Raw genomic sequence first — 72089 nt, forward strand, 5'->3', positions numbered from 1 at the left:
GAATAAAATAAGAGTCATTTTATTTTGCATTTACTCATATCCAATAAACAAAGCCTCATGGTTATTGTATGAAAACTTAAGCATGTATATGAGATATACAAGTGAATCATGCCTTAAATGATAACTTGAAAAGGTCTGTAGTATAAGAATTAAGGAGGGATACCTGATCCTGGTGACACTACGGATACGGCCCACTTTGTAGAGGTTTACAAGTTTCATGAACTACTACAGATGGTAGATCCTGACCCTTCATGTGGAGACATACTAGCAGAGGTGTCTTATACAAAGAGTTTGTATAAGACCGGACTACGAGATGAATAGTTTCTTTATATAACATCGTTGATACTTGAGACTTACATCTTACCTAAACGACCATAAGTGACATGACCTTAATCCTGAGTGTTTTGGGAACTCCTACCTTTGAGGGCGGTCTTTTGATTAGTATGGGTGAGAGTGGACAGATTGCCAACTCAATAGGTCTACCTTTTTGGTATTTTGTCTGATTAGGGAGCTGGGAACTCAGTTACACAAGATGGAATTCACTCCTTTCCCAAAGTAGGGGTATGTAGATAGATTACTCCCTTAAGGGCTGATTCCAGGTCTTGAACATAGTGGCCAAGGCCTCTCTTTGAAAGAGAGGACTCAGTCATAGTAGGACTATGACTTATGTTCATTAGAGAAATCAGTGGTACTTAAGGAGTTAGATGTAACTACAGGGGCATAATGGTAAATTGGCCCAACTATACTTACGAGCGATCTGTGAAGGGTTATCACACTGTTGATTGGTTGATATGGACATAAAATGTATCTGTAGTAAGGAGAATACAGTTGTCGATCTTTAGTGGAGTGCCCGGCAGTTAATGGATGGCAGATCCCATGACTAAAGAGTTTAGCTAGTTATTCACGTACCGTTGGAGCTTCAAGCTACAAGTCCATAAGGTCCCCTTGGTAGCTCAATGGATTCAAGTTGAGAATCAATTCTTGGTGTTAGTTTGAAATGTTCAAATTGACAAGAGAAAATTTAATTATATATGATGTATCAAATACATCAAGTGGAGGATTAATGTAAATATGATTTACATTAAGTACCATACAATAGAAAAAGAACTATGGTTTATATGTTTCATAAGATAAAAACTAAAATTATAGGTTATAAATATAATATAGTAAGTTGGTTATTATATATATTTATAATAATATTAATTATTTGATAATCATCTCTTTTTCTCTAATAACCAATTGAGTGGGAAGTTATTGGTGGTTTTATGGTAACCAGGAGATAAAAGAAAAAATATTTTCCTAAAATTAATAGTTACTTGATTCGGAAAGAAACTCATGGTAAAACTATCAAGTGAAAGCATTTCACTAAGCGATAGCTAGTAGAAAGGCCAAATGATCATGCACGTTGACTATACGATAGTTCATTCAGCTGATCGTAGCTAAACGATCGCAAGGCATTGTCTATACGATAGACTGCCATCTTCTACATGATCAAGCATATTGTTTATACGATAGACAACATACTATCTCCCACTTGCTTAATTGTCTACACGATTTTTGTCCTCTTGTCTCTTCCTTAAGCCAAGTTCATATAGAGTCCACAACTCCTGGATTCTCACACCGAGAATACCAAGGTAACCATTGTGGTGGTATCCTCACTTAACTCGATTGATTTCGAGGATCTGGAGGCCATTCGTTGGGTTCGTGATCTTTGCGTTCGTTGTGTTCATACCGGAGTTCGTGTTGCACCGATCATTGCGTTTGAGGGCTGTGTTGTTGTGGATGCTGGTAGACTGATCGAGGGAGTTTGAAGAATGGTTCCTCAAAGGTATGCATACTCTATCCCTTGATTATCTTGTTAGCATGTTGTAATTTCTAGTTGTGCATGACCTGTTAGTTTCCTTTCCTATACTGTAATTGTTTCTGTTCAATTTTGAATGGAATTTGGAATGATCCTTCCGTTGCTCATAAAAATCCTCATGTTTGATTTCCTTCATACAATAAGGTCCTCACTGAAAAATTGATCACTTTCCACTCATTTAAATAAAATTTAAAAAAAAAAAAAAAAACAAGCAGTGTTGGGCGCTACTTACTTCAAGTTCGAGGCACCACTCATTTACAATCTGACTCTTCATCTTCAACTATAGATGTTCTTCAATCAAGCTCAGAGGTTTTGTCGATGCTTCTTTAATCCAGATTCGAAGACTTCGTCATTGCTTCTTTAAATTCAAGTTTGAAGGACTTGCCAATGATTCATCAAATTTAAGCTCAAAGGCTTCATTGTTGCTTCTCCGACTTCAAGTTTAAGGCATCACTTTGTCTTTAATATTGGGGCTTCACTCATATGAAGTGACATTTCATCTTCAAAGTCTAGTGTGGCTCACTTCCTTCACTTGCTAAAGATCAGAGGCTCTGGAGATGCATCTTCAAAATCAAGTGTGAAGGATTCGCTGATGCATCCTCAAATTCAAGTGCAGAGGATTCGCCAATGCTTCATCAAGCTTAAGCTTAGAGGATTCATCGATGCTACATCTTCATGCTCAACTTTGAATACTTTGTGATGCCATCTTCATGCTTAAGTCACAAAGTCAAGCTTAATGCGAAAGAGGAAAAGTCAAGTTCGACGCGAAGGGTTGGAAATAAAGTCTGATTCAACTAGCGCAAAGACAAGTTTGATGTGACTTTACTTCATCTGTAAGATCGCATCTAGTCTGCTTGGCTCTCCTCATATACGAGGTCAAGTCCGATCTTTTTGGCTCCACCTCATATGCGAGATCAAGTCCGATTCTCATGGCTCCGCCTCATATGCGAGATCAAGTTCGGATTGTTCGACTTAGCCTCATATGCGAGGTCAATTTCGATCCTTCTAGCTTTGCCTCCTATGTGAGATCAAGTCCAGTCCTCCTAGCTCCACCTCATATGCAAGACCAAGTCTTGTCTTCATGGTTTTGCCTAATCTGTGAGATCGAGTTTAATCTGCCCGGCTTTGTCTCTTATGCGAGATCAAGTTTGATCTGCAAGGTATTACCTCATCCATGAGATCAAGTTTTGTCTACCTAACTTTGCCTCAACTGTAAACCTTAGATTCTACTTTATTATGTAGGCATGCTCCTGTTAATGTGATGTTTGCATAACTAATTTTATTGCATGTGAGATATTAGTAGATTTAAAAGTTTAAATGGTTTGGAAAGGAAAATTATTCTAAGTTTGGAAAAGGGTGCTCTGTGGTAGTAAACGTAGACATTCATACTAAGAGATATTTTGAGAAAGGAAGGCTAAAAGAAGTTAGGCATGAGTAGACCTAATAGAATGAGAGAAATTTCTTAAGTATGGAAATTGAAGCTCACGAGTGAAGTGAGTAAAAGTGATACTTAGAAGAAATAAAAGAGCTTGAAGATGGTCTTGCCATGCCATGCATTCAAGGTTTCAAGGAGGAAAAAAATAACTAAGTGTGAGGCTTGCATTGAGAGCCATGAAGAGGTCAGTAAAGCTTATCGAGGGAATGGCTAGCAAGGATGTGTTGGCTCCACCAGGGGTTAGTGAAGGCCAAGGCATGCGGTATACATGCCAAACTTGCCCAGATGAGTGCATGATGGAGTTGAGGTAAGGGCTAGGCAGGTCGCAAGGCACAAGATATGCGCTAGCCGAGGGACAAAAAGGTTAGGTTGATGAATATGACCAAAGGCATAGGCGCTAGCTTGAGGGGTGTTGAAGTGTGCCATGAAGGTTATTGGAGGCAATGGTGAGCAGCAAGTCTCAACGCAAGTGCTTAGGCCAAAGGGGCAGTAGACGATGGCTGGTGAGATGATGTCCGAGAGAGAGGGGTCTATGCGATGAGTACCAGCCAGTGTGTTCGTATTCAACCTATGCATTGGTGTGAGGTAGAAGTGCTCAGCTTAATCACCGAGTTTAGTGGGGCAGGTGGCGTGTTTAGAGCCTTAAGCACAACTTAGTGGCCTAGATGTCACCCTAATGAGCCATCTAATCATGCATACACTAGTATAAAAGGAAGTTAAGAAGAAGAGCTCAGTTTGGTATTCTCACTTGTGCTAATGGAAGGAAGTTACTGCCAAATTGAAGGTTGATCAATGCTGAGGACAAGCTTAGGCTGCCAAGAAGAACTTCCTATGAGTTCGAGTTGAAAACTGAAGATTTTCCTAAGTGTCACAAACTCTCAAGTTGCTCGGGCAGGTTAAGAAGACTGGGGAATTCTGAGCTTGTTGAGAGGAATTAGAGGCTCAAATTTTAAGGTAAGTGAGTTAAAATGTTTAGAAGCAAGTTTTTAGAAGGAAATTTTATTAGGTAATGCATGGAATTTAAGTTATTAAAGTTGAAAATTGAATCTAAAAATTTGATGGATGAAAAAGCATGCAGCTATGATAAGCAAGTAGCTAATGGCTGAGTTGTGTGTGGGTAAGCACGCAAGAAGATACGTGGATGAGCGCAAGCGCTGGCCATGGTATGCGTGTGAGGTGAGTGCAAGGTTACGAGGGAAAAGAGGCCATTGGCCGAGGTGCGAAGCGTAGCCAAGCGCTTGATGCATAGACACAATGGGCATGTCATAGTGCCTAAGTGAGCATTGTGAGCACGTTAGCACTTACTAGCTGAGCACAAAGTAAAATTTTAACTAAGTGTTGTGATGCATTGAGATGGACCATGAAATGATGAGTTATGAGGGATGTCTAAGTTTGATGTTAAACTTAAGTGTTAAAGTTAAGCTCAAATGAAAGCTAGTGGCATTAACCAAAGGGATTTGTTGATGTCATAGGAAAAACATAAATAGGAGAAGTCTATCATCCTTTAAGGAAGTAGCCTAAGACAATGAGTGAAAAAGTTTATAAATGTTTTCTCTTAAGTGATTTCAACGCATAAGTTGATGAATGCTATATTTAGAAATTTTTGAAGTATGATTTCTTTAAGTATTAGTCCAGCGCGTGCTTTAATTTGAAGATTGTTGTGTGCATGCATAGTCTAATCTTTTCCAAAACATTGAGATTTATGAAGCATACTTAGATTTGATGATTGCAAGCATGTGTTAGCTAGCATTTCTTAAGTTACGTTATTTTCTCATAATGAATATGCTTATGACTCATTTTAATGCAATGCTTAATGTTTCAAAAGTTGAGTTTCTTATCCAAATGAAGTTTTATGATGATATAATGAGGGAACCTGATACTGAAGATATAAAGGTATCTGGTCCTCTGATACCTAAGGTATGACGGTATTTAAGGCATTACCATGTGCACGTAGGTACTATACCAATGACGTTGATTGTATTGAGATTACTCTACATCAGCTAAGGATTCGACGTTAAGGAATTGAGCAAAATGGGCTCTCTCTCAACTAAGGTTGGATGATGATGATTTTTAAGGAAGATGTTAATGATTGAGTTTCAGGGTTTGAAATGTTTTAAATGTTTTACATACTTATGATTTCAATTACTTCCAAACCCTGAATTTTAGATATGCATGTTATTTCTGAAGTTGATGTTTCATTCAATGCTTAATAAGAATGTTTTAAAAGTAAATCACTCATTGGGTTAGTAGCTCACTCTTTTCATTGTTTTCTTTTCTCCCTCAAATAGCGATCAACTCCCTAGAGAATAGTTGTTCTGCTAGTTTGCCACTCAACATACTTGTTTTGAAGTGAAGGGAAGAGGAAGAGAAGCTTAGGTTGTTAAGTTTGTCTTGTTTAAATGTTGTTCATCATGTACATATTAAGGACTAAGGGTAGTTTGTGATGGAGTTGACAATCAACAAGCGGAAGCAATTAGGATCTTAAACACTCTAACTACATTAATTTTAGTTAATAAGCATACATGTTCATAAGAAAAACAATAGGGTTTTAGAATTACAATATCTTTGAAGAATCCTCATATTAGCTCCAAATCCAATAGCAATCTCCTCTCAAAAGCCTGTAAACCACCACAAGATCTTTCCTACTATCCTCTTAGCCTTTAGATTGGATGGTGGAATCAAACATGAGAGTCAATTTAGGGAGAATTTTTGGAAATTGGAGAGTTTTGGTGTTCTTCTTTAATTTTCAGTTTGTATGTCTCAATTTCTCAGCCAAGTGAATTTGATTTTAATCCGATTAAATACAATCTAATTGCACTAAGGCTTGATACCAAACCTCACTTATTTGAGTGGGAATTAAGGTGGATTAAGTGGAAATTTCCCACTAATTTTGAATAATTCGTTTTTAATGGATTTTTTCTTTAAAAATCAATTTAATTTTAAATTTTAAATTTCAAATTTTAAAATGAATTTTAATTTTATAAAATTTTTATTAAATAATTCATATTTAAATAAAATACATTATTTAAATAAAATTAATTTCTAATAATTAATTTAAAATTTTAATTAATTAAATTAAATTAATATCAAATATTATATTAATATAACACCTTTATAAACATGAATCCATATTCATGTAATTAATATTTAAATCATATTTAAATATTTTTCAACTCTTCAATTTCATTTAATTCGATAACTAAACATTTAATTATATCATATGTAATTAACAATTCCCTAAACCAAATTTGAACGTTTCAAATTATCTCATCACACTATTTTAGGTTTAGTTTGTTTATGGGCTAGTTGGGGGACCTAGTGGACTACAGATCATGAGCTCAAACCATTCCAGATTAATTGGTTAAACATTTTTAATTGAATTAACCAACTTCCGTTAACTACCGGATCACTCTACTAAAGGCCACTTTCCTTACTATAGATATATTTCTATCTACTTGATTTACCATGATCAGTAAGTCAATCATTCACAGGTTGTTTGAATATATAGTTAGGTCAAAATTATCGTTTTACCCCTATAATACATCTTGTTTCTTAAGTCTTCACTGATCCACTAATGAACAATTAGTTTATAGTCATACCAATAAACTGAGTCCTTTTCAGTCATAGAGAGGGTAAGGTCCCTTATTCAAGGCTAGGAGTCCGTAGTTAAAGGAAACAACTTATATGCTAACCTTGAAATTGAGTGGGAGTGAATTCCATCTTGCAGGACTATGTCCTCAACTATCTACCCCATGGATTAAGATCAAGTTTACCTTAGGCCATCATATTGAAATAGTATAAGAAAAGTAAATGATTTTGTTGTTGGTCCGGTCTTATGCAAACATCTTTTGCATAGAATGCCTCCACTTGCATGTCTCCACATGAATGATTTTGGGATCACATCGTTTGTATCAAATACAAAACAGGTCGCATTCATAGTGTCCCCAAGATAAGGTACCCAATCCTATTTCTTATACTTATAGACCATTTTGGCTATATATTCAAACCTGATCCTCTTTAATGTCTCCACATAAAGTTCAAGTATTTATGCTATAGCCAGGGTTCATTAATTTATGGATTTAGGCTTTATAAGTGTAATTCACACATTCAATAACAACTATATTGAATAAACCTCAATCACATCTTTATTCAAATAGAATATGTTTATTGTTTATAAACTATGAATTTTAGGACATACGACACAACAGTTTGGAGATGGGACCCACTGTTTTGTATCTGTGTAAAATTCTATTATGTATGTATAAGCTTGTGCACCTGTTTTAGTTGCTCTCGTTGTGTAATGTTTGAGAAAATGAATGTTTATAATTGCTTATCAGGTATGAAAGTTAGGATGGGCAATAGATGTCATAATAGGGTTGAGCCTTCACATCTACTCCTAAGATAGAAAAGGATTCTGGGAGGGGGAGTGACAAGTTACTCAACTGCACAATCAAGTCCGGTCTGCCTTGATTCGCTTCATTTGCGCAATCAAGTCCAATCTACTTGGCTCCGCGTCCGGTTTGCCAAGTTTTGCCATATATCAAGATCAAGTCCAGTTTGCTTTGCTTCATCACATTTGCAAGATCGAAGCCGATGGAACACTGGGATCAAAGTCGGTAGAACAGTGAGCTTGAAGCCAATAGAATGCTCAAGTTAAAGACTCAAGCCAAAACCGGTGGAATCCTCCGGTCATGCATTAAGAACGAAGTCAAAGGAACGCTGAGATCAAATTTGGTAGAGCACTAAGCTTGAAATCAATGGAACACTCAAGTCAAGAACTCAAGCCAAAATCCGACAGAATCCTCCGGTTGCACACTAAGATCGAAGCCAACGGAACGATGAGATCAAAGTAGTAAAGCACTGAGCTTAAAACTGACGTAACGCTCAAGTTAAGGACTCAAGCCAAATCCAACAAAATCCTTAGGTTTGCACTAAGATAGAAGCCAATGGAACACTGAGGTCAAAGCCGGTAGAGCACTGAGCTTGAAACCGACGGAATGCTCAAGTCAAGGACTAAAGCCAAATCAAATAGAATCCTCAGGTCATGCACTAAAAACGAAGCCAATGGAACACTGAGATTATAATCGGTAGAACACTGAGCTTGAAATCAACAAAACGCTCAAGTTAAAGATTGAAGCCAAAATCAATAGAATCCTCAGGTCACGTACTAAGATCGAAACCAACGAAACACTGAGATCAAATCCGGTAGAGCACTGAGCTTGAAGCCGACGGAATGCTCGACTCAAAGACTCAAGCAAATCCAACGAAATCTTCAAGTCGCACACTAAGATCGAAGCGAACGGAACATTGAGATCATAATTGGTAAAACCCTGAGCTTGGAGCCAACGAAATGCTTAAGTCAAGGTCTTAAGCCAAAACCGATGAAATCTTTAGATCGCAGATTGAGATCATGCTTGCAAGAGGAACACTAAAATTGAAGCCCCAAGCTACCCCCATTCTATTCAAAGCTGCAAAAAAAAAAAAAAAAAAAAAAAAAAAAAAAAGGGGAAAAAAAAAAAAGGGAAAACGATGGAAAAAAAAGAAGGAAGAAGAAACATGACAAGAAAAAAAAAATAAGAAAAACAAATAAATAAAAATAAGAAAAGGAGGGGAAAACGTGAAGGAAAATAAAAAGAAGAAAAGAAAATTTTAAAGAGAGAGAGAGAGAGAACAACGTCTTAGGTTATAGGTTATTTTTAACTTTTGCTTCTGGATTTGACACAGAAGCTTGCAAAACTTTCGAAGTTAAACAAAAAAAAAAAAAAAAAACCTAGATCCATTCCCAAGAAAAAGGAACAAAAGTGTGAAGAAGACTGCTACAAATTTCGTATTGTCTTCTCCGAAGGATGTTTTATATTTATTTCCATTGATGTCTAAAAAGAAAGGAAAAGGAAATTAAAAACAACAGAAAAGGGATTCACAATGGCCCTACAGGAAATCACCGAACAGAGAGGAAAAATCGTGGAGGTCACTGAGTCGCCGTCGCCGATTCTGATTGCTTCAAGGACTCGTTTGAACCGTCGGAGACCAACAGGTGACGAGGGATTTGAATGACTCCTTTCTATTCGACGTCGGCGGGGAGCACTGAGGGGTGAGTCGACAAAAAAAATAATAATAAATTGCGGTGAAGCTTCTTTAATCGATATTCAAATGGAAGATTAACCTTGGCGTGATTGAAGTTTAAAAAAATATATATTGGGTTGAGCCAATTTACAGAAAGATTTTAAATTCTAATCGATTTAGATCTTCGAGCAAAATCTTTCCAAATTAGAAAATTGTTTTAGATTTAAATTCGATTATCTTTGCTTAACTTCACATAATAATAATAAAGATAACGTGAATTTGGATAGATCGGCTCGAATTGGATATCAGGGCAATCCAACTTTATATAAATTTCTTTTAAAATTTAGTCATATTCTAAAATTTATCCTAAATTCAAATTATTAAATTTTGACTCCTTATCTTCATGTCAAAATAAATTGTGAGTATAATCTCGAAATTCGTCCCAAACTAAAATTTGATCCTATTCCAAATTTTATCATAAATTCGAATCATCCTAATTCGTTCTCAATTTAAACCAAGCAAATCAAATTAAGGATGAAATCTCAAATTTATCTCCAACCAAAATTTGGTCATATTCCAAATTTTTAACCCACATTCAAATCATTCAAATTCAAGTTTTTTTTCTTAAACCAAGATAAATTAAACATATGACGTCAAATTTCTCTCGAATTAAAGTTTTGTCATATTTTTAATTTTATCTCAAATTCAAATCATCCAACTTAGACTTTTATCTCCAAGTCAAGTTCAATTATAAACAAAACCTCCAATTTATCTCAAACTTAGATTTGTGGCATAATCCAAATTTTATTCCAAAGAAAAATTGAGCAAAATTCAAATTTCATCTTCATATTCATTTTAGTAGAAATTTAATTTTGCTCCAAATGCAAATTTTGAGCATGAACTCTACTAAAATTCAAATCCAATTTTATCAATCAAAACATTGACCCTAAATTCATGTTGGGATTGATGTCCTAAATTTTGTAGGGTCTCATAGTTTTTAATTGTAATGTACAATCATTTTTATTTATGTAATAAAATATGTGATATTTTATTTCAAAATTAGTTGCATTAACCACAAATCAATAAACTAACATCCAAGGTTATTTTATAGTTTAAACATGTATGTAGAGACATACGAATGGATCATATTGAAGTGATAATCTAAATTGTCTGTAGTAGATGGATAAAGCTAGATACCTTATCCTGATGACACTGCGAGTATGTCACGCTTTGTAGATGTTACAATTTGTTGTAAAGTGCTACAAGTAATCCGATTTTGATCATCCATGTGGTTACATGTGAGCGGGGATATTCTATACAAAGGAGTTTGTATTATACCAGACCACAAAATTCTTAGTCTCATTATATAACGTCGTTGATAATAGAGACTTACATTTCACCACGATGACCATAGGTAACATGACCTGAATCCTGAGTGAGTTGTGAACTCCTGTCTATGAGGGCGGTCCTTTGATTTGTATGGGTGAGAGTGACCAGATCGTCGACTCAATAAGCCTACCATTTTGGGGACTCGTCTGAGGGGAGCTAGGAACATAGCTATACAAGAAGGAATTCATTTATTCCCCTATGTTGGGGTAAGTAGATTAATTGCTCCCTTAAGGGTTGATTCTGGGACTCGAACAATGTGGCGTCACACCCTCTCCTGGCTCGAGAGGGGTTTGGTCATAGTTGGACTATGATTTATTGTTCATTAGAGGGATAAGTGGTACTTAAGGAGTTAGATGTAACTACAAGGGTAGAACGGTAATTTTGGCCCAACTGTAATTACGAGCAATTTGTGAAGTGTCATCGTACTATTGATTGGTTATATCCAATGGACATAGAAATATTTTGTAGTGCGAAGAGTGCAGTTGTCGGTCTTTAGTGGAATGCCCATCAATTAACAGATGGTGAATAATTTAATTAAAAAGTTTAATTAATTATTCACGTACTATTAGAGCTTCGAGCTACAGGTCACGAAGTCTCCTCGGTAGTTCTCGGTAGCTCAATGGGCATAAATGAAAATCAGTTTTTAGATTAATTTGAATTGTTCAAATTAATTGAGGGAATAATTATATGTGATATAATTAAGTTAATTTAATTATATATGATATAATTACTATAATGTATTTGATACATTATATAAAGTTTATAAGAGAAGAAATAAATGTTTGAATATAATTCAAATATTAATTATATGAATTGGATTCATATAATTAAATTTAATGTAAATATGATGCGAGAGAATTGATACTATAGGTTATATTGTATTTGATGCAATATAAAAACTATAAGTTATATATGATATAACATATAATTATGTATATGTATAATAAATTAGTTATTTTATATATATACAATATATAAGTTTTTATTTATTAAAATAAATTAAATTATATAATTTATTTTTTAATTAAATTAAAGGGAGGGAAATAACTTCCCTTCCCTCCCGTAATTCTCTCCACATCACGTAAGTGGGAGGTTGGGGGTTACTGATTCTTTTTCTTCTTCCTGCAAAAGAGATAGTTAAAATCAAGTGACACAGAACAGTTCTATGAAAAAAAATATTTCCTTCCTCTCACTCTTCCTCTCAATCCAAAATCACCAGAGCACTGAATTCTCACTCAAAAAATATCGAGGTCGCCAATTGGTAGTGTCCTTTTTGGAGTGTTCGTGACTTTTACAAAGAAGGGAATTCATGAAGATTTGATTTTCAAAGGTAAAAGGTTTTTGAAACTCTTATTTCTCTGTTCTTGTTTTAGAAGCATACTATATTCTGAATTAAATGCATGATCTTAATGTTTTTTCTCTGTAAAATTATTTTTCTGTAAATTTAGGAATTGGAACGATCCCACTTCCGCTCAAGGTCCCTTCATTGGGATCCTTCGATTCATGTTTTGATAAGTTGGCATAAAAAAAATGTGTGTCAAATACACTAAACTCAAATCAAGCTTATGTACCCAATTCATAGTTTGATTAAATTGACACGTTGAATGGAGTCAAAATCAAGAACATATAGCTTGCATTTTGATCTCAACTTTATATTTTTTTAGATTCACCGACCCATGTGCGTAAATGTTGAAAAATGGCATTTGTTGAATGAAAAATTTTAGACCAAACACAAATTGCTACGTCATTTACCAAATTAATGACAAAATTACAAATAATTGAATTTGAGACTAATTAAAAGTTGACATGTGTCCCAAATTAAAATTAAAGACATAAACTGGAAATTTTAGATGATTTTCCATCATGACTATTAGATTGAATAAAATTAATTTGGTTCAGTTTGACATTATTATTTGGGCAAGTTCAATTGAGCCCAAAAATAGGCTTAATTTAACTCAAATATCAAATAAGGCTCAAATCCAATTAGTTGAGCCTAGGGGGCTAAGTCCATGGACCAAGCGAGTCCAAGCCCACCTGAGAATTCTGTGAATAGATAAGTTTTCTTCATTTGTGAAGGTTAGAAATTTTACACTCCAGAGAGCTTTGAGAGAATTCTCACAATAATCAGAAGACTCCCCAACTCCTAAAGCTGACCACACTTGAAGACTAAATTCCTTTGGAAATACAAGTATTCCTCCAAGACTCCAACTTCAAGAACATTCACACGCTCTGCATCCATACGTCAAGCATATGCATTCAACCAAGAGAGAATCAGAGGATCAAATACTAGAGATCGAACCACATTCACATCAAATCTACCTCAACACAAGTTCAACTCCATGAAATACGTTTCTCTTGAAGGAACACTGAATCTCCAACAAGATCATCAAGCCCAAAGATCGATCATCCATGAAGGTCGTCAAGCCCAAAGGCCTATCGTTAAAGAAGATCAATAAGCCCAAAAGTAGATCACCCAAAAAGATCAACCAACCTAATATTAACGTTTATTTTGAAAGCATTAAAGGATTATATATTAGAGATTATGCTCAGTATAATGAAATTAATACAAATACAAAGTTCAAATTCCACGAAACAATTTTCTCCAGAAACCTCATGCGAATATAGAGTTTCATTTGTCATAAAATTTAAATATATATTTAATAGTTTAATTAGTTTTTAAAAATTTCGATCATACCATTGACTTGTAGACAAAAATGGAAAGCTTAATAATTTATTAAACCATTCAAAGTTCGTAACCCATTAGACACAAAATTATTCAAGTCTTTTAGATATTTTGAAATTTCAAGACCAAATAGACACAACTTTGATTTAAACTTATAATTTGATCCAAAAAATGTTTAAAATATCACATTGATCTTTGAACTATGAATTGTGTTCAATTTTAGCCCCTCTATTTTTAATTGTCCATTTTTAGTTAATATATTTCCAATAAATTTGAAAGTCGGTCATACTTTAATAAATCTTAAATTTAGCTAGTTAAAATTAATATTTATTGAAATTGATTAAATAATAATAATTTTCAAATAAGAAAAGACATTAAGTAAATATTTTACACAACTTATTATGGAAATGCTCATAAAAACTAAGATGTTTGGGGAAAAAATCAATAAAAAAAACTAACTACATTGATTAATTTTGAGAGTTATAGTAAATACAAAGATTGCAATTATACAAATGAAAGTACATCAACAAAATGAAAACAAAATCCAAAATACATGTTCAATACAAAAAATTTAAACGATAAATTGTAAAACCAATACTAAAGTATGGTGGTAGTTACAATTACACCATTAAACTTTGCATGGTAAAAGTTGAACGTTCAAACTTATAAAATTGTTAAAATTGGACTTTAGAACTTATAATTTTGGTAATAATTGGACCTTTAGTTGATAAAAATCGAACTCTCAAATAAATTTTTATCATTTGGAGTCTAATTTCTACAACTATTATAAGTTTTAGGATCTAATTTTAACAGATGGTTCAATTTTTATCGTTGAAAATTTAAGAATGTAATTACAATTGGCCCAAAATTAAATAATAATTTATGAAAATAAAATAAAATAAAAACCTTATAAAGAGTTTGAAAGGCTATGATTTTTCTTGGTCCATTCTCGAAATTGCTCAATGGCATGTAATTTTCTGAAACTTGGCGACATTGTATCCACACCAAACATATCCCTAAATCCATTTCTCTCGAGCAATCTTTGACTTCAATTCTCTATCCCCCGAATTCCATTTCACTTCCATACACAAATTTCTGAAATGTCGGGGGCTTGTTCGATCCCCTTTGCCAAGATCAAAATCCCTCCGCCTTCCTCCTCGCCGGCCGCCGCCGTTTCTCCCTCCGCCTCCGCCTCCTCTTCCGCTTCTTCATCCTCCCCTCACACTTCCCTCCGATTCTCCTCCTCCAAGCCTTTCGTCTTCACCATTAGGAGCTCTCAGACCGAAGGCCCTCTTCGGAGACCCGCGGCTCCTTCTCTCAGAGAGCCGTCACCGCCTTCGCCGTCTTCGCCGACGCCTCCTCTCAAGCCTACTCCTCCCCCGCAATCGCCTCCGTCGCCGGTGTCTCCTGTTGTGAAACAGGATAATGTGATTACATTGGAGTTTCAGAGGCAGAAAGCTAAGGAGCTTCAGGAGTATTTTAAGCAGAAGAAGCTTGATGAAGCTGATCAGGGACCGTTCTTTGGCTTCATCGGGAAGAATGAAATTTCCAATGGGAGGTCGATTTCATTTCCCCCTTTTCTAATTTGATTCCACTCGGGATTTATACTCATTTGTTCTTGCTGGCTGTTATGATGTTTCTTCTGCAATTAAATTAATAATATAGGTCTTGCCTGCAATCGAATTGACTGCCATTGGACTAATTCTCTTGTTGTATTTGTATTTGGATTGGCACCTTTTCTTTAGAGTTTCTTTTAAGGTATACAGTCCCTAGCTTTCCGAAAATTTGATATTATATAGGTTATTGATTATTATCACTCATGATTGATTTTTTATTTTTATTTGAGAATTTAGCTAAGAATTTAAATATTTATCTGAGAAGGGTGAAACTAAAAGAACATAGAAGCATAAATTTAAAAAACAGAAAACTAAAAACGGAATGATTATCCAACGTGTCTAAATATTTCTCCATCTTTCATGCTACTTGTTTATTCTACCCATCAGGACAGGCTTTTCTTTGGCTTGTAGTAAACTACAATGTGGTGCCAACTGCCAAAAGGCCTCAACAACTTTACTCGACTATTCCCCAGTTAATTTTGTTTGTAGCTGCAAGTTTTGATTATGTTCAAGTGCCTAAACTCCATCTCTTTCTTTATCTTTATGAATAACCAAGCCATTTCGAATATCACTTCCTCCGTTTGAGTAATCATATCCACTGTGTTTTGTGCTGATTTTATTCAGACTTCTAGTGTTTTCTTTTTGAATTTATTCATTTTGATGTTGTTCCTAAAGATTTGCATCTGACTGAATTAAAGTAGCCCTTTTGTGTACCTTGTTCCATAAGTTACTTAGTTGCTAGCAGGGATTTGCACGGGTTGGTGTGTTTCTTGGACCAACGAAAAAATTCAACCTTGGTCAGGTTGGCTACCCAAAAAACCTGAACAGGGTCTCCAACCCAATCCTTATAATTGAGGTTGGGTTTGGATTGATGGTTTATTATTTTTTCTTATTAATTTAAAATTATCTACAACACATAACTAATAATTAAAATCTCATAGAACTCGAATGTGGAATACCAAATATCCATGATATCTATTACAAACATTAAACAAAAATAAACATCGTAATAATCCTAAAAAAACAAAAAATGCACAAATTCATCAATCCATAGTCAGTCAAACATTAAACAAAGATAAATATATGTAGATATATATATCGTAGGATTGTGTTGGGTCAACCAGAAAAAATTTGTGGAAAATTTTCACATATAGAAAAAATATCAAACTACTTACAGAAATAGCCAAAAAAACACAGATAGACTTCTATCAATGTCTATCAGTGATAGATTTCTATCAGTTTTTATCATAGATAGATGCTGATAGAAGTCTTCTATCGGTGTCTATCTGTCATTGTCTATCACAACTATCTAAAAGAAACAAAACTCAAATCTAGCATCCAACTTCATGGGTAAATCAATTTTAACACCAAAACTTAATTGATCTTCGAAAACCAAACAAAAGTAACCCAAAACGCCAAAAATCTTATCTCTAACGACAAAAAATCTGGCCAACTCTAGTGCTGGCGGCGACAAGGATTGGGTTGCACGGATCTAAGAGTTAGAGGAAGAGAGAGAGTGAATTGGGTAGAGAGAGAGAAAAATCGGCTCACCGATGGTGACGTACAACCAGATCTGCGATGTAGACCCAAACGGCGGTAGATCGACATTGGGCATGAGTGTGGTGGCTGCTGGACATTAAAGTGCATGGGTTTGAGAGAGAGAGACCAAGATCCGACCCAAGAAGAAGAGGAAAGTTTGTGGGTTAGAGAGAGAGACCGAGATCAGATTGAAGAAGAAGGGGGAAGATGATTAAAATTTGCTATTTTGTGTAAATAATTTTTTTTATTTTTCTATTTTTAAAAATCCCCTAAAATCTATTCAACCCAAGACCCAACCCAACTTAGGAACATTAACTCAACTCAACTATTACAATTTTGGATTGGATAATTCAGGTTGTTTCAGTTGTCGGGTCATTTGAACACCCCTAGTTGCTATGCTAGTAGAAATCAGCCGTTCAGTTTACTGTTAATGGTTGGGTCTTCACTACTCTTACTGGGTTGTTTTTCACTAAACAGGTGGGCTATGTTTGGTTTTGCTGTTGGATTACTGACAGAGTATGCAACTGGTTCAAACTTTGTTGATCAAGTAAAGATCCTTCTCTCAAATTTTGGGATAGTAGATCTCGAATGACACGACATACAAGGTCGATGTTGCTATATTTTTCCAATTTCTGTAATTTATGTATCTACATCCTGTAATTCATCTGATAGTCTTCATGAGAGTTTTGTTGTCTGATACACTTAATTGCCATTCAAGTGTGTGCTCCTTGCAATACTTACTGTTTTTCTGTTATATATAAAGTCTTCATTTTCTTTACGAGTCTGTAATTCACTGGGAGCATTTAGCTATTCAAACCTTGCTAAACTTCTTTACCTTCATTCATTGAAGGTTACGTTTACATAATAATAACCTTGAAAATACGATACGTTTCTTCTCACTTTTATTGTCAACCTTGCTTCAGGAATCATTGTTCAACTGCATGTCTGGGAGTAATTTTGAAGTAGTTAAAATCACTTTTGTTATTCAAAGCCAAGTTTAATGGTATGAAAATTGTGTTTGAAAGTGTAAAATTAAACATCGAATAGATTTTGAGTGATTAGAAATGTGTTTTGAAGATATTTTGCACACGACAAAAGTGATTTTAATAATTTCAAAATCACTCTCATACACCAACCAAGGATAGACCTGCCTCCTCTCCATGATTTTTATGATAGACATTATTTTATAGTCTAAGTTTCCTTTTGCATTTAGCCTTTGACTTCTTGTCTCTCTCTCAATTCATTCTTTGTCATATGGAGTGGACTTATATTGCCTAGTTTAAAATTTAGATGAGCAAAAACTAAATGAGTACAGTGGAATGGTTGAATGCTCTTCCAAAAGCTAGATGAAATCTTTTCTCAGGGGTGTTAAAAAATCCAACCCCTAAAAGATCCAACTAATCCAACTTGAATTATAAGGGTTGGATTGAGTTGAATTTTTAAAGAATGGATTGATTTGGTTCACAAGTTCATAAAACAATTTGGTTCAATCCGAACAAACTCAAAGATATATTTCTCTTTGCAATTGAACAATTTAACGATGTGTTTCTCATTCATAGTTTGTCCATTCTCTCCCTGGTTCCTCTTGCATGTCTCGTTTGTCATTGTACTTCATCATTGCCTTAATGCCTTTTGTCATCTCTCTCTCTCTCATTTGATATCCCTCGTTTGGTTCTCTCCCAGTCTTGAATGCAGTCGTTAGCCATCCACCACTCTTTCTTGTTCTCTCCCAACCATCATTTGTTGTAATTGTACCATCAAGAACATTTTGTTTTATTTTTTGCATTGCCCAAAATCGAGTGGACCCACTCTGATGATTTAAGTATTGCGTTGGGTTGGGTTGTCATCTCTGATTGGGACCAACTCGAAAATTTAGGTAGGTCAAAAAAAAATTACCCCAACCCACCTGTATAAAACCCATCATTTCCCACTCTTTCACATGGTGAGATGATTCTTGTCATTCTCCTAAAACGGAATGGATCACAATTCCCTAAAATTCCAACAATAGAAAAGTACAAGTAAAGAAATTTTTTATATGTACACTTCTACCTAGTCGAGAAGATATTTCCTATTGACGTTGTTTTAGATCAGACCATATGGAGGTGAATTTTGAACTTTTAAGTTGGTGTTTTATGTCTTAAACAACTTAACTATGCTCATATTAATGTGATAACATTAATACCTAATTTAACTCCCCTTGATGCATTTCATAATAAGAATAGGCACAACTCTAACTAAAAAGAAGGAAAAAAAATCAACTTGAAAGATTTGATGAATAACAATGCACTTGCAAGTTTGAGTTACAAAAAACTTGAAAATATTACAAGTTCATGATAGGAATTACACAATAATAATATAAAGTACTAGTCAAAACACATCATCAAGTTTAAGTTAGTTTAAGATTATCATTGAAAGATTCAAATTTCTGTTTCACCTACACTTTTAGAAAGAAAAAAGAAATAAAAACTCAAGAACATCACTCTACATTTTACCTATTTGAATAATTGGCTCAACACACTATTTACATTCCTTACAATTGAAATTGTTGTGCATCTGATCCACATGAAATGCCGATGTCGCGGTTGTTGCCAAAATTACTCGTCGAGCTTATTTTGATACTCGTCATCGTCCCGTAGTTTCACGTTGCAAATTCGATCCAAGAGCTCAACAACATTAGACATGGGAGGTCTTTCTCTAGAATTCTCACTCGTGCACAAACAAGCAATCCTAAAATATTCCTTCACATTGGCCTCTATTAGTTCATCCTTGGAAATGCTAGCATCAACCATTTCCATATGTTTATTTTGGGCCACTAAAATCCTAGCCCATTCTATTAAGCCCACTTCTCTGTCGTCCAATAACATAGGCAAATTGGGCCTCTGGCCCATGGCAATCTCAAACATTAAAATCCCAAAACTGTACACGTCAGCCTTCACCGTCGCCACCGTCACTCCGGCCCTGTACTCCGGCGGCATGTAGCCCATAGTTCCGGCGAACTGAGTAGAAACGTGGGAATTAGAGGTTTCAATCATACGGGCCAGCCCAAAATCAGCAATATGGGCCTCGAATTCGGAGTCCAATAAGACATTGCCGGCCTTGATATCTCTATGGATAATGGGCTGAGGAAGCCCATGTAAATAGGAAAGCCCATTAGCAACGCCTCTCATGATCTTCAATCTGGTCTCCCAGGGCAATGGCAGCCGTGAGGGCAAATAACCATCGGAATCCTGATCGGCCTCCGCCGAAGTCGACGTCTCGTACAAGCAATTATCGAGACTTCCTCTCTCTATGAATTCGTAGATCAAGAGCCTATCGGAGCCGGAAACACAGTATCCCAAGATTTTGACGATGTTCCGATGGCGGAGTTTTCCGAGAGTTTCCATCTCGGCGCGGAATTCTCGGAATCCTTGGAAGGCGTCAGGATTGAGTTTCTTGATGGCGACGGTAGCGCCGGAGGAGAGGCGAGCCTTGTAAACGAGGCCGAAGGAGCCATCGCCGACGACTAAATCGTTGCTGAAATTCTTGGTAGCGACACGGAGTTCAGCCATGGAGATTCTGAGGGAAGGATCGAAGGAGGCGCTCTCATCGACGGTGATGGAGGAGAGATCTAAATTGCGGTCGCGAACTTGCTGTTGGCGGGTGGTTTGATGCTTGGATTTGAGGTGTCGGCAGAGGAAGAAGATGCAGAAGAGGAATAGGGTTGCGACGGAGAAACTGGCGACGGATGCGAGAATTAGAGCTGAGGTGGGTTGCATGGCCTGATCTGATTTGATTTGATTTGATTTGTTATGATCTGAGAAGGGGATTTGAAGGAATTTCAATGGCGAAATGAGAGATTGAAGAGAGGGGAAGAAGAAAAGGAAGGTAAACGGAAGGCGGCGACTGCAAGTGAAGATTACGAAGGAGGTTTCGGGGAATCTGCCATTGCGGTTTTGGGGTTGCTTTGCTAACTCAATAATTTCAGTAATTTATCTGTTTCAAATAGTCAACTTTCCCAAGGGGGTTTGAGCCTATGGCAAAGATTTTTTTTTATTATTATTTTTTTTATTTTCTTTTAAAGAAAAATGAGAATTGACCAATTTTTTTAAAACGCTATTCATCCACGTTAATTTTGGGTGAAATTACCAAAGTGAGTGACTTTCTCGCTCTCTTGTACTCTTTGCTCTCTATTTCTCACTCTTACACTTTTGCACTCTCACAAATTGCCCTCTCATCCCTCTTTCTCTTACGATCTTGCTTTGCATTCTCACTGTTTTACTCTTGTTTTAAAATGCAAATTCAATAAAGGGAGAGAAGAAGAATAAGATGGACAGAGATGCTCGTGTAGAATCACCGAAGTTGGTCGCAGAAGATGAAATAAGAGTAATTTTTGTAAAATTGTTTGATTATGAGACAAACAAAATGTCACAAATTTTTAGCTTTTAAAAATTGAGGCAAAAATTTATTTTGGACCTTTAGTATGGGTCTTTTAATCAATGTTCTCAAAAGAGGGGGATTGAATCTCATAAGGAAAGTCAAGTTGGTTGAGTGTGAAGAGGTTTTGAATGGTCCAAATTAATAAGTTATTATGTAATTTTCATTTTTTAGTGGACTACAAACTTCCAACATCAAATGGTTCAAATTAATAGTCAAAAGGGAGTTTAGTTCAATAGTAATTAACATGATTTTTTTGAGGTCAGAGGTTCATTCCTCATACTAAAAAAAAGTTCGAATTAATAAATTATCAAACTGGTATTTTTTAGTTGTGAAGTAGGAGTTCTTTAGTTTAAAACAAATGCATCCTTAATCACGATATAAAATGTGGAATATAAAATTTTGAGATCTGGATTTTATAGAAATATTGATAAAATATCGATGGATGTTTATAAAAAAATTAGAAAAAAAATGGAAAATGAAAATGAAAAATGAAAAATCAAAATTAATAAAGAATTATTCTATGTGGTCATATTATTTATTCTTATGTATTTTGTGATTTTTTTACGGTATAACAAAAATATCTTTTCTTTTTTTTTTTGTAAAGGTATTATAATTAAAGTGTGGGATGGGAAAATCGAACTTCTGACCTCAAGGTCAATAGTACAAATACTATGTCAATTGAGCTATACTCATATTGACGAACTAAGGAAAATGTTAAAATACACCTGGATTGAGAATTTAATACCATGCCTCTCTAATTATTTGACTTTAAAATATCATAACATAATGATAATGATAATAAATAAATAAACATTTTTTCCTCATTGATGTGTTTGTTTTCTAGTATCTAGTTTAATGCTATTTCTTGGTATTCTTCAATCATCATGTTTGGCCAAGTCAAAAATGTTGCATTAAGTCATTGCCCCATGTGTTCATCTAATACATTTACGAAGTGACCGAACAATTTATTATGGTAGGTCCCATCTATTTCTTTCTTTTCCTTTTCTTTTTTTCTTTTTTGAAAAATAACTTTTCAATTTAGTCATAGTTTTCAAAAAGTTACACGTTTAGTTATTAAATTTTAAGTTTGGTTTCAATTTAGTCTCTAAGTTTCAAAAATGTTCATTTTTACCTTTGACATTTGACTTTTACTTCAATTTGATCCCATGTTTCATCATTTACACTTTTAAACTCGATTCTTCACTAAATACTCATTTTCTGTCTTTAGTATTAATTTATTTTAAAAGAGTTATAATTAATTAAATTTTACTCTTTTCTATCACTCTTAAAATTAAAATTAAATTTTCATTTCATAATTATTTCTAATTAATTAATAAAGAATAAAATTATAATATTTTGAAATTTAAGGAATAAATTGAACAAAACTCAAAATTTAAGAATCAAATATGTAACATTTGAAAACTTAGAGACCAAATAAAAACTACGCCAAAATCTAAGGATCAAAAAGATATTTTACCCTCTTTTCTTTTTCTAAAATACCATTTTAATTCCTTTATTTAAGCTTGTTCCAAATGGGATGATTAGCCACATGATCCTCTTCTAATTGCACATTAAAAATAAAATTAAAATAATTCAATTTTTTAAAATAAAATTTCTTGTCAAATAACATATTACTATTGAGTGTTGCTAACTGCACAAAAGTGCAGCTAAATTTTTTCTTCTTCAAATGTCTAATTATAGTTTCTATAATTTCTAAAATTTAAAGCAAAAATGTTAATAGATAATTTTTTTTGAACCCATCAACAATAAACTCGTTCTAAAAATTAAAAAATCTATTAAAAATATAAAAATTACAATTAAAAAATTTGAAAGTATAAAAACTGATATAGAAACCAAAATAGTACTTTAATATTTTCTTTAATATATATTTTAGAAAAAATAGATTAAAATTTAGATAGGATTTAACAAAACAATGTAGATGCTTTTTTCTATTCAGAATTTAATAAGTTAGCCTATTCGAAATTTAATAACTGTCATAATGCTAGGTTGGCACCATCCTTCAAAATTGTGGACTTATATATCTTTTTTTAATCGAAGAAGTTGTGAATTTAAATCTACAACTTTAAATAATACTACATAATTCCATTCCGTTACATTATTATTTATTAACATAGTTGTGTGGATAACAGCATTCAATCGCCTAACATACAATTTTAAAACTGAAAAAATATTCATTTTATTTTAAGGTAAGTATTTTAAATGGTAAAACTGTTTAAAATATAACTATCTATCCGTATTTATTATTGATAGATAGTGACATTTTGTTATAATTTTGAATAAGTTGGACTCATTTTTCTAAAATGATTTTTTATTTTATTTGTTAATAGATGTTTTGAAGTTTAGGAATACTCTGTAAGTTTTCTTTTATAAAATTATTGTCAGTGGAGTAATTGTCTGTTAAATTGGCCCAAATAGTTGTGATTATAGATATAAATAAATAACACACAAATACAATGATTAAAAATTCAGAAGTTGACAACAACCACCACCATCGAATAAAGTAGTTTGTTTGACAAAGCAATCCTATAAATTATTAATCCTTACGGTATAAAATGAGATCTATTATAATACAGCTTGCAATAGAACATTTCAACAGTATAAAAATGCTTTCAATTAATTAACTCAAGCATCAATTTTTTTTTTTTTTTTTAAAAAAAAAACCCTTAAACTTAAACTTGGTATGAGAAAAAGTCACATTGACTAAAGCTTTTAAAGAACAAACAAAGATCATAAATATTCAAGTGTGTCGTATATGTTCGTGTTGAAATAAAATATCAAAATTCTATTTTTCAATAACAAATTAGTTGAAAATCAAACCTTAGGTGAACTTACAATAAAGGAGAAAAAGTGCATATAATAAAGTAGGTATGCAGTAGAAATTCATTACTTGAAAAAATAGAACAATGAAATCTATAATATTACGTAAGGCTATCATTTTAGTTTTACAACATTAAAAAAAAGGAATAGTAAGAGAAATTCATGATTAACGTGATCTCGTAGAAGTATTGATAAGAAAGAGAAATGTCCTTAATAAACATTAAAATTAAAAACATTAGCAAGGATCCTATGAATATTCTAAATTAGGCTCGTTACGGTCAAATGTCAACAATTACATATGTTTAGACACATCAATTATCGTCGAACTATGCTTGTATCATAGGTTAACAATAGCTTATTAGTCTTGTCTAAAAATAAGAATAGTCTAATACTATAATCATGTAGTTACTTCTATTTATTGTCAATCACGTTAAATTATGTAAGAATGACATAAAGTTCAACCGTGTAGAAAAAGTAATAAAGTGAACGAAAATAAGAAGACTATCAAAGTAGCGAAGATCTTTCCAAGTTAAGATGCTTTAAGTCGATGGGTTTAACAGAAGCATTCCTCGTACTACTACAAAATCAATCCACCTTCAATTTGCCAAAATAATAATAATAAAATTTAAATACTATTTTGATCTTTATACTTTCATTTTAGTTCATTTTAAGTTTAAATACTATTTTAACCCTTTCATTTTAGTTCATTTTAATCCATATACTTTTAAAATATTCATTTCGACCAGTGTACTATTAAAATATTCATTTCGATTTTCGCACTTTCAAAAAATGACCATTTTGGTCCCTTTAATTTCATTTTTAATTCATTTTTACGGGATCAAAATAGTCACTTTATTAAAAAATCAAGGATCAAAATGAACCAAAATCAAAATAGTATTTAAACCAAATAATAGAAATAATAATAATAAATTGGAGAAAATCCATAGAAAAAGGTTTGTTTAAAGCATTAAGGATATTTACTACAAAAATGATGAAAGGAAGGGACCCACACGGCATTTCACTTTCAAAGCCTTTTTTTTTTTTTTTTCCAAAATCAAATCCGTGAATGCAGAGAAACAAAGACTGATAGGTAAATTTGGTCAACAAAATTCCACATACTTCCAGTTCCACCGTGTAGAAACAGCAACACTTCACTTCTTATATTTACTTTTCCAAATGGGTCACTCAACAACATTCTCTTTTTCATCATTTATTTTTCCTATATTTCACATTTCAAAAAGTGACATTACAAAGATACAACAAAAGAACCAATAAATGAATAAATAATGGGCATGTGCAGGCCGATGAAAGGGAGATCATAGAGTAGTCAGATCTTAACACCAATGTTCCAAATCAATTAAATCCACACAACAGAATTAAAAAAAAAATGTTTAGTTCAACTTTTCTGAGGTTTAATTTCCGCAATAAGTCATTTTGAAAAAGAGACTGAAATGTACTTAAAATTATTGAAAATTAGAAGAATATTGGAATAAGTGAAAAATCAAGAGTAGAACAAAAATAGAATTGTGAACCGTAAAAACAAGAAAGAGGGTTGTATTGAAAATTGTGAAAACAAAATGAATTTGATATTACAAATCGGGCCTAAAATACTCAACACAAATATGGATTTAAGATTATATTACATTACAAACTCATTCCATCGTAGGCCCTCCAAACAGCATTTGAAATATTTAGTAACCACTCAAAATAGTTTTCATTTTTCTCTAATCAATCTAAACCAACCCTAAGTTCCATTCCATGAGAAGCAACAGAGAAACGAAATTGCATTACAAATTTCCACAAAAAATTTGTATTTTATCCTCAAATTCATTTTATTAATTTATTGACTATTAGGACAACCAATGTGGCTTACATGAACTTAGTTTTTAGCGGAAGTCTTAAATTTTTACAAGCTTTTGTATTATATTGAGGCTTAACCTATTGTTTTAGTCTCTAATGTTTGAATATTTTTTTAATTTTGTCTACTTTGTTTTAACATTTTCCCTCTCATTGGTGAATGTTAAAATTGGTTGATAATAAACTTTTATTTATTTCAACATGCATGAGTTAGACTTTATACCTCTAACCTTTTTTATCAATCCCGTAACCAATTGAGTTAATTCTCCAGTTGCTGACGGAGGTAATCTAAAAGAAAGAAAACTCAACTTCTACTCATTTCTTATAAAATTGAAGGGAAAAAATATTTTCCTTTTTTAGATGGACCTTGTTCTCTAGATTTTTGCTCATTTACTAAAACCTTCTGCCAAAACCTGAAAATAGTAAACACAAGGGGCTAATTTAAAACTTTTAAACAATAATAGCTAAATTGATCAAATAAAGTAAAATAAAAACTGAAACATAAATAATTAACAAATATAATTAGCCTTAAATTTAATAAAGAAAACATTGATTAAATTTAAAATTAAAATGATTATAGGTAACTCAAATTTACCTGAAACACGGCAGAAATTGCCGATCAATCAAATTGATTGATCTAACCTCGATGCAAATAGTATGCCTTTTAATTCTATCGAATGTTTCCCAAGATCATTTCTATCTAAACTCATTTTCTTTTTCTTAATCAACTTATTTAAATTTAGGTTAAAATATCATTTTGGTCCAAGTATTTTGAGTTCAATTCAATTTTAGTTTATATACTTTCAATTGTCCAATTTTAATCCATAATGTCGACCGTGAAATTTCAATAAACCTTAAATTTAACCTTCAAACTTAAACTTCTATCAAAATTAGTTAATAATAATAATAATAATTTTTAACCTGAAAAAGACAATTGTGTAAATATATTTTCACAATCTATAAATAGAATGCTAATTGAGACTAAATTATTTTTCGGAAAAAAAAAATTCAACAATAAACCAACTACATAGACTCATTTAAAATTCATTGCAAGCACAAGAACTAGACCAAAATAGAACAAAATATAAAGTACAGAGACCCAAACGCTTGAAATGATAAGATCAAATGATGTCATTTAAAACGAGTGCAGCATAGCGAATAGGGGACAAAAAAAGACCTTAAAAGATAAGAGTATAGCATGAGAAATAAGCTCATAATTGAAGGCTTTGATTACCTCTAACCTGAAAACTCCTCGATATGAATTGCTCCACAGACCTTGTAGGTTGGCTCCCATAAGAACTAGCGTATCCCGACCATCAACTAATATACGATAGAAATGGTTTACCATAGTAACTAATTCAGCTCCATATTATCAGAGATAAGCAGACTAATCAGTTAACAATTTCAGGTCATTGTCGCCATCCGCTTCAAGAGGTTGAGGGTCAGTAGAGACACCTGACCTTAGAGGAGTGCAGGCAACATTTCTGACTATAGAAGAATAAAGATCGAATTCCGCCTTCAGTTTCAAACAGCTTGCTTCTATCCACTTCTCCGCAACACTGGTAGCTACATTGTCTTGGCTATCCCTCTCATATTCTTCAATGGCAGGTCGTATTTCATTGTACAACGAATCAAGTTCGGCAGTTGCTTTATTCTTTGTTTCCTGCACAAAAAATTTAATGACTCATCAGCGGAGCATTGGTTTTAAAGCATACCAAAGTGTTCTCTTTTTCTTATTAAGAAGAGCACGTTTGGGAGTATTCTAAAGTTAAATTACCGAGTGATTAAAGGTGTACTTTGAAATAATTTTAAGCACAACAAAAGTGATTTTAACTATTTCAAAATCACTTCCAAACATGCACTAAATGACTAAGACGTCAAATGAAAAGATATTTCATAATCACTCCACAGCTCGCCAGAAAAGACTGCTGTAAAACGCAATTATTACCTCATACTGTAAGACATCTTCTTGTGCTTCCTTTAACTCCAATAGTCGAGCAACATATTTCGCATCTACTTGCTTCATAGTACAATTTTTTGTCCTTCCATTAGACAAGTTTCTTGAACGTTTTTTGGCCACAGGTCCAGGTCCAATGCGATAATTACGGCAAGCAGTATTACTTCGGATACGAGATATCATTGCATTCTGATGTGAAAAGCTCTGCTGCGTATTTTGTGGATGATCTTCTGGCTCCTCTTTTGGTTCATTTTTAATTTCTCCTACAACTGTATTTTGCAATTGAACTGTATTCTTCGAGGTATCAATGAACGCAGTGGATCCCAGTTGCTGTTCAGCTGCCAAATCATCGTCTATGATCATTGGGTTCTCAATTTTCAGATAACCCTCAAACTCAGAATATGTGTTGTTAAATGCTGTGTGGAGCTTAACGAAAGGCTCGTCCTCTGCAGAATCGTACAGTGGAATTTTCTCAACAGAATACCTAAAACCAAGCAGGACGGTTAACGCTCTTTGTCTCATGAGAAAAGAAGCAAGAAGAGCATGTAACAACTAAAATAAAGACATGCCTCCATATAGATATCTGAACAATAAATTTAAAATAGCTGTGATAGGAAACCAAAGGATACTAACAATGCGACATATTTAAATATTAAAATTTATCAATATTGCTGTACGGAGAGCATTATCCTTAACCATGCATCACATCATGTCTACTAATTAGAACTAAACAATATGGTTAGGAGTTCGAGATCATTTCAGTCGAAACCCACCTACACAAGTTATTAAGCATTTCAGGTTTCCTGACTCTTAGTAATATAATCAGGTTAACATCCAAATTGCAATTCTATGTATACATAAAGACTAGAGAATTTTGGGGTATTGCCTCACAACTTCATAATAACACTTTCCCAGACACCTTTGACCCTCCATAAAATGAAACAATTAATCAACAGATATAATTGGATCCCTTTCTTATTATTTTCATTTGTACATATCCTAACTGCAATCTGGCTTTAGAATGAGAAGTTCTCTCACTTCACCAAGGCCAACAGTCCGTCAGTAGCCAAACCTAATTTCTAACATTGGCTATTTAGGAAAAATCAAGCATTAAAAAATGGTGGGGGTAGAGATGGCTGAAGACCAGAGACATAGAAAAGGCTTTACCTATCATCGTCATCTTCCCACAAATAGGTATCCTCCTGACAAGGAAAACAGATTGATGTACGGTCAGAAAATACAAAACAAAGAAAACCGTTTGCAGTTTCCAATTTGTGATGAATTTACAACCCTTACCAGGAACCACGGTCATATATAATGTCTCGCATTCCTTATTTTAAAAGTAAAACTACTTCATAAGTAAAAAATTACCAGGAAGCCACGAGACTTGGCTCCAAGAAATCCTGAACAGCTGCTCGCACCACAGAGGCAGCGAACCTTGGCACCTCCATACCATTCGAAATTATAATCATATGCCAATTCAGTCCCAATGGAAATGTCTTGCTTTGCAAATATTCCAACCCTTATTTCACCCAACACATTCCATTTCCTCGTCTCACAATTTGGGAAGCTGCAAGCTTACAAAAAAATAATTAATGACAACAACGAAGTAATTAAAGATAGATTATGTTTACTGGCATACTTGGTTTCCCTTCGCCTGGTATACATACACAAAATATATGGTAATATTCAGCATAAACAACTCACCACGAATGATTTATAAATCTAGCAAGACTTCCCTTTCTAGTGGCATCAATTGATTCAGAGGCATTGAGCGAGATGATGTAAGCATCTTTTAGTCCTACCATAAAGGTATAGAAAATGATGATCTAAATTTATTATATTATATATAATGCATTAAGCATGTAACTTTGATAAAATTGATATGTTACCCTGATTTTCATAAGTGTGGGATCTCCGTTTTGCTTCCTTCCAAGAAATAACTTCCCCACAATATTCAATAATAAATTGTCCATTCTACGTTGTCCCCAAGAAATAAAAAGAAATGGAAAAAAATCTTTAGAGAACAAAATTCAATTTATTTGGCCAAGTAAAGATGAATTTAAAATTGAAAAAGGCTTCTCATTTAAGTCTCTTGTTGCTGGCACAAAAATACCTCTGCAGAAAGCAATCTTAATAAATATGATGTTTGTTGCAATGCTACACGAGAGTTAGATACGTAAATATAAATAATAGAACTACAAGATGCCATAGTATTGATACTAAATATAGTTGGTGCAAAAGCTGCATCTAAAGTCAGTTACTTTTTATTTTATTTTATTTTAAACGAGAAACGAAATTTTTCATTGAACAAATAAAAAGAGACTATTGCTAATACAAACTCGACAAGGGAGAGACAGTTACTGTTTGTTTAAAAATTTTAAATCATCAACTGCATCCTGTTCCAGAACCAAATTAATTTTTCAACAATATAAGAAAAGTACAAAAAAAGTGACTCAAATACCCAAAAACTAAGAAACACGGACACTTTAGTTTGGCTAGCATGTCCATGTCCGACACATGTTGGACACTTGACACTTGTTGGACACGTATCGGACACTTGTTAGTGCAACAAATGTGTTACACATGCAAGGAACACTTGTTGAGTAGGCTAAAAAGACACATATATGATAATAATAATAAATTTTGAGTGTGAAATACATCAAACTAATTTTTTAAGTATATAAATGAATCAACCCATGTACTTTAAAATCATCAGTCAGCTCACATTATCTAGGTCTAGGTGGCAGTAAAGATCAACAACATATTAGCAGAGAAAAAGAACATGCAAAAGAGGTTTGATCCCATATTGAAGAACAGTAATGGTCCAACGAGACATGTAACGAATACAACAATCTAAATGAGAAATTTAAAAAATACATCTATTTACCTTGCCAAGTAAATACCTTTATATTCTCGTCAGCTAAAAGGCCCCACCCACGGCCTTCTGTTTTGAACAACTTTGTTCTTGCATACTCACATTTCTGAAATCTCTGTTACATATTGGTAATTGAAGGATAATTTAGTTCAGCTCAAGAAGTCGGGGCTGCAAGTCATCGTTCTAATCCTCAATCCAAGCTCATAATAACAGATGTTTCCAATAACAGACCAATTGTAAAATTACATAATATAAGGTCACGCTTGTTATAGATCTGAAAATAGAAATTGGGAAATATTGATTTAAAATAGAGTTGTATTTCCTATTTTCCATGTTTTCGGATCTCTTTGGGGGCAAATTAAGAAACTAGATCCTAATTTAAGTTCTAGTTCAAAATGTATTTAATAAATATTTATAAACTATAAAATTAGTTCTAGTTTACAACTAAATATTAGGTTGAATCACAACTAATATTAGTTAATTTATAAACAGGTTTTATGTTATATATTCTGTATAATTGATATTTTACAATATCCTACGTTTACCATATATTTTATTATACTTAATTAAATGAGTTTTTTTTTTAATGGAAACAACACTTTTCATTAATGAAATGAAAAAAGACTAATGCTCGAATTACAATGAGACATAATAAGCAAGAAAACTAGAAGACTAGAAGACAAGGGAACCAGCAGGCGCACTGCGCCCGGATATCTCAACTAGGTTGACACACCCATAGCGCACTCATCACATCCCAATAGAAAGAGCTACTAATAAAAGGAAATACAAGATGACATAATTCATAAACAAATATGTCAAAAACAAATATATTAAATGAAAGAGTTTATAATATTATGTACTTTATTTATCAAAATTTTATAATTTTTAATGTAATTCAACATTTCAAATTTTCAAATTCAAAATATAGATACATTGAAACCATGAAAAGGTTGTTTCTAGAATTTTCACTATTTGGATCACAAAATTTAAAAAAAAAAAAAAAAAGAGTGCCCAACAAACAGATGGATTCCACTGAATCTGAAAAATATAAAATAGAATTGAGAATGCATAGCCAACAGACTCTAAATAAACAACACGTGTGGTATATTGCATAACTTGTAAAGAACAGACAGATTGACAGAGTTATCTACAGAACATTGCAGAAGGCCTCGTGAATTTACTGCAAATAGGAATCCAAAGAAAGAGAAACGCCACAAGGATATTAATTGCAAATCAGTAGGTAAGTCAAAAACAATTCCTACAAACAAATCGAGAAAAGTGTACATTATTATATAATAAGGATTGGAATATAGTTTTATATATATATATTGATAATATTAGATAGATAGATAGATATATAATATATTTCTTATACAATCTGCCTTGCAGTGAAATAGCCTCATGGTTACCTGATTCCTGCAATGAACACCAGAGGGACAATGTCCAGGAGTACACTCAGTGCTGGTTAGTACATTCAAACACCCCTCCCCACAAGCACTATCGTTATCATTAGCATCAAACTTGCATTCACAGACTGCAATATCCTCCTCCTTTTGCTTCTTGTGTCTATGGAGAAGAAAACAAATCAAAATTTGTATACTTTTCAATAGAACCTTTCTTTTCATACAAGAAACTATTTCATTAAAATGACAAAATATCCAAAAAGGAGTGAGGCAAGCCTCAAGCCAAGGTGAGGGAGTTACATAATGTATTTCCAGATTTCTAATTAGCAAAAAGAAAAGGATAAACTATAAACATTAAAAGACCTGGGAAAAATATACTACCATCGTTTGGCCTGATAGTCCATATGGCAAGTGAAAAAATAATATGATTCTAGAATACGGGTTCAAACTGTGCGCCATATAATATGGCAGGTGAGGCAATCAACCAGCTAAAGGAACTTAATACAATATGCCAAAATTGAAAGGGCAATAAATAGTCGAAGTGATGGTCTCCAGGTTTATTACTAGCCTTGCACACGTATTACGCCAATTGAGTGCTTGATAGCTACTAGGTTTTTCTTTTCTAACCTTTTTCTTTCTTTCTTCCTTGTTCTTCTTCTTTTAAGAACCCCTTAGAGATATCCATTCTTAATCTCCAAGTCAATCAAGTTGCTTGGATAAATCCCAAGAGGAGGCTGCCTACCAAATTTAACTACTAAGCCAGTGGCAGATTGACCCTCATCCAAATGGCTAGTAGAAATGACTCAAATCTTACTATAGTGGAAGCCACTATGGACATCAAAAGATGACATAAAAGCAGGAAGGTTTGAGAGAGGCTTGGATGAGGGTCAATCTGCCACAATCTGACAAAATCAATGAATTCTGATTTTGAAGCTTGTTTGACAACAACAAGAGTCCAGAAAATGATGCCCTTTGTATTAACTTTTGGAGGAGATCCTTAATCTTTGTTTTACACAAGTTGACATTCAGCCAAAGGAATAACTGAAAGAAATTTGTTGAAGACTAAAGAAATTCCTCCGTTTAGGTGAGTGAGAAAAGAGTTGTCTCATTGCCAAATTAGAAGTGGATGACGGTTATAGTTATAGCTGTTTTGTCCCAACTAAAAAAAAAAACCATGTTCATTAAGTACAATAAAACTCATGAAAACAATCATTGAAATATACAAAATATTGAAAAGAGGGAGATGGTGAATATGATTAAAATATCTTACTTCCGATAACAAAATTCATTTTGTTTGATATCTTTGTAATCTGGCAGTCCTTCGATATTTTGATCCTTCAAAGACGACAAAGCTTTTATTAACTTTCTTGTAAAGATCCACACGATGAAGAAAGATAAATCCACATATAAATGAATGCCTCATGTCCATGAAATATTGACAGGAAAAGATAACAAAAAAATATTAATGAAAAGTTCATCTAGAAGGCAAGTTCTACTGAGATCGAGGACAGTATGGTATATATACATTCCAGAGTGTCTAACAGCAATCTACCTTCCAGTACTTTACACCTTTATAAACAAGAAAAGTTATACACTACAGCACGGACTGTTCATGACACTACTTATTTATTTTAACAGCCACTGCACTCAGATTACAGGAAACATATAAGATGTATGTTGGAATTCAATGAGTTTATACATCATGCCAATCTTCCCAAAGGCCAAAAATCATCTCTTCAACTGGTTTCAGTAACTCCTCCCTCATAGTATTAGTGCCTAAAGGCATTTTAAAAAAACTACTTCATAAGCTATTCACTAGCCATGCAACCTACCAAAATTGCCATATAATTTACCCTTTCATCAATATTTTGCTTAAGTTTAGCCCGCTTTCACAAAAAGGAATGTATCATCAGTAGATTGTAGATGGAATTTATGGTTGATAATCCAGGATACAACATGAGAGATAAATTAAAAAATCTTAAAGAATTAGAAAAACGACTATTCAGAAACAGGAGTCGAACTAACCATGGAGGGATTTTCAATCTGGAGTCATCGAAGTTCTGCCAAGACCACGTTCTTCATCTGCCACATTGAATAGAATACATGCACAAGGCATTGAGTTAACCACGTAACGAATCTAAATCCAAAAACAGAATGATATGTTGACTGGAGACGCATTTCCTTTCAACATATTAAACTCAAATTTTAGCTTTCGAAAAAATACACTAAAATTTAATGTAGTTACAATTCCAGATTCCAAGTGATTTCAACTAAGTATTCCTTCATTATCCATACGTAGGCACATTTCACATTTTCCAGATTCCTAATATTTACGAACTTCTACAACAGATCAGAAAAATGAGAGACTAAATCCGACCTAATTACCTTGTACATACATCACATGCTGTAACGTGAATTGACAACGGAAGAAAAAACAAACGAAACTACCAATTCAACTTGCAACTACAACACAATTGTATAGTTTTCATTAAGGAAATTGAAATTTTAGGAACAAATGTTCGGACTAATTTTATCCTCTCCACTTGTTCGAACGACTAAACAAATAAAGGAGCTTAAACTTGCAAGCTTCTCTTGCAGCAGCCTAAAATTTCAGAATCATTGTCAAATGAGTGGGAAATAACAAAATCATGTTGAAGAAATCTATCACTGATTAAACAATCTATAAGCAGGCGATGTGAAGTGCAGCAGACTGCAGAGAACGCAACGATGATATAGAAGAAAGCTGAAGAAAGAAATGGAGTATCGAATCTCGAACAGAAGAATGATCAAGTTGTAACTGAGATTCGAACATTACAGGCAACACAAAATCCCTACACTGCTGATTATCCGAACGGAAACAACAGAGATTTCGATGGCATTCAAATCAACAGAGAAAAACCTTGCGAATTTTGAGAGCGGATTCGCCGCGATAGGGCTTCCGGCGCGCGCGTAGATGAATTAGACAAATATAATGTCTTTTTTTTCCCCTTTTCTGACACAAACAAATATAAGTTCTTACTCTAAAGATAGATAAAATANTATATATTAAACAAGTTTCTAATTCTAACAAATTTAGTTCTTTTTTTTATTGCGTAATAGTTTAGACCTTCGATAATCATTTGGTTTCAATTTTTTTTTTTAAAAAAATTAAGTCTGTAAACTCCTTTTCCACCACCAATTCTTTGGTTTTATTATTTATTTTATACCAATGTTTTAAAAAATCAAATTTTAAAAATTAAAAAATATATAAATACTTGTATTTTACTTTTAAGATTTAGGTAAAATTTTGATAAAGAATTCAATTTTTTTATTAGAGAAACATGTACAATATTGTAAAAAATTGAGAAAAAAATAGATTCAATTTTCAAAAATTAAATGATTACTGAACAAGATTTTTCCTATTTTTAAAATTGTTGTAATTTAATCTCTTCTAACAAACTATCGTTTGGATTGACTTAAGAAAAAAAGTTTTTAAAAGAACTCATTTTTATTTAAACACTTTTGATAAAAAAAAAAAATCAAAATACACTTGAAAAGTTATTTTGAGTGATTATCAAACACTTCAATTTCTTATTTTTTAAATTGAACGCTTGGAAATATAAACCAAACACGATATATCTCAAATTTTATCATGTAATAATAATTTAATCTTTTTAAAAAAAAAAAAAAAAGAATCAATCACTATTTGTCGATAAAGATTTGTGGTTTCTGATCATTTGAAAATACCAATAATGAATACGCATCATGTGTCACACTTGCATTTTCCAGATTGTGTGGCACTTCTTTCCTTATTCAAGCAAGTCCATAGTTGGTGGCACAATCGACTTATTTTGACAACCTCTACCCCGTTTCATTAAAAAAAAATTATATGTGATAAGTAAATAATATTTAAACTTAGTTTTTATCATAATAAACTTTTCTTAGTAGTAAAATAAAATTTTAAAATAACTCTAAAATATTATTGATTCTATATGATTTTATCATCACGTCTCTAACTTTTTTTTCTCTGTAAAATTTACTTGTATTTTGTAATTCATTCTTTTTGTTATTTTCCAACCATTTTTTTAAATACTTTATTTCGATAATATCTTTGTAATCATGTAGAACTTGAAAATCATTTTAAAGAATGCAATAAGAACGAGTCATTATATAATACTCTTACAAATTTTCGATATTTCAGCGAAAAAATGCACGGATTAGTATATAATTCTAATAAACAATCACGCAAAAATGAAGCAAACATCAAAAGAAAAAGATGGAGAAGAAAAAAAAAACAAAAAATGCATCAATGAATCCATCATCCTAAGTGATCTAGTTTCAAATTTTAAAATTTCAATACACACTTTTGATAGTTTTTTCAAATTATATGACATTTCAAATTTTTGTACGTCTACAATTTTATTAGATAGAGTCATATATGTATTATCACATTCGAACTATCACATCCTATCGATGAATAATATAGCATAAAAGACATTTATTAAATAGTAGTGTTCTCAACACTTACTAATAAAGTAGACGTAAAAGAAGAAATAAAAGATTTTCTCCTCATAACCCATGTTATATATATAGTATAGATACATGTGAAAAATCTTATTAAATTTTCACAATAATTTTTTTACAAGTAATAAATCATGATTTTTTTAAAACAAAAAAAAAAACTAAAACTAAATTATTACCATATATTTACTGATTAAATTCTTACAAAATTAAAAATATACGAATTAAATCGTTACAAATTAAAATTTATTGAACGTGTTGTTAATTTTGTGAAAGTTCATGAACTTTTCTTTAAGAAAAGTGGTGGAAGCAAATGCTCATATGACAAAAACGATCTACCTCAAATTAACAGTAAACCTCGCAGGTTAAAATTATTTGTAAATATGATATAATTTTAAGCATAACAAGATAAAAAACACGTGAAGTGTCAATAATGTTCATCAATATATCATTGACGAGAGTTCATTACTTATTATTATTTTTTTAGTACAAATAGAGTGGAAGTATTTGAACCATAGATCTTTTAGTCCTCAACATATATTGATATCAATTGAGTTGAATACTTATTTCTATGGACGGAGATAATGTCAATACCACTAAGTCAAGTTCGCTTTGGCTCTTTCATTATTACGTGGTGTGGATTCTGTATTTTTTATATATAATTTTCTTACATATTTAAAATAATATATTGTAAATTTATGTATTTATATTTTTTAAACACGTGTTATTTGAATTCGTTGAAAGATTGGAGCCCCGATCAAGATATTGAGTTCAAAGAAAATTTGTTCAAAGACGCATGGTGAAAATATTGTGGTGTAGTTGAAGCATTCCGATATTCTATCAAATAATCTTAAATTCATTTCCTCTCTAATATATAATTTTTATATATAGGGTTGTTTTTAAATATATAAAAATGAACTGAAATATTTATAAAAAAATAGTAGAATTTTAGAATATGATTAATGTTTTCAAATATTGATAGTTCTAAAATTTTGCTATATCTTATAAATATTTTTAACAGTTTTACCATTGAAAATAATTTCCCTTGTATTATAATATAACTCTAAAAGTTGAAATTTATCATAAGTAAGGAAATATATTTTAAAAATTAATATTACCTATTATTTTTTTAGAGATAATAAACGTTTCAATGAACAATTATTCATTTCTATATTTCTAATTTATAGATGAGTATATTTTTCCATCTAGCTGGTCTCTCTGAATATCTTTCTCTATCATTAAAATTTATATTTCTTATATATATGTAAATATAATTTTTTACAAATTTGATGGTTGAAAAAGTTAAGATCAACGTGAGATGGATAATCAACTTAGACATATAGCTCTAACAATAGATCAAATTACTAATAAACTTTGTGTTGTGAACTTGTGGAGCACAACAGGAACGTGAATACCAATAAAATATAATATTAAAATAAATATAATATAATATAATAATAAAACTAAATAAATATCACAATAAATTAAACATGATATATAAATAAGCAAAATAAGAAATAAGAAATTTCTCTAGGTTCTCCACTTTCTCCGACGATCATGGAATTTGTCTAATGTGTATCTTCTAAAACCCACCAAATGCCACTATTTATAGGCAATTTGGCGAGTAGGGGATGGATTACATGGACACTAATAACGTGTAATGTTGAGATACGTGGACAATGAACACTAAGCACGAGCATCTAATGGGCATTTATTATCATAATATTTATAATACTTCACCTTAGATACCTATTATGTATATGAAATATGTCTCGTTAAAACCTTACTAGGAAAAAACTCAATGGGAAAAAAATTCTAGTGAAGGAAAAAGAGTATATATTTTATATAATTTATACTCTTAAATAGTATATTTACTCCCCCTCATGGAAACATCACTTGAGATCTTTGAGTCGTCACATTCTAAAATTATGCACCAACTTTTTCAAAGATTGTGATAGGCAATGCCTTTATAAATAAGTCTACCAAATTATCTTTCAACAAATTTGTTGTATAGTGATATAGCCATTTTTCTGAAGGAACCCTAACGATAGGATCCTTGGACGGAAGTGGGATCGTCCCAAAAGTTCCAATTTACATAATTGAAATTTTACAGAAAAGCTGAAAAATTATGCATTTACAGAGAATATACAATAACATGCTTAAAGAATAGGAGAAGAAAAGGTCCAGAAGGACTTACCCTTGAAGATCTCAAAACTTCACGTTAAAACCCCTTTTGTGTGCAAATCACGAACAACAACCAAAATGATCAATTGGGACACCACCAGTTGGAGACCTCGGTATTCTCTAGTGAGAATCCACGAGGTGTGGGCTCTGGTGATTTTGGTGAGGGAAGGGAGAAGATATTTTAGAAGAAGTGAGGAGTAGGGAGTAGGAAACTTTCTGATCACTTGAAAAACACAAAGAACTATTCTCTGATATTTCTTAGGAAAAATAATTGATTGGATGATTGAGAGCACTTCTTCACTCTCATGGCTGATATAGAAAAGTTAGTAACTCCCTCCCAAAATAGTTTTTTTTAATAATTATTACATAATAACTAACTTGTCATATAATAAACATTAAACTATATGTTATATCAAATGTAACATATATCCTATAGTTTCAATATTGTACCATATACAATATAACCTATAGCTTATTTTCTCTCATGGCATTTAATATAAATCAAATTTATATTAAATTTAATAATATGAATTCAATTCACATCATTAATATATGAATTATATTCAAATATTTATTTCCTCTCAAATAATCTTATAATATATTGTATCAAATACATTATAACAATTATATCATACATAATTAATTTAACTTAATTTTATCATATATAATTAATTTGAATAAAAAAATTTATTCTCATTTAGTCATTTTGAGCTACCGAGGGGACCTTATGGACATGTAGCTTGAAGCTTCAACGGTACGCGAATAATTAATTAAACTATTTAATGAAATTATTCATCATCTGTTAACTGTCAGACACTCCACTAAAGACTGACGATTGTACTATTCGTACTACAGATATATTTCTGTGTCCATTGGATATAACCAATTAACAGTATAATGACCTTTCACAAATTGCTCGTAAGTATAGTTGGGCTAAAATTACCGTTTTTTCTCTGTAGTTACATCTAACTTCTTAAGTGTTGGGGTTGATGCCCTAAATATTATAGGGTTCTATAGTTTGTAAACATTATTGAACAAACTCGTTGTCTATAAAATAGTTGCATTAACTACAAACCAATAAACTAACATCCAAAGTTATCTTGTAATTTAAACATGTACGTAGATGGATACATGTGGATCATGTTTAAGTGATAACCTAAATGGTCTGTAATAGACGGATAAGGTTGGGTACCTTATCCTGGTGACACTACGAGTATGACCCGTTTTGAAAGTGTTACAATTGTTGTAAAATGCTACAAATGATCTGATTTTGATCATTCATGTATAGACACGTGAGCGGGATATTCTATACAAAAGAGTTTGTATAAGACCGGACCACAAAATGTTAAGTTTTATTATATAACGCCGTTCATAATAGAGACTTACATTTCACCAGGATGACCACAGGTAAAATGACCTGAATCCTTAGTGAGTTTTGAACTTCTACTTATGAGGGCGATGTATGGGCGAGAATGACCAGATTGCCAACTCAACAAACCTACCATTTTGGGGATTAGTCTAATTGGGGAGCTGGAACACAGCTACACAAGTAGGAATTCACTCCTTCCTCGAGATAGGGGTAAGTAGATAAATTGCTCCGTTAATGACTGATTCCAAGTCTTGATTATAACACCTCGAATTTTGTTATTAATGTAATTTCAGTATTTTCTAGTATTAAATGGAATTTTTAGAATTTTGGCAATTTAAGGTAATTATTGTGATTTGATCGCAAAGAAAGAGGTGATTCGTCTTAATTGTTTAATCGAAAATTGTGAAAATTGAACTTTTTATGTCACACAAATCTAATTTGAAATTGATGCATAATTAATTTTATTTTGGGAAGGGTAGGTTAAATTCTTTTTTTTAATTGAAAATTTTAAGGGAACAAGAGATTTAAAAGTAGAAGGAAGAGAATAAGATAAGGTAAGATAAGATATAATGAAATAAATTTCTTTATTTATTATTTTTCTTTTCTTTTTCCCTTCTCCTTCTTCTTCTCACGCAAAAAGTGACCCACCCAACCTTTCTCCTCCATCGCTTTCTTCCCATCACCAAACCCAAGCAGTGGCGCCGCCCCATCAACCCCCGATCTAAGCCGACCTCAGCCACCCATCGTCGGTCCGAGCTCTCCAGCCGAGGGCCAGGTCACGAACCAGCCGCTTGCCCTCACTGGCGTCGCCCTGTTCATGTCGCCTAGCCAACCCCCTAGCCGCGAAGTTGCCTCGCGCCACCGCCTCTCCCTATGTCGCCCGCTCGAGCCACGCCACGCCTCCAGTTGCACGCCGCCACTCGTTCAGATCTGCTCCGCACTGTTCCAGTTCGCCCTTCCAACCGTTGTTCGCCGGCGTAGCAGCTGCTAGCTGTCGGGTTCATCCTCCTCCGCCGCCATTCCGTAGGGTTTTCGCCAGAAACTTAGAATATGGGGTGAGATCTAAGGTCTGTGTGTTTCTTGAATGGGTTTGGTCACCCATTGAGTGTTGGTCTAATTTAGTTATACCAATTATGTTGTGAAGCTTGGATTGAACTTTCAAGGTGTGAGGAACCACTGTCCAGTAAGATTATAGTTTGGCTTTAGGGAATTTTGGAGGGTGATTGGTAGGTAATGTGAGCTTGAAGCTCTTTGGAATGGGTTAATATGCTGGAAATTTGGTTTTAAATTCTTAATTTTGGGTTATGAATAGATTGGTATCTCCGAGCTAAGCTTGGAACAAATTTTTGGATCATCACATATTTTGGATAAGTTGTTTTGTGGCGTTTGAGGTATTTTTGTATTTGGAATTTAGTCCTAAATGTCGGACTTAATTTTGATTTTTGATTCAAGGTGTGATTAAGAATTTTACTAAATTAAAGGGGGTGTGGATTACTTTTTGTTAGATTTTTCATCGAGGTAAGTAATCTTACTACTGGAACCGACGATAAATTTGTGATTTATTTTGAGGATTTCAAGACTAGTTACAAGGATAATTTTGTCTGTTCTGAGATTTAATGGACTATTTAGAAAAGATATATGAGCATGTGACACTATGTTTGAAGCATTTTAATGTATGAGCATGATTTAGAATTTTATGAGACATTAAAAGTACGATTGAGCATGACCCTAAATTATGAGTTAAGCGACACTACTACTATAATGTCTTAAAGCTAGGTGAAAGTTGGAGCATTTGTTGATATACATATTTATGTGGTTTATTATGAAAGTGTGTAGGCTATATGATGTATTATGAAATTTCAAATATTCGATTGTTTACATGAGTTAGTGCATGAAAGTGATGTACTAGAGTGAATCCATTAAAATTAGATTAAACACATACGTTGAGGTTAATTAACATGATCTTGATGAGGAGATTTTGGAGGACTCATGATTATGTGAATGTTATATGTAATATGAAGTTAGATGTAATCTCTTTTCCTTTCCAGAATATGTGATTGCATGAAAGTGATGATAGTACATGAAAGAGATGTATTAGGGCTGGTGTGTATGAAAGTGATACATACCTAGAGGGTATTGGGGTGTATGTAAGAGGTGCACGCTCGGTGGGTTATGTGTATACGAAAGAGGTGTATACATAACCATGTGTACGAAAGAAGTATGCATTCCTACATTCATAAGAGGATCTGGGGTATACGAAAGAGGTACACACTTAGTGAGTTATGTGTATACGAAAGAGGTGTATACATAACCAGGTGTACGAAAGAGGTACACACTCAGTGGGTTATGTGTATACGAAAGAGGTGTATACATAACCAGGTGTACGAAAGAGGTACACACTCAGTGGGTTATGTGTATATGAAAGAGGTGTATACATAACCAGGCACACGAAAGAGGTACACATTCAGTGGGTTATATTATACGAAAGAGGTGTATACTTAACCAAGTGTACGAAAAAAGTACACATTCAATGGGTTATGTGTATACGAAAGAGGTTTATAAATAATCATGTGTACGATAGAGGTACACATTAAGTGGGTTATATGTATACGAAAGAGGTGTATGCATAACCATGTATATGTAAGAGATTGTGTTTCCTTTGAGATTCACCAAAGGTTGTGGATCCTACGGAACTTATTAGAGGTAGTGGGCATACTTAACAACAGTAGGATAGAAATCAGTTTTTCATGTATGTATATGTCCCTTGAGGACTAGAGTAGTTTTATGTTCCACCAGGGGTAGGCATCTAGAGGACATAGATGCCTAGCCTGACCCCAGTAATGAGGTTACTTACTGAGTATTTTATACTCATCCTTTTTCAAGTTGTTGTTTCAGGTAAAGGTATAGTAGATGTACCGGCAATTGACAAGCGGAATCCGTGATCGAGCCACTGTGACCAGTTTTATGCTTTTGCTCATGAGATTTAGATTTCTTTTCATGTTTTGCAACTTTCTTTTTTGATGTTTGAAACTTACTATTAAGAATTGTTTTTCAACTTATTTATTAACATTTATGATTTATGGGTACCTCATTGTTTGTTTTTAATATTTGAATTTAATGAAGGACTTTTGAACTTACATTATTTATTTAGCATTTATTTTATCAAAAAAAGGGTGTCATTTTAAGTTTCATGCATGCATGTATTTAGTAACGGCCTAACTTGAGTCCTAGGAGGTCGGGTCGTTACATGAATAATGTGGCACCACACCTTCTTCTAGCCTGAGAGAGGCTTAGTCATAGTTGGACTGTGATCTATTGTTTATCAGAGGGATCAGTGGTACTTAAAGAGTTAGATGTAACTATAGGGGCAAAACGATAATTTTGGCTTAGTTGTACTTATGAGCAATTTGTGAAGGGTCATCATATTATTGATTGGTTATATTCAATTGACACAGAAATATATCTGTAGTGCGAAGAGTGCAGCTATCGATCTTTAGTGGAGTTCCGATAGTTAACAGATGATGAATAATTTAATTAATTATTCATGTATTGTTGGAGTTTCAAGCTACAGATTCATAAGGTCCTCTTAGTAGCTCAATAGGATTAGTCGAGAATCAGTTTTTGGATTAATTTGAATTGTTAAAATTAGTAGAGAGAATTAATTCTATATGATATAATTAAGTTGTTATAATTATATGTGCTATAATTATTATAATGTATTTGATACATTATAGCTTAATGAAAGAAAATAAATATTTGAATAAGATTCAAATATAAATTCTATGAATTAGATTCGTAGTTGTTAAATTTAATATAAATGTGATTATATTAAATGTCATACAAGAGAGAAAAGAAACTATAGGTTATATTGTATGTGATACAATATTAAATCTATAGGTTATATGTTATATTGATATAACATATAATTATATATAATTGTTGGGGTTGATGCTGATGACGGGAAATTAGATGTCAATTACTCAACAACTAAAATTCCGTGGACGCAATATGCGATGCATGTTATTAAGGTATGCGTTGATTATCATGTGTCGATGGTCATACGTTGGAATTACTATGTGTTAATAAATGTATGCGATGACCATGCGTCCTGTCACAAGTTTTCTTGTGCTCACACCAAGTATAACGCGAACACAAGTTTCTCGGGTGATCCGAGGTCGAACTCAGGGACTTGGGCTGGATGAATGCGGTAATGTGCATGCGACGATTGAATAAAAGAATGTTGGAGGGGTTGTTAAGTTAACACTACTCCTACTCCTAGCTAATAGACAACGCAATGAAAATATGAATGAGAGGTAGAGACACGACAACTCTTGACATAAAACAAATGAATGGAAAAATAGATAAAATGTGGAGATGTCTTCATTGCAATACTTAAGAGTGACCGCAAGGGCAACCTTAGTCAATGCAAGCTATGTGCTCATGCTACTCACACTTGAGCCTAATTCTAGGATGTATGCGATGGATATGCGAAAGTGCCGAAAAGCCTATGCCAGCCTAAACCCCTATAACCCGCTCACATGCTTTCGCCGCATGAGCGTGATGGCCGCATATAACCACCATAACCTACTTCCTGGATGCATGCAATATCCTATCCGTAGGGTGCATACGCTGTGTGATGGCAAACAAAAATTATTCCTAAGTCTCCATTCTTGGTTATGCAAACCTAATCTAGCTCTTCCGAGCATCATTCTAACCTAGCTCTCTTGAGTCAGGTTCTTTCTTTAGACTCTCTCCCGAGTAGCTCTAAAGGTGCAATGGACGCATACATAAGACAAGGTGACCGCATGAACTCGGCTAACGTAAGATTATTCCTATCCCTAGTGAATACTTGCTTACATTGCTTAATGCGACCAACCACTTACCCTCTTGAGCAGTTAGTTGTTGTTGACTCTACTTGTGGACAAGCGTGCTACAGCTTCACCCTAAGCAAATAAGATTTTCTCGCACATTCACGCAACACACACCTTCTGGTAGTTTGCTACATGCTTCATATCTCTAATCCACATGACTAAGTATGCGATATTCTAGCAATCTCATTAAGTGATGCAATGAAGTTAAAGATGCTGAGTAAAGAAGATGGAAATGGAGTTCAAGAAAACACAGAAATACATTGAATACAAAATGTATTAATTCCTTAATCACAAAATGTATACAATACAATATAAGAAAAGAAGAGAAAATGAAATGACCAGCTGGAAGCAAAGACTTGCTTCCAGCGAATATGCGTAAAAGTTGCCGGTGGTGCCATGGATGGGCGGTGGAGCTGACTTTCCTGAGATCTAGCTCCAGTCGTCACTCAGAATGGATGAAGGAGGTGAAGAACTCTCAAGCTTCTTCTCACACATTTATCTGGATCATAAGGATCCGCCTTAGGTGAAAACCTTGGATAACTTAAAATTCTGCTCATCGGCTTCTTTATATAGAGCCTGGATCGACGACAACATTAATAGACTGCTCTGATTCTGACATTCGGCGCGTTTAGTCCTTTTTGAATCTCTGCTGCTAATGGCATGGTAGGTGAAATGTCAACATCATCTTTTGCTTTTCTCGAAATGTAGTTGATACGTTCATTCCACCAACCTTGTGTTGATCCCTTTATCATGCGTTATCGTGTAGCCGCAATCATTCAGTGACCGCATTCACTTAATACCGCAACTCTACATGATGATCGCAATCGCTTGACGAGTGTAACTCCCATGCGATGGACGCATGCGGCTGATTACCGCAACATCCATGTGTTGATCGAACGCGTTTGCCTTTGTGATGGAGAGTTTCTCCGCATGCGGTCGTCTGGTTTCCGCGTTTGCGTCCACTTCCTGCATTAGCTACAAAAATAGAACATTGAACGTATAATAACGCATAATATTGGGTTAGCCGAGATTCTTCATGCTGAACGACACAAGCTCATTTTCTCATGAATTCATAACATAATTGCCGCATATTCTGCTTAACAGCCCTCATAATTCTAAGTAAAAGGCCTAAATGACATGCATTTTTGCATGTTATCAGATGCCCTAAAGTCTCGTGTTCTGTAGTTTGTAAACAATTTGTACGAATGCTTGTGTTGTATAAGATATGATATTTACTTCACATCTTGTTTTTTGCTCAGTTGTATGTTTTATTTACTTTACCACAAACCAATAAACATAAAATTCCTAGTTATTAGTATGTAACTTAAGCATGTATGTGGTGACATACGAGTGGATCATGTCTTGAGTGATAACCAACATGGTCTATAATATATGTATATAGGAGGGAAACCTTATTCTGGTAACGCTACGGATGCGGCCCGCTTTGTGGAATGGTCACAAGTGTTGCGACTTGTCACAGATGGTCTGATCCTTATCATTCGTGTAAGGGACATGCGAGCGGGGGCGTCCTATACAAAGAGTTTGTATAAGACCTGACCACGAAGTGTTAACGTCTCGTTATATAACACTGTTCATGACAAAGACTTCACTTAACTAGGATGACCATAGGTAACATGACCTCAATCCTGAGTGAATTGGGAACTTCTGCCATTGAGGGTGGTCCTTTGATTTGTATAAGTGCGAATGGCCAGGTCGCCTATTTAAACCTACATTTTGGGGATTCGTCTGATTTGGGAGCTGGAAACTCAGCTACACAAGATGGAATTCACTCATTCCCCGAAGCAGGAGTAAGTAGATAGATAGCTCCCTTAAGGGTTGATTCCAGCGCTTGAACGATATGGTGCCACACACCTTCTTTTAGCCTGAGAAGTGTTCACACATAGTTGGACTATGTTGTATTATTCATTAGAGAAATCAGTGGTACTTAAGGAGTGAGATGTAACTACAGGGGCAAAACGATAAATTAGTTCAGCTGTATTTATGAGCATCTGTGAAGGGTCATCGTACTTATGATTGGTTATATCCGATGGACACAGAAATATATTTGTGGTAAGAAGAGTTCAACTGTTAGACTTTAATGGAATGCCTGATAGTTAACGGATGGTGGATCTCGTGGCTAAAGAGTTTAGTCAGCTATTCACGGACCGTTGGAGCTTCGAGCCACAAGTCCATTAGGTCCCCTGGGTAGCTTGGATAAAGTCGATAATCAGTGTTTTGGTCAGTTTGAAATGTTCAAATTGACAAGAGGGAGTTTGTTTATATATGATATAATTGAACTGGTTGATTATATATGATATAATTGACTAAATGTATGAGATACATTATTTTGGAGGAATTTAGATATAAATATGATTTATATTATGTAGAGGAGAAATTACTATATTAGACATGTGATATCAAACTATAGGGTAAGAATATAATATGATTATATTCACTAATTATTAAATTGGTTAATTATATGATAATTGGCCTAAAACTTCTCTCGGACGTGCGTTAGTGGGAGAATCCAAAGTCGGTTATTGTAACCGAAGAATAAAATGAAAATTTGTTTCATTTTGAAAAAGTTCGAAAATTCGCAATCGGTGTGAAAGGAGTCTGTAATTCAAAGTCTGTTTAAGTCTTGAGTCGTTCGTGAAGAATATCGGAGCAAGGGTTGCAGTTCTTCGAGGAAGGAGACGATCAAGGGTTGATCGCGTCGTGTAGATAATGGGTAAGCGATCACTGAGTATCGAGTCATGTAGACGATAGGTTTCTCACGTATCGTTTAAGCGCGCACACACTAGACGATCGTTTAGCTCAGCAAGTTTCATCGCTTAGTAACTGGCTAAACGATCTCTTAATAACGCAAGTAAGTCGTTTACTTGTCGTCGATTTAACCGATCGCCTAAACGATTAGGCTTCATAGCTTCGTTGTCATCTAAGTGATCGTTTAGTTTTTGCATCTATCATCTAGTGCGCGTTGGGCGATGTCTACTTTCGGCGTTTACTACACGATGGAGTCCTCCTAGCGGTTCAAGACTCGGTTCGCCGGTGAACCAGTTCACTCGATGAAAAATGTAATAGATAGGGTTATTTCATTCCAATTTTTTACAAAGGCTCATCTCGGTCCATTAATCCTTAATTTATTACATGCGATGTATGGTTTTTATATGTCATATAGTATGCACATATAGCAAATCCCACCTTAGGTTATGCATTGGTCATGCATCATCTCTTTATTGTAAATGTTATAATTTTGAAAAGCATGATTTTATTATGTAAGAGCATGTTCATGCATCATATAATATAAGAGTTATATTTATGCATGCATAAAAAGCATTAACATGCATCATGTTTATATTATAATTATTATAGTATAAGGGCGAATGATAGTATGTTTACTTGGTTATTACGCGTTATATAAAAGTTATGTATAGTAATGACCGGACATAGCATGAAGCATGACACATAGGTTACTTTATAAATTTAATAAACACCTTATTGTGCGCAATATTTTTTTAGTTGTTTCTTTTTAAAGTTAAAGAGAAATTAGAACTAAAAGAAATAAGAAAGACATGCATGCTCACTTAGGTTTAATTCATGGTTTTAAAATATTTAGAACTTGGATCAAATAGACCTAAGATCACGGTTCTAATATGATTAGCAACCCTAAGGCTTTAATCTTTTTCATCAGTTTAATAGGATTAAATTGACTCATAAAAGGTTAAAGTGTAGCAAATATATCTATAAGGGACCTTTTGTCTAAGGCGGGTTTTGTCTAGGCTGGGGTGTTTAAGTTGATGGAAACGTAACACCCCTACATAGGAACTTACCTGAAAAAGTGAATTAGATAGATTTGATGCATGCATGCAAGTTAAGGACAGTCCATTAAAGTGTTTAAATGTGACTACTTGAACTTGTTCATATTTCATAGAGAAACGTGTTTATGAGCAGAGTTTTTTAAAAAAGACGACTTAGACTAAAATTAGTAGCCGGATTGTCTAGGTTAATGAACCCCTAGTTAGAACATTCAGTGGGAGGTACTTGGGGCATAAGATGTTTCACTTAAACCTTTCACGTTTCTTCTAAATAGTCCACACCATGAGATCTACCTTCGGCCTCGAGGCACCTTTGGCGTGTCCCCCCTAACGGATGGTGTTTGGATAGGTCAATATCAAGGTGGATGGAGAGAGTGTTCATAGTAAGTGGGAGTAGGAAGTGCGACAACATATCCCTTTGTCTCCCTCGTTGGATTGAATAAAGTTACTGCGCATCGCCTCGAGGCAGCCTGGGAGTGTCCCCCTAAAGGATGGCAGTTTTACACGTTTCTTTATTTGATCTCCTGTAAGAGGATAAGGTAACTTAGTCTCTTGTTCTAATTTACTTCTTCCCTATGGTGGGCTCATTAAGGCGGGACTCTGGCACTGAAAGCGAGGGGTCACACTTACGCGAAATTGTTAAAAGTTAATAGTTCTGGACCGAAAAATGGTGGCTGTTAGGTTCAGTTCCAAGAGTTGATTCTGCCTAATGGTTGAGAACGTCTCATCTCAGCGAACGGGCATCTGATCACCCCACCAGTGACGTTTTTCCTGCCTCACTGGGGCATCATTGCAAAATAGAAGTCTATCATTTAGGATACTTGAAACTGTTTTGTAAAACTAATTGGTTAAATGTGGTTTAGCAAAATCTAATAAAGTTTTGTTTGTATTTTCAGCAACAACCTTTTCAAAATGGCAACAACCATTTTAGTTTTGCTAAGCGCTGAAAAATTAACTAGTGACAACTGGAGGCTGGTGAGATAACGATGCGAGTAGGCACTGGGTATGTCGTTTCAGCTGCGGCAGTCGAGGGGATCTAGTTAGCTTTACATAATAGGTTTCTAGTTTTGAATAATGTATATATTGTCCCTAAACTAAAGAGGAACTCATTTCTGTAAAGTGTTTATTGCAATGTAAATACACTATCTCTTTTGATGTGAATAAAGCGTTTATTCATAAAGATGGTGTTATTATTTGTACAGCAATTTGGAATCTAATTTATATGTGCTAAGGTTGTTAACCATGAATTTTCTCCATAACACAGAATTGTTTAAAACTGTCGTAAGTCAAATAAAACGTCAACGTATTTCTCCAAAAGAAAATGTCCATCTTTGGTATCTTCGTTTAAGGCACATCAATCTCAATAGGATTGAGAGATTTGTGAAGAATGAACTTCTAAGTGAGTTAGAAGAAAATTGTTTACTAGTGTGCGAGTCTTGACTTGAAGGAAAGATGACGAAACGACCTTTTACTAGAAAAGGTTATAGAGCAAGGAGCCTCTTGAGTCAGTATATTCTGACCTTTGTGGTCCTATGAATATGCGAGCTCGAGGTGGCTATGAGTATTTTATCAGTTTTATTGATGATTACTCCAGGTACGGGTATGTTTATCTTATATAACGGAAGTCTGAGTTCTTTAAAGTTCAAAGAGTTCAAGTTTAAAGTTGCAAACGCATTGGATAGACGAATTAAAACACTTCGATCGGATCGAGGTAGAGAGTTTTTGGACTCGTCATTCCAAGACTATTTGATAGAATATGGAATCGTTTCCCAACTCTTAGCACCAGGTACACCTCAACAGAATGGTATAGTGGAGAGGAGAAATAAAACCTTGTTGGACATGGTTCGCTCAATGATGAGTTACGCTTTTTTACCGGACTCGTTTTCGGGTTTCGCAGTGGAGACTGCGGTATACGTAATCAACCGTGTTCCCTCCAAGAGTGTTACGAGAACACCTCTAAAGTTGTGGAACGGGCGTAAAGATAGTTTACGTCACTTCCGTATTTGGGGTTGCCCTGCACACGTGCTTAAGGCTAATCCCAAAAAGTTGGAACCACGGTCGAGGTTATGCCTCTTTGTAGATTACCCCAAAAGTACACGAGGAGGTTATGATCCGATGGAAAATAAGGTGTTTGTTTCAATGAACTCTACTTTCCTGGAGGAGGATCATATAAGGGAGCACAGTCCATGAAGTAAAGTCATGTTGCGTGAGCTTTCCAATGAAACTACTGAAACTTCAACAAGAATTGTTGAAGAGCCTGTTACATCAGCAAGAATTGTTGATCGGAGTTCATCTAGTAGGTCAGTTCTACCTCAAGAGTTGAGGGAACCTCGACGTAGTGGGAGAGTTGAGAACCCGTTCGTTTGCTATTTGGGTTTCATAAAAATCCTTGCTTTAGTTGCAGATGGCAACGTTGAGGATCCATTGTCTTATCATAAGGCAATGGAGGATGTAGACTATGATGAATGGGTCAAAGCCATGAATCTCGAGATGGAGTCGGTGTACTTCAACTCAGTATGGGATCTTGTAGATCAACCTGATGAGGTAAGACATATAGGTTTTAAGTGGATCTATAAGCGCAAACAGGGTGCTAATGGGAAGGTACAGACCTTTAAGGCTCAACTTGTGGCAAAGAGTTATACCCAGGTAGAGAGAGTCGACTATGAGGAGACTTTCTCGCCTGTTGCCATGTTAAAGTCGATCTGCATCCTCCTGTCCATTGCAACTTATTATAATTATGAGATCTGGCAAATGGATGTCAAGACGGCTTTTTTGAATGGCAATCTTGAGGAGACCATTTATATGGTGCAACCGAAGGAATTCATAGCCCAAGGTCAAGAGCAAAAGGTTTGCAAGCTGAATTGGTCCATTTATGGGCTGAAATAGGCATCTCGATCTTGGAACATACAGTTTGATACTGCGATCAAGTCGTATGGCTTTGACCAAAACATGGATGAACCTCGTGTCTACAAGAAGATCATCAACGCTTCAGTAGTCTTCTTAGTATTGTATGTAAACGATATACTACTCATTAGGAATGATGTAGGTCTACTGACTGCAGTTAAGAACTGGCTAGCGACCCAATTCCAAATGAAAGATTTGGGAGAGGCTCAGTTTATTCTAGGCATACAGATCTTTTGAGATCGTAAGAACAAAGTGCTAGCACTGTCTCAGGCATCGTACATTGACCAAATGTTGCTCAAGTACTTAATGCAGGACTCTAAGATGGGCTACTGCTGTTCAGGCATGGAGTCACTTTGTCTAAGGACATGTGTCCTAAGATGCCTCGAGAGGTTGAGGAGATGAAACAGGTCCCACATGCGTCTGCCATTGGCAGTTTGATGTACGTGATGCTCTGTACTCGTCCAGACGTCTACTACGCTGTGGACATAGTCAGTAAGTATCAGTCTAACCCAGGCCAGGGTCACTGGACGGCAGTGAAGAACATCCTCAAGTATCTTAGGAGAACGAGGGACTACATGCTCGTGTATGGTTCTAGGGATTTGATCCTTACTGGATACACAAATTTCGACTTTCAGACTGATAAGGAATCTCGTAAGTCCATATCAATTTTTACTCTTAATGGAAGAGCTATGTGTGGTGAAGCACTAAGCAGGGGTGCATCGCTGACTCTACTATGGAGGTGGAGTACGTAGCGATTTGCGAAGCTGTTAAGGAGGTCGTCTGGCTCAGGAAGTTCTTGACAGAACTGGAAGTTGTTCCAGATATGTCTAAGCCCATTACCCTATACTGTGATAATAGTGGGGCAGTGGTGAACTACAAGGAGCCGAGGAGTCACAGGCGCGATAAACACATAGAGCGGAAGTATTATCTGATCCACGAGATAGTGCATCGAGGGGACGTGATCATCACGAAAATCGCTTCGGAACACAATGTTGCTAACCCGTTTATGAAGGCTCTCATGCCTACAGTGTTTGAGGGTCACTTGCGGAGTAGGGTCTACAGGATCGCCTATGGCTGGACTAGGGCAAGTGGAAGTTTTCTTGTACTAGGCTTTTATGCCCTAGTTTATTGTTTTGTACTAGTTTTATGTACACCCCACTTCACTTTAGGACAAGTGAGAGATTGTTGGGGTTGATGCCCTAAAGTCTCATGTCTTGTAGTATGTAAACAGTTTGTACGAACGCTTGTGTTGTATAATATATGATATTTACTTCACATCTTGTTTTTTGCTCAGTTGTATGTTTTATTTGCTTTACCATAAGCCAATAAACATAAAATCTCTGGTTATCAGTATGCAACTTAAGCATGTATGTGGTGACATACAAATGGATCATGTCTTGAGTGATAACCAAAATGGTTTGTAGTATATGGATATAGGAGGGAAACCTTATCCTACTAACGCTACGGATACGGGTCGCTTTGTGGAATGGTCACAAGTATTGATAGATTGCTCCCTTAAGGGCTGATCCCGGGGCTTGAACGATGTGGCACCACACACCTTATCATGGCCCGAGAGGTGTCCACACATAGTAGGACTATGTGTTGGAAGGTACCAATGTGCAGTGGAAGAAACCAGGGTTCATAAGCACTCTAATTCATTAATTTTGGTAGAAAAGAAAACATGTTTCAACAGGAAAAAATGGGTTTCATGACATACCTTTGAAGAACTTCCTCTAAGCTTTCTAAGCTTTGATTCAGCTGCAAATCTCCATAGGATCTTGTTGTAGACCACCCCAAGATCTTCCCTACTATCCTCTTGGAGCTCAAGATTGAGTAGTGGGACTCAAAATAAGTTGGAATTAAGGGAATTTGGAGAAGCTCACAACAGTAACCCATGTAGAAGAACACCCTTCTTTTCTCAACTTTTTCTCAGAATTTTATTCTGTTGCCCTCCTCCAAAACACTCCAAAATCTTCTATATATTGAAGACATTCATGCAAAGAAGCTTGCTACATGAAATGCACCTCATGCTTGGAGTTAATGAAGAGTTAAAATGGATTGTTGGTGAGCTAGTTTATGGAGCAAATGGAAAATCAATTTTTCCAACTTTGTGTTTTTCTTTTCTTTTTCAATTTTATCAAAATTTATTTCAAAAATCAATTTTATTTAATAAAACTGAAAATATTATTAATTTTACAAAATAAATTTCATAAATTAATTTTCTTTAATAAAATTAATAAATAATTATTTAAACAATTTAAATAATTCTAATTAATTTAATATCAAATATTAAATTAATTTTTAACACAATTCCAACTTCAAATATTTAAATCATATTTAGATATTATTTCTCCAAATTCATTTAATACTAATTTGAACACTTCAAATTAACTTATCACGTTATTCTAGAGCTTATCCATTTACGAGCTTGTAGGGGGACCTCGCGGACCTACAGATCACAAACTCTAACGATCCGAGATTAATCGGCTAAATTCATTAGACCGATCTAACTCCCATTCGTTAACTAATCGGTGATCCCACTAAAGCCCATAGCTGAACTCCTATCACTGTAGATATATTATGTCCACTCGATATAACCATGATTAATAAGTTAATCCTTCACAGGTGGCTCGTAATAACGACTAGGTTGAATCTCTATTTTACCACCGAAATTACCTCTTGTTCCTTAAGTTCCACTGATCCCCTAATGAACAATTGATTTGTTATCTAATCAACAAATCGAATCCCTTTCAGGCCAATGAAAGGGTGAGACCTCTTGTTCAAGACCCAGAATCAAAACTTGAAGGGAACAACCTCTCTATTAACCCTAATCGGGTAGGAGTGAATTCCCTCTTGCACCCTATGTTCCCAGCTATTCATCCGGTCTTATCCCCAAAATGGTAAGCTTATTGAGCAGAGGAAATTGGTCTACTCTCATCGTTTGCAGATCAAAAGATAATCCCGAACAAACAGGAGTTCATAGTTAGCTCAAGAATAAGGTTAAGTTACATAGGTCATCGCTTTGATATCGTCAGTCTTAAACAGTAAACAACGTTATAAAGTAAGAGTGACAAGTTTCGTGGTCCGATCTTGCACAAAACTCATTTGCACAGGACACCTCCACTCCTCATGTCTCAACATGCACGAATTAGGATCACTTTGTATGTAGCAATTTACAACTCTTTGTAACAACTACAGAGTAGACCACATCCAATAGTGTTACCTGAATAAGGTACCCAACCTTATTCATATACTATAGATCATTTTGACTATTTACTCGAACCTGATCCACTTGTATGTCTCCACATAAAGTTCAAGTACACATATAATAATCAAGGGACTTAGGTTTATTGGATTTCTAAAAAACAATATTTTCAACAACAACTTTATTGAATTCTCAGAATAATTTCTAATATTTACAAAACCACGAGTTTTAGGATATAAAACCCAACACTATGTTGTATTGTTCATTAAAGGGATCAGTGGTACTTAAGAAGTTAGATGTAACTATAGGGGCAAAACAGTAAATTGGTCCAGTTGTACTTACGAATATCTATGAAGGGTTATCGTACTATTGATTGGTTATATCCGATGGACATATAAGTATATCTGTGGTAAGGAGAGTTCAGTTGTCGATCTTTAGTGGAATGTCTGGCAATTAATGGATGGTGGATCTCGTGGCTAAAGAGTTTAGTTAGCTATTCACGTACTGTTGGAGCTTCGAGCCATAGTCCATAAGATCCGCTTGGTAGCTCAATGGATTCAAGTTGAGAATCAGTTTTTGGGTCAGTTTGAAATGTTCAAATTGACTAGATGTAGTTCGATTATATATGATATGATTGAACTGGTTAATTATATATGATATGATTGAATTTATGTATGAGATACATTAATTGGAGGAAAATGGATATAAATATGATTTATATCTAGTGGAAGAGAAAACACTATGGTTTATATGTGATATCAAACTATAGGTTAATGAATATAATACGATTATATTTATTATTTTAATTTGACAATTATGGGATAATTATGCACGTCATTTTCTCCGTAACCGTGTGTTAGTGGGAGGTTTGATTCAATTTTCGTAATTAAAGATTAAAATGAAAATCGTTTTCATTTTGCAAAAGATCACAGAATTCGCTCAAGTAAAGTGTATGCAACCTATTGCATAGTAAATTGAGAGACTATGCGATAGCATGAATTTACTACACGATCGCTTACACACGCGCACATATTTCTAAACGATCGCCTACGTTTTTCTAAACGATTGTCTAGCGCCGATTGTTTTCTAAAGGATCGCAACATGTTTCCTAAATGATCGTATACCTTCTTCTAAATGATCAAACACATCACGTATATCAGAAAGCTCCATTGGCAATGCTAATTGATAAGCTGATGGTTCAATACGTTCCAGAATTTCATATGTTCCTATGTACCTTAGGCTCAGTTTCCCTTTCCTGCCAAAATGTAAAACTCCTTTCCAAGGTGGCAACTTGAGAAAGACCTTATCTTCTACTTCGAACTCCAAATCTCTCCATTGCTTATCAGTATAACTTTTCTACTAGTCTTTTGCATCTTCCAACTTTTCCCTGATAATCTTCACATTTTTAGTAGTAGTTCGCACCAATTTTGGGCCTAACAACTTCTGTTCTCCATTTTCATCCCAACATATTAGGGTTCTGTAGTATTTACCATATAATGACTCAAACGGTTCCATCCTAATGCTGAAATGGTAACTATTATTAATGCAAATTCCATTAATGGTATATGAGAGTCCTAACTGTCCTTAAACTGCAAAACACAAGCTTGAAGCATGTCTTCCAAAGTTTGTACAGTTCTCTCTGACTAACTGTCTGTTTCGAGGTGAAATGTTGTGCTAAATGTGTAATTTCGTCCCCAATGCTTGCTGCAAACTTGACAAGTGAATCTCGAGTCCCGATTCAAGACTATCGACACTGGAGCTCTATACTGACTAACTACTCTATCTACATAGAGTTTAGCTAGCTGGTTAAGAGAAGAAGTGGCTTTAATTTGTAAAAATTGCGTAGTCCTTGTAAGCTTATCCACAATCACCCAAATACCTTCGTAGGCGCTCTGGATTCAGGGAAGTCCAAATAAAAATTTCCCACTAACATGCTTTTACCTCCACTCTAGTACTGGAAATGGATTAAGAAGTTCTGTTGGCTTCAGACGTTCAAGTTTAGTACTTGAAAGTGGGACATTTTTTCCTTAATCTTCAACTAGTCGTCTTCATATCGTAAATCAATCTTAGAAAAAACTAAGGTACCCTTAAGTTGATACAAAAGATCATTGATTCGCAACAAAGGATACTAATTACGTATGGTTACCTTGTTCAAATGTTGGCAATCAATACATAGTCTTATTGTGCCATCTTTCTTTTTTACGAACAAGACTAAAGCACCCCATGGAGATGCACTCAATCAACTATACCTCTTTTCTATCAATTCCTATAATTGAATCTTTAACTCCTTAAATTCTTCTGGTGCCATTCTATATGAAGCCTAAGAGATTGATGTTGTTTTGGGTATCAACTCAATTGAAAATCCAATCTCTCTATCAGGCGATAAACTAGATAATTCTTCTGGAAACACGTCAAAAAATTCTTGTACCATCGGTATTTCTAGCTTCAACTTGTTGGACTGCATATCCATGACATGAGCCAAATACCCCATGCAATCCTTCCTCATTAGTGTACTAGCATTTAGTGCAGAGATCATACAAGTTGAAAGAATTTTTCTGTCACCTCTGAAAACAATCTCAGACCCTCCATATTGCTTAAACACAACCTCCTTTTGGTGACAATCAACAGAAGCATAATAATTATGCAAAAAAATCCATTTCTATAATAATGTTAAACTCCTAGAGGTCTATCGATATCAGATTAACAATTAACTTTCTACCGTTGGTTTGAACCACACAGTCGCGATATACTGTGCTGACTACAATGGTCCTACCGACAAGTGTACCAATAAACAATTCCTCAGGAAATAATTTTACCCTTCCATCAATCCTAATAGTAAAGATATTAGAAACAGATGAATGTGTTGCACCAGGATCTATTAAGACACATGCAGACTTGTAAAAAAATAGATAGCGTATCAGTCACCACATCAGGTGTTTCCTTAGCTTCTTGTTGTGTTATTGTAAAGATCTTCCCTTGAGAACGGGATCGACCATTTGGTTATTTTTTCTTGGTTCCACTTGACCCTTCATCGCTTGCCCCTACTGGCTTTGGTGGTTGGTTTACTATTTACAAAGTAGGCTTTAGTGCTATATTGTCCTCTTGTACTAGCTGAGGACACTCCCTCTTATAATGGCTAACTTATCCATAATTAAAGCAAACAAAGAGTCCACTCTGGCATTGACCCCAAAGATATTTTCTACATGATGAACATAAAGGTTTTTTTTATCAGTGTTAGCTGTAGATTTTCTCAGTTGACTAGTCACAGTCTTCCAAAGAAATCTGCAGGATGACTGGTACTGCTTGATCCTAGAGTTCTTCCACCCGATCCAGATGTATCACTGCGTCTAGGTTTGAAATTTCCTTAACACTTGGTGCGTACCTTCTACTGCCCCCTTTATCTGAATGTAATGAGCTTGGGGTTTGAAAATCTCCCTTCCTTCCTACTTCTCTGCCAAGCTTCTTTCCACTCTCATAGTCTTCCTAGCTAGCTTAGCAAATTTGCTTCATTTTGCGTTTGTTGTAACCAGAGTACAGATTTCTTCTTGTAATCCTTTCTCAAACTTTCTACAGTGATCCACTTCATCCTCGATTACTGTGGTAGCATATTTAGATAATTCAATATATTTCTTCACATATTCAACTATCGTTATTTGTCCCTGTATAAGCTTCAGGAAGTCATTCTTCTTTATATTATAGAACGACCGAGGATAATATTTTTCATAGAAGGGCTTCTTGAATTCTTCCCAGCTAAGTTTATCAATACTTCCACACTACTTTCAACTATTCGCCATCAATCTTTTGCTCCCTTTTTAAGCAGAAAGTTAGCGAGTTTTACTTTTTGCTCTTTAGGGTACCTCGTTACCCTGAAGCACTTCTCTATCATGTTTAGCCGAACTTCAACATCAATAGGATCTGTTGTTCCTGTGAATGTTGTAGCTTCTAGAGCCTTCAGACGCTCTATTCCATATTTCTTTTCAGAATCCTTTCGTACTACCTTCACTCATGCTACAAGTCTCTGGGAAACTCTATTCAACAGCTCTTCTATATCTACCCTAGCTTCAAGAACACTAGATTCAGCCTCAAACTCCTCATTCTCTAGAACAGATTCTCTGGTAGCGTCTCGAGTTCTTCATGCAGGTTGCCTAAAAGTTTGCCACGTCAAGGCATGATTCTTATAATGCACTTATATTATTTATGTACATAGACACATATCCTAATCTACTAATGTAGGACCATGATTTGATACTAACCTGTTACACCCCTCCCTAGATTAGCCCTCTAACCTAAAGGGGAATGAGAAGACAATGTACACCAATTCCATACTAACACCTACTGCTGACTTCTTCATGATTAACTGAATAATTTAATTTATTATTAATTAATACATGTTAATTTATTAAACCCCTGGAAACACACTACTTAACATTTTTAAATGTGAAGTTCATCCAAAAATCATTTTCATTCAAAAGCTAAATTTCAGGACTTGTTTGTTCTACCAATATTTACACACTACCATTACAGACCAGGAGCTAAAGTACATATATACTACTGAAATAATTCTAACGAGTGGCAGACTTTATCTTCAAAAGAAACTTGAAACCCTTTCGCTACCTAGGGAAAACATTTAAAGAAAAGTAAGACCTAAAAGCCCAATGAGTGACGATAAAATCTCTTTTAAACCCAGTTTGAAACTAAGCAAGGATATTGTAAAACGTAAGAGATACGTTTAACAGAAAACATTTCTTAAATTCTGTGAGCTTAAAGCACCCATATCAAACCTGCCCTCGGAACCTCGCTAGTGTAGACCACTTAATACACTACCCCGCCGAGGTAGACCAACTCAATACACCAGCTCACTGATATAGACCAACTCTATACATCAGCGCAAACTTTGTCACACGTGCACGCAGACTTGCCTCAAGGGATAATAATATATAAGTACCAGGTTCTGTTGGCTGAAAACCACTTTGTACAAATCATCATAAATCATCATGTTTCTATCGAAATTAACTCAGAAATACGATATCATGCATTCAACCATTTGAATAAAAACAATAGGGTTTAACGCATAGTTAGCTCATGCTTAAAATAACACTAGGAATTCAAAACTATAGGATGCACTCGAGTGCAATAAATCATGTTTTAACGCATCATACTCATGCTTAAACGTAAAAGCTTTCATTTAAAAGAAAGTCACTCACAGACAAGGGTGTGTATTGATGGGGTGGTAAGCTTCCTCGACCACAGTTTGCCCTAAAGGAAATCGATGAAAAATTACATCGAACATCCCCTAATTATATAGCTCCTTAATTACCCGACTATTACTAAAATAAAGATATAGTACAATTTAAGCTTAAAAGTAGCTTACTCACAACTCCAACTATTAAACTGACGGCTATCAACACACAATGGGTGATAGAGAATGGTGCATTGAATAGTTGGATGGGAATGCACTCAAGATAACTTATGCGTTCAATACAATGGTGCATTCAGCAAGTGCACAGGGCATGTGATTGCTACGTGTTTAATGCAACAACTACTACTTCAATGCATTCTGCATTTTGCATGTGGTGCAAGAGTCATTGAGGTGTCGTGGGTTAAGTGGTTTGATGCTGAGATCACTACTACTTGCGCCCAAACTAAGAATCAGTTGATAACAATTTCTCTTATCCTTCTTCTTCTTTCCCTCTTTCCCCTCGCCCTCCTTTNAGAGGTTTGCGATCACAGATGAGAGCTTGAGCAAGTTTTTTAGTGAGAATTCTTCACCTCCACAAACCAAACCGAGTGACGACCGGAGCTTTCACCGGAGATAGAGCTCGAGAGAGACATCTCCACCATTCATCCATGGCACCACCGGCAGCCTTGACGCAGAGTCCTTTATTTCTCTTCTAACCTCTATATTGTATTACATTTTAGCTTAAGATATTAAGACATTTTGTAATCAATGCATCTTTTGATTACTTCAATGTCATCTTCTTCATCATCTTTATCTTTATCATCATTTACCTTCATCGTTTATTTATCAAAGGCGATCGCATACTTAATCATATAGCCTAGAGATAGGACGCATGTAGCAACCCACCAGAGGTGTGCACTGTGCGAGTATAGTGAGTTAATCCTCTTTGCTTGCTGAAAGGCTGTAGCAACGCTTGTCTATGGGTTGTTGCATTGCTTGTCTACAAGTTAAATAGTCGCGTCTAACTACCTGAGAAGGTAAGAGATGGAACGCACTAAAGCAAATTATGCATTGTTCCTAGAGATAGGCACAATCTTATGCTCAATGCAACCATGCACTATAGAGATATAGTCATGCGGCTGACCACCGAGAGGTGTCCGATGCGTTAGTGTGACGAGCTTGGATTACTCGGGCGATTTAAGATAATAAACATTACTACGCGTTAATGGTTATTGTGCATCTACCAATTCTCATTCCAAGTCTTCAATTGCTCAATCCGTTTAGATAGGAGTAGGAGTAGTGTGTAAATCCATTAAACTTCTTCTTTTTATTTTTATTCATCGCCTCAAACGCATTGCTTCACAAGAATTATTGAGTGACAAGTCCCTGTGTTCGACCTCAGATTACCCGAGAAACTTGCGTTTGTGTTATACTTGGCGCGAGCGTAAGAAAACTTATGATAGGAATGCGTGGTCATTGCATACTAGATCAACACATTTTCATTCCAACGCATGACCCCTGATGGATGGGCGTGAACACATAGCTTAAGCCATGTGTAACGCATGATTGTGTGTGCAACCTCATCCCTAATTTTCCTCCAACAGGTGACATACAAGTGAATCATATCTTGAGTGATAAACAAAATGTTCAGTATTATATGGATATAGGAGGGAAACATTCCTGGTAACGCAATGGATGCGGCTCGCTTTGTGGAATGGTCACAAGTGTTAATAGATTGCTCCCTTAAGGGCTGATCCCGAGACTTGAACGATGTGGCGCCACACACCTTCTTATAGCCCGAAAGGTGTCCACACATAGTAGGACTATGTTGTATTGTTCATTAGAGGAATCAGTGGTACTTAAGGAGTTAGATGGAACTATAGGGGCAAAACGATAAATTGGCCCAGTTGTACTTACGAACATCTGTGAAGGGTTATCGTATTATTGATTGGTTATATTTGATGGATATATAAATATATCTGTGGTAAAGAGAGTTCAACTATCGATCTTTAGTGGAATGTCTAGTAGTTAATGGATGGTGGATCTCGTGGCTAAAGAGTTTAGTCAGTCATTCACGTACTGTTGAAGCTTCGACCATAGGTTCATAAGGTCCCCTTGGTAGCTCAATGGATTCAAGTTGAGAATCAGTTTTTGGGTCAGTTTGAAATGTTCAAATTGACTAGATGTAGTTCGATTATATATGATATGATTGAACTGGTTAATTATATATGATATGATTGAATTTATGTATGAGATACATTAATTGGAGGAAAATGGATATAAATATGATTTATATCTAGTGGAAGAGAAAACACTATGGTTTATATGTGATATCAAACTATAGGTTAATGAATATAATACGATTATATTTATTATTTTAATTTGACAATTATGGGATAATTATGCACGTCATTTTCTCCGTAACCGTGTGTTAGTGGGAGGTTTGATTCAATTTTCGTAATTAAAGATTAAAATGAAAATCGTTTTCATTTTGCAAAAGATCACAGAATTCGCTCAAGTAAAGTGTATGCAACCTATTGCATAGTAAATTGAGAGACTATGCGATAGCATGAATTTACTACACGATCGCTTACACACGCGCACATATTTCTAAACGATCGCCTACGTTTTTCTAAACGATTGTCTAGCGCCGATTGTTTTCTAAAGGATCGCAACATGTTTCCTAAATGATCGTATACCTTCTTCTAAATGATCAAACACATCACGTATATCAGAAAGCTCCATTGGCAATGCTAATTGATAAGCTGATGGTTCAATACGTTCCAGAATTTCATATGTTCCTATGTACCTTAGGCTCAGTTTCCCTTTCCTGCCAAAATGTAAAACTCCTTTCCAAGGTGGCAACTTGAGAAAGACCTTATCTTCTACTTCGAACTCCAAATCTCTCCATTGCTTATCAGTATAACTTTTCTACTAGTCTTTTGCATCTTCCAACTTTTCCCTGATAATCTTCACATTTTTAGTAGTAGTTCGCACCAATTTTGGGCCTAACAACTTCTGTTCTCCATTTTCATCCCAACATATTAGGGTTCTGTAGTATTTACCATATAATGACTCAAACGGTTCCATCCTAATGCTGAAATGGTAACTATTATTAATGCAAATTCCATTAATGGTATATGAGAGTCCTAACTGTCCTTAAACTGCAAAACACAAGCTTGAAGCATGTCTTCCAAAGTTTGTACAGTTCTCTCTGACTAACTGTCTGTTTCGAGGTGAAATGTTGTGCTAAATGTGTAATTTCGTCCCCAATGCTTGCTGCAAACTTGACAAGTGAATCTCGAGTCCCGATTCAAGACTATCGACACTGGAGCTCTATACTGACTAACTACTCTATCTACATAGAGTTTAGCTAGCTGGTTAAGAGAAGAAGTGGCTTTAATTTGTAAAAATTGCGTAGTCCTTGTAAGCTTATCCACAATCACCCAAATACCTTCGTAGGCGCTCTGGATTCAGGGAAGTCCAAATAAAAATTTCCCACTAACATGCTTTTACCTCCACTCTAGTACTGGAAATGGATTAAGAAGTTCTGTTGGCTTCAGACGTTCAAGTTTAGTACTTGAAAGTGGGACATTTTTTCCTTAATCTTCAACTAGTCGTCTTCATATCGTAAATCAATCTTAGAAAAAACTAAGGTACCCTTAAGTTGATACAAAAGATCATTGATTCGCAACAAAGGATACTAATTACGTATGGTTACCTTGTTCAAATGTTGGCAATCAATACATAGTCTTATTGTGCCATCTTTCTTTTTTACGAACAAGACTAAAGCACCCCATGGAGATGCACTCAATCAACTATACCTCTTTTCTATCAATTCCTATAATTGAATCTTTAACTCCTTAAATTCTTCTGGTGCCATTCTATATGAAGCCTAAGAGATTGATGTTGTTTTGGGTATCAACTCAATTGAAAATCCAATCTCTCTATCAGGCGATAAACTAGATAATTCTTCTGGAAACACGTCAAAAAATTCTTGTACCATCGGTATTTCTAGCTTCAACTTGTTGGACTGCATATCCATGACATGAGCCAAATACCCCATGCAATCCTTCCTCATTAGTGTACTAGCATTTAGTGCAGAGATCATACAAGTTGAAAGAATTTTTCTGTCACCTCTGAAAACAATCTCAGACCCTCCATATTGCTTAAACACAACCTCCTTTTGGTGACAATCAACAGAAGCATAATAATTATGCAAAAAAATCCATTTCTATAATAATGTTAAACTCCTAGAGGTCTATCGATATCAGATTAACAATTAACTTTCTACCGTTGGTTTGAACCACACAGTCGCGATATACTGTGCTGACTACAATGGTCCTACCGACAAGTGTACCAATAAACAATTCCTCAGGAAATAATTTTACCCTTCCATCAATCCTAATAGTAAAGATATTAGAAACAGATGAATGTGTTGCACCAGGATCTATTAAGACACATGCAGACTTGTAAAAAAATAGATAGCGTATCAGTCACCACATCAGGTGTTTCCTTAGCTTCTTGTTGTGTTATTGTAAAGATCTTCCCTTGAGAACGGGATCGACCATTTGGTTATTTTTTCTTGGTTCCACTTGACCCTTCATCGCTTGCCCCTACTGGCTTTGGTGGTTGGTTTACTATTTACAAAGTAGGCTTTAGTGCTATATTGTCCTCTTGTACTAGCTGAGGACACTCCCTCTTATAATGGCTAACTTATCCATAATTAAAGCAAACAAAGAGTCCACTCTGGCATTGACCCCAAAGATATTTTCTACATGATGAACATAAAGGTTTTTTTTATCAGTGTTAGCTGTAGATTTTCTCAGTTGACTAGTCACAGTCTTCCAAAGAAATCTGCAGGATGACTGGTACTGCTTGATCCTAGAGTTCTTCCACCCGATCCAGATGTATCACTGCGTCTAGGTTTGAAATTTCCTTAACACTTGGTGCGTACCTTCTACTGCCCCCTTTATCTGAATGTAATGAGCTTGGGGTTTGAAAATCTCCCTTCCTTCCTACTTCTCTGCCAAGCTTCTTTCCACTCTCATAGTCTTCCTAGCTAGCTTAGCAAATTTGCTTCATTTTGCGTTTGTTGTAACCAGAGTACAGATTTCTTCTTGTAATCCTTTCTCAAACTTTCTACAGTGATCCACTTCATCCTCGATTACTGTGGTAGCATATTTAGATAATTCAATATATTTCTTCACATATTCAACTATCGTTATTTGTCCCTGTATAAGCTTCAGGAAGTCATTCTTCTTTATATTATAGAACGACCGAGGATAATATTTTTCATAGAAGGGCTTCTTGAATTCTTCCCAGCTAAGTTTATCAATACTTCCACACTACTTTCAACTATTCGCCATCAATCTTTTGCTCCCTTTTTAAGCAGAAAGTTAGCGAGTTTTACTTTTTGCTCTTTAGGGTACCTCGTTACCCTGAAGCACTTCTCTATCATGTTTAGCCGAACTTCAACATCAATAGGATCTGTTGTTCCTGTGAATGTTGTAGCTTCTAGAGCCTTCAGACGCTCTATTCCATATTTCTTTTCAGAATCCTTTCGTACTACCTTCACTCATGCTACAAGTCTCTGGGAAACTCTATTCAACAGCTCTTCTATATCTACCCTAGCTTCAAGAACACTAGATTCAGCCTCAAACTCCTCATTCTCTAGAACAGATTCTCTGGTAGCGTCTCGAGTTCTTCATGCAGGTTGCCTAAAAGTTTGCCACGTCAAGGCATGATTCTTATAATGCACTTATATTATTTATGTACATAGACACATATCCTAATCTACTAATGTAGGACCATGATTTGATACTAACCTGTTACACCCCTCCCTAGATTAGCCCTCTAACCTAAAGGGGAATGAGAAGACAATGTACACCAATTCCATACTAACACCTACTGCTGACTTCTTCATGATTAACTGAATAATTTAATTTATTATTAATTAATACATGTTAATTTATTAAACCCCTGGAAACACACTACTTAACATTTTTAAATGTGAAGTTCATCCAAAAATCATTTTCATTCAAAAGCTAAATTTCAGGACTTGTTTGTTCTACCAATATTTACACACTACCATTACAGACCAGGAGCTAAAGTACATATATACTACTGAAATAATTCTAACGAGTGGCAGACTTTATCTTCAAAAGAAACTTGAAACCCTTTCGCTACCTAGGGAAAACATTTAAAGAAAAGTAAGACCTAAAAGCCCAATGAGTGACGATAAAATCTCTTTTAAACCCAGTTTGAAACTAAGCAAGGATATTGTAAAACGTAAGAGATACGTTTAACAGAAAACATTTCTTAAATTCTGTGAGCTTAAAGCACCCATATCAAACCTGCCCTCGGAACCTCGCTAGTGTAGACCACTTAATACACTACCCCGCCGAGGTAGACCAACTCAATACACCAGCTCACTGATATAGACCAACTCTATACATCAGCGCAAACTTTGTCACACGTGCACGCAGACTTGCCTCAAGGGATAATAATATATAAGTACCAGGTTCTGTTGGCTGAAAACCACTTTGTACAAATCATCATAAATCATCATGTTTCTATCGAAATTAACTCAGAAATACGATATCATGCATTCAACCATTTGAATAAAAACAATAGGGTTTAACGCATAGTTAGCTCATGCTTAAAATAACACTAGGAATTCAAAACTATAGGATGCACTCGAGTGCAATAAATCATGTTTTAACGCATCATACTCATGCTTAAACGTAAAAGCTTTCATTTAAAAGAAAGTCACTCACAGACAAGGGTGTGTATTGATGGGGTGGTAAGCTTCCTCGACCACAGTTTGCCCTAAAGGAAATCGATGAAAAATTACATCGAACATCCCCTAATTATATAGCTCCTTAATTACCCGACTATTACTAAAATAAAGATATAGTACAATTTAAGCTTAAAAGTAGCTTACTCACAACTCCAACTATTAAACTGACGGCTATCAACACACAATGGGTGATAGAGAATGGTGCATTGAATAGTTGGATGGGAATGCACTCAAGATAACTTATGCGTTCAATACAATGGTGCATTCAGCAAGTGCACAGGGCATGTGATTGCTACGTGTTTAATGCAACAACTACTACTTCAATGCATTTTGCATTTTGCATGTGGTGCAATGCAAGAGTCATTGAGGTGTTGTGGGTTAAGTGGTTTGATGTTGAGATCACTACTACTTGCGCCCAAACTAAGAATCAGTTGATAACAATTTCTCTTATCCTTCTTCTTCTTTCCCTCTTTCCCCTCGCCCTCCTTTTCACTAATCAATAAGTGCTCACAATTTCTCAACTTTTCCTTCTTCTTTCCTCCCAACCAGAGGTATTTATAGAGTTAGCAAGAAGAACTAACTGCTACTCTGAATCACTCACACACTTTCAGCACCTTCTTGATCCAATCCAGTTGTCATGATTGTTTTTAACTTTATTTCGCAGCCACCAATACAATATCCACCTTTATTATGCACAACTTTTCATTTTGCACTTTCTTTTGCTTTTGTCTTAATTTATCCATTTTATCTTATTAACTTTTAATACTATTTCAAATAATAATAAAAATTAATTTTAATTTTTTTAATTTTTAAATTTTTTTCTCATCTAAGTAACAAGGTAGAGGAGGAAGTCCTTACAGCCTAACACCCCCAAGATCCAAAATATGTCTCGCAACGAGATAATATGGCGATGAAAGGGAATATTGTACTCCCAAGCTGATTTCTTCATAACTAAACCATGGAACATAGTCAAAACACGAATCCTAACTTGGGAATGGAGGTTAATGTTATGAGTGATTTTTGGGCTAAAAGGGAGAGATGACACAACAAAGAAAGGGAAGCAACGGGGCCAACAAGACCAAGGTAGACGGACAAGCCAATAGGCCAACAAGACCAAGGTAAAGGCAAGGCATGTGAAGGATTTGGTGTTTAACGACTTATGGTGGGACAAAATTGATTATATTATTGCCTTTACTACACCTATCTATGACATGATTAGAGCTTGTAATACAGATGCAGCTTGTCTACATTTGGTGTATGATATGTGGGATGAAATGATTGTAAAGGTGAAGGCAACTATTTATAAGCATGAAGGATTGAAACCAACTGAACCTAGTGACTTTTCCTCTTTTTACGTTGGAATAAAAACAATACTCCACTTCATAGTTTAGCACACTCCTTGAATCTGAGGTACTTAATTACACTATCTTGTTTATCTTTTCTTTACATACATATATATATATATATTATCTATCTTATATTCTAACCTTAATCTATTTTAGGTACTATAGTTAAGAATGGCTTTTAGAGTCCCCTAATCGAGTAGCCCCACACCAAGATATCAAACTATCTCGAGAGAGGATGAAGTGCTTTAAGGAATATTTTAGTGACCCTGGGGATTGTGCAAAAGTGAACATAGAGTTTGCAAACTTTTCTACCAAATCTAAAGATTTCAGTGACCCTGATTCCATATCTCAAAGATGTATAATTGATCCTATAAGTTGGTGGGCCACTCATGGTGTCTATGCCCCAATGCTTCAACCAATTGCATTGAAGTCACTCAGGCAACCTTCTTCCTCTTCCTATTGTGAAAGAAATTGGAGCACATACTCTTTTATTAACACTCTCAAAATGAACAAGTTGACACCTCAACGTGCAGAAGATTTGGTATATATTCACAGCAATCTACGCCTTTTGTCAAGGGGTACTCCAGAATATTCAAGAGGAGAGACTAAAGCATGGGACATTGCTGGAGATAGTTTTGATTCTTTTGAAGATGTTGGTATGTTGGAAGTAGCCAATTTATCTTTAGATGAACCAAAGTTAGAGGCTGATGTTTTGGGAGATCATGGTGGTGGTGAAAGTGATAATGATGTTGATGATGATGATGTTATGGTGATTTAAGATTTGAATGTTTCAAGTTTTTCTATTTTCTAGTCTTTCTGTTACTAATTTGGTTTGTACTAAGAACTTTGTGGTAGGACAAAGTGATAGTAATTCAAGTTTCTCTAGTTTGTCTTTGTACTAAGAACTTTTATGTTATTAATTTAATACCTTATGTTTTGGACTACATTCTAGTACCTTTCTTTATGGTTAAATGTATACATATGAAAAAATAAAAATAAAAATGACGTATCCTTAGACGTATCCGTATCTTAGTTTTTTAGAAATTGACGAATCGCCATATCTGGTCGTATCCGTATCGTGTATCTGTATCGGTGTCTATGCTTCTTAGGTTCTAGGCATACAGATCTTTCGAGATCGTAAGAACAAAGTGCTAGCACTGTCTCAGGCATCGTACATTGACAAGATGTTGCTCAAGTACTCAATGCAGGACTCCAAGAGGGGCTTACTGCTATTCAGGCATGGAGTCACTTTGTCTAAGGACATGTGTCCTAAGATGCCGCAAGAGGTTGAGGAGATGAAATGGGTCCCACATGTATCTGCCATTGGCAGTTTGATGTACGCGATGCTCTGTACTCATCCAGACATCTGCTACGCTGTGGGCATAGTCAGTAGGTATCAGTTTAACCCAGGCCAGGGTCACTAGACTGTAGTGAAGAACATTCTCAAGTATCTTTGGAGAACGAGGGACTACATGCTCGTGTATGGTTCTAAGGATTTGATCCTTACTGGATACACAGATTCTGACTTTCAGACTAATAAGAACTCTCGCAAGTCCACATCAGGGTCAATCTTTACTCTTAACGGAGGAGTTGTAGTGTGACGAAGCACTAAGCAGGGGTGCATCACCGACTCTATTATAGAGGCAGAGTACGTAGCGACTTGCGAAGCTGTTAAGGAGGTCGTCTGGCTCAGGAAGTTCTTGACAGAACTAGAAGTTTTTCCAGATATGTCTAGGCCCATTACCCTATATTGTGATAATAGTGGGGCAGTGGCGAACTCCAAGGAGCCGAGGAGTCATAGGCGCGACAAACATATAGAGCGGAAGTATCATCTGATCCGTGAGATAGTGCATCGAGGGGACGTGATCATCACGAAGATCGCTTCGAAGCACAATGTTACTGATCCATTTACGAAGGCTCTCACGCCTATAGTGTTTGAGGGTCACTTGTGGAGCATGGGTCTATAGGATCGCCTGCGGCTGGACTATGGCAAGTGGGAGATTTTCTTGTACTGGGCTTTTATGCTCTAGTTTATTGTTTTGTACTAGTTTTATGTACACCCTACTTCGCTTTAGGACAAGTGGGAGATTTTTGGGATTGATGCCCTAAAGTATCATGTCCTATAGTCTGTAAACAGTTTGTACGAACGCTTGTGTTGTATAATATATGATATTTACTTCACATCTTGTTTTTTGCTCAGTTGTATGTTTTATTTACTTTACCACAAACCAATAAACATAAAATCTCTGGTTATCAGTATGCAACTTAAGCACGTATGTGGTGATGATAACTGGTAGAAATGCCAGTTACTATTATAGCCTCTTATTTAGAATTATGTGGGCTAATAAGTAGAACATGCGGTGATAATACTTAGAATTTGCAAAAAATTGAGTTTTTCGTCGATTAGCACCTAAATCCTCACTGACCCCAATATTATGCATTACTCGGTGCCAAAGTGTCTATTTTTGTAGCTATCGCAGGGATCAAACGCATGCGTTGGAAATAAGCAATCGCAGACAAACGCATGTGCTGAGCCAGGCGACCGCAAAGACAAATACATGCGCTGAAAATCAAGCTATTGCATAGACAAATGTATGCGTGATCGCATGTGCCCATCGCATGGAAGTTGCGGTGATCGAATGCATCTATCGCATGGAAGTTGCATGATCAAGCGAATGCGTGATCAATTGGAAATTGCAGCCACGGGAGTGACAACCATATATAGAAGGACGATCGCAAGATGGGAAAAATATGTTTGATACTTCAGTTGACTCAAGCTAGGATGCATACCTTGGGAAGTATCACAAAGATAAGATGATGTGACATTGCCCATACCGCGAAAAAGGCAGCAGTGAGACATAACACAATCATGATAGTTTTCGGCGTTTAAATACTATAAATAGGCCCTCGACCTTCATTTCAAAGCATCTGAACTTCTGCCTCAAGCAGAGGTTTGCGATCACAGATGAGAGCTTGAGCAAGTTTTTTAGTGAGAATTCTTCACCTCCACAAACCCAACCGAGTGACGAACCGGAGCTTTCACCGGAGATAGAGCTCGAGAGAGACATCTCCACCATTCATTCATGGCACCACCGGCAGCCTTGACGCAGAGTCCTTTATTTCTCTTCTAACCTCTATATTGTATTACATTTTAGCTTAAGATATTAAGACATTTTGTAATCAATGCATTTTTGATTACTTCAATGTCATCTTCTTCATCATCTTTATCTTTATCATCATTTACCTTCATCGTTTATTTATCAAAGGCGATCGCATACTTAATCAATATGCTAGAGATAGGACGCATGTAGCAACCACCAGAGGTGTGCACTGTGCGAGTATAGTGATGAGTTAATCCTCTTTGCTTGCTGAAAGGCTGTAGCAACGTTGTCTATGGGTTGTTGCTTGCTTGTCTACAAGTTAAATAGTCGCGTCTAAACTACCTGAGAAGGTAAGAGATGGAACGCAACTAAAGCAAATTATGCATTGTTCCTAGAGATAGGCACAATCTTATGCTCAATGCAACCATGCACTATAGAGATATAGTCATGCGGCTGACCACCGAGAGGTGTCCGATGCGTTAGTGTGACGAGCTTGGATTTACTCGGGCGATTTAAGATAATAAACATTACTACGCGTTAATGGTTATTGTGCATCTACCAATTCTCATTTCCAAGTCTTCAATTGCTCAATCCGTTTAAGATAGGATAGGAGTTAGTGTGTAAATCCATTAAACTTCTTCTTTTTATTTTTATTCATCGCCTCAAACGCATTGCTTCACAAGAATTATTGAGTGACAAGTCCCTGTGTTCGACCTCAGATTACCCGAGAAACTTGCGTTTGTGTTATACTTGGCGCGAGCGTAAGAAAAACTTATGATAGGAATGCGTGGTCATTGCATACTAGATACAACACATTTTCATTCCAACGCATGACCCCTGATGGATGGGCGTGAACACATAGCTTAAGCCATGTG

At 35.0% G+C, this 72089-nt stretch overlaps 3 protein-coding genes across 6 annotated transcripts; 1 reads left to right on the forward strand and 2 right to left on the reverse strand.

Moving 5' to 3' along the window:
• The first annotated feature begins 14382 nt into the window (after positions 1–14382).
• On the forward strand, positions 14383–17485 carry LOC120075411 (light-harvesting complex-like protein OHP2, chloroplastic). The gene is made up of 2 exons (XM_039028788.1): positions 14383–14989; positions 17064–17485. The coding sequence occupies exons 1-2, from the start codon at positions 14532–14534 to the stop codon at positions 17176–17178; spliced, it is 573 nt and encodes a 190-aa protein (XP_038884716.1). The 5' UTR covers positions 14383–14531; the 3' UTR covers positions 17179–17485.
• Positions 17486–18966: 1481 nt separating this feature from the next.
• LOC120075409 (putative serine/threonine-protein kinase) lies at positions 18967–20611 on the reverse strand. The gene has a single exon (XM_039028787.1). It carries the CDS (start codon positions 20339–20341, stop codon positions 19181–19183), a length of 1161 nt encoding a protein of 386 aa, XP_038884715.1. The 5' UTR covers positions 20342–20611; the 3' UTR covers positions 18967–19180.
• A 4753-nt stretch (positions 20612–25364) lies between these two features.
• LOC120075585 (histone-lysine N-methyltransferase ASHH1) lies at positions 25365–34961 on the reverse strand. 4 transcript variants are annotated; one of them, XR_005481366.1, is made up of 12 exons: positions 34835–34961; positions 33961–34017; positions 33206–33270; positions 31942–32098; positions 30561–30647; positions 29547–29631; positions 29362–29455; positions 29026–29224; positions 28822–28856; positions 27646–28138; positions 26939–27360; positions 25365–26110 (listed from the first exon to the last, which is right to left on the reverse strand). XR_005481366.1 is itself a non-coding variant. In XM_039029121.1 (11 exons), the coding sequence occupies exons 2-11, from the start codon at positions 33961–33963 to the stop codon at positions 27085–27087; spliced, it is 1494 nt and encodes a 497-aa protein (XP_038885049.1). In that variant the 5' UTR covers positions 33964–34017; positions 34835–34961; the 3' UTR covers positions 26805–27084. The 4 variants fall into 4 exon arrangements, 2 of the variants coding, with proteins under 2 accessions (XP_038885049.1, XP_038885050.1); XR_005481365.1 differs by having other exon boundaries at positions 26932–27360; XM_039029121.1 differs by lacking the exon at positions 25365–26110 and having other exon boundaries at positions 26805–27360.
• Positions 34962–72089: the final 37128 nt, after the last annotated feature.

This window comes from Benincasa hispida, chromosome 4, assembly GCF_009727055.1.
Source record: "Benincasa hispida cultivar B227 chromosome 4, ASM972705v1, whole genome shotgun sequence".
Classification (NCBI taxonomy): domain Eukaryota; kingdom Viridiplantae; phylum Streptophyta; class Magnoliopsida; order Cucurbitales; family Cucurbitaceae; genus Benincasa; species Benincasa hispida.

Excerpts from the sequence above, each read along its gene's own strand:
- LOC120075585 (XM_039029121.1), bottom strand. Across the intron at positions 30,648-31,941 it reads GTGTTCATTGCAGGAATCAG|AGATTTCAGAAATGTGAGTA; the intron begins GTAACCATGAGG and ends AATATGTAACAG. Across the intron at positions 28,139-28,821 it reads TGGGAAGATGACGATGATAG|GTATTCTGTTGAGAAAATTC; the intron begins GTAAAGCCTTTT and ends GCTTGGTTTTAG.
- LOC120075409 (XM_039028787.1), bottom strand. The coding sequence starts at position 20,341 with ATGCAACCCACCTCAGCTCTAATTCTCGCATCCGTCGCCAGTTTCTCC.
- LOC120075411 (XM_039028788.1), top strand. The coding sequence starts at position 14,532 with ATGTCGGGGGCTTGTTCGATCCCCTTTGCCAAGATCAAAATCCCTCCG. Across the intron at positions 14,990-17,063 it reads AATGAAATTTCCAATGGGAG|GTGGGCTATGTTTGGTTTTG; the intron begins GTCGATTTCATT and ends TTCACTAAACAG.